Source organism: Euphorbia lathyris, chromosome 1, assembly GCF_963576675.1.
Source record: "Euphorbia lathyris chromosome 1, ddEupLath1.1, whole genome shotgun sequence".
Taxonomy (NCBI): Eukaryota; Viridiplantae; Streptophyta; class Magnoliopsida; order Malpighiales; family Euphorbiaceae; genus Euphorbia; species Euphorbia lathyris.
In genome coordinates, this window is record NC_088910.1 from 139676021 (window position 1) to 139748109 (window position 72089).

A 72089-nucleotide genomic window follows, 5' to 3' on the forward strand; every position below is an offset into this window, starting at 1 on the left:
GTTGCTCCATGAACTGTTTCTGAAGATCAGGAACCATGGTACCCAGCATAATGCATGACACATCTCTATCATCCTTAACATGTCGATCGTACTCCGCCATTTGATCAGCAGTTACGCCCCGACCTGTAGGACGAGCTGCTGGTAAGGCAGCAGTCAGCACATATTCCTTCGACTCGTGTCTAAGAACTATTTGCAAGTTCCTGGACCAGTCAAGGAATCCAGGAGTGGTTTGAGTGAGTTGTTGCTTGTTGCAGCCATTTAATTTTCTTTTCGTGTAATTTTGATGTGGAGTTTAATCTACGTGGAAAAAATTACATTAGAGTTAGAATAAAGGGCTTAAGCCAAAGATCAAATTAATAATCCATTTTAATTCGTTATTGGTGATGTTTATTTGGCTGTCTTGACCAAGATCCACAATCCATCAATAATCGACCGAGCTAGGGCTCCGCCGTCGACCATTGACGATTTGGTAGGATAGACTATCCAATCCTCCACAAGGACTCTTGGTTTGATGGGCTTTGTGACACTTAGCCCATCTATGCTTAGGGCCCGCTCTGAGCTAATGCTACCCACATTGAGTCCAACCACCATACACGCGTTAGCCATACCGAAGTATCCTAACCCTCGACGGCCCACTAATTACTACAGCATACCTGCTAGGGCACGTCATACACTGTAGCTCTACCTGGGAGGAAGATGTGTGAATCTGGAAAGCACTTTTAAGCGACTCAATATTTCATTATCCGGATTAATTAAGTGATACGGCTTTAACATATAATTATCGCAGGTGATGATCTGGTGATCGTTGCTACTTATATTTCATGTTATACTAGGCAATTGTATAATCAAAATAAACATAGAGACTCTCTAGGCCTTATAATACATCCTAGTGAAACTAGATAGACTATCTAATCTTCATGGGCTTGCTTCAAGTCTCCTTGGGCTCCCACCATGGGCTTGGACCATCTGGGCTTCTTCACGACCAATTACAATTTTATGAATAGAACCTATTCTAAAATTACATTAATGAAAGAATGGCACGCAGGCCATATTTCCCAAAATAAATTAAATTACAAACCGACTTTAATTTAGGGCCCATAGAACTCTATAACACATTGCTGCACGGTAAGACATATAAATATAATGCATGATCATGGCATTCCAAAATCATCTAATAAAGTTAAGCCGAGTTACTTAGGGTGAAATCGCTAATTTTACCATATGTGACTAAGGCCCATAAAGGCCCAAACGGTTAACATCCATTTGTATGCAAAATTATAATTTTTGCTCCCACTGAATTTTAGGGTCGTCACATATCCAAAATTTAGCCCTCCCAATTTAAACCGGTGTCACGGTTTATTGGGTCAATTTCACAAATTAACCATATTCAATTTTACACAAATTATCAATTCGATTAAAATTAAATATGCATGCCAATCAAAAACGTTTTAATACCAATTAATTTTCATTCAAAACACGTTTAATAAATTAAACGATATTAGGGCCCTGATTTTATTAAAATTACCCGAGAAAAAATTAAAACTTTAAATCAGTCCCGTTAAATCCAAAATTAAACTTAATTCTGAATTTCGACGGACCCGGAACAGCGACGGGGCTGCTGTCCGCAGACAGCAGCCCCGTGGCTACTGTTTGGCGGACAGCAGTAGTGCTGCTGTCCGCCCAACAGTAGCCGCGGGGCTGCTGTTCGCGGACAGCAGTCCCGTGACTGCTGTTCCGTGTCCGAAACTTTTTTTTTCTTTTACTGTTTAAAAATTGCTGCTGTATTTTTTTTTCAATTATTTCAAAATTAATTTCAGAACCAAATAATACAAAATACAGACAGAAATCATAAATAGAAAACTTCCTAGAAAAATTTCTACACGAGGAATTAATAGGAATTCTTAAAACTGATTTGGAAAAATAATAAAAAACCAAATCTTATTAATTTTCAATCAATCAAAACGGACTAAACCTGGCTCTGATACTACTGTTAGGGATTATAGCCAGTTAATCAACTGTAGCGCAGCGGAATTGCGGTTTAAAATTTATTTCTAATCCCTTTAATTTGATCTTTGTCCGTTAACCATTGATTGAATAAAACATTTTGATCCGTTTAGGGATATAAACATACCCGGACTGTCTCTTCTAGAGACGGCTGAAGAATCCACAAGGTAGTAAGATCTCCGTAGTCAAGTGCACGAACAGCTATTGAGCTAGAACCGGTGCTAGCCGAAGAACGGATGAAGAACTGGAGAGATTATGTAAAAATCCAAAGATTCCTCCACTTTCTCATATGTGTGGCCGAAATTCCTAATTTTAATTAGGTTGGTGGCCGAATGAATGTGTAGGTTAAATTAGGTTTAGAGTGTTTTAATTTATATATATAGTGTATTCCTAAACCTAATTCGTTTAGGGTTAATTGGTTAATTACAAAACTAATCCAATCCTAATCTAATTACATAAATAAATACCAATAATATTTATTCTATGCAATTAATTATGATTAGATTAAATTTAATTACCCCAATTAAATGAATAACACTAATTAATAAATTAACGTATTGATCTAATTAATTATTCACCGAATGCAATTTCATTAATTTACAAATTAAATAATTACATCTCGCAAACTAATTAATCAATTAAATACTCAACACTTAAGACCATTAATTAATTACCTTGATACAACGTATCAATTAATCAATTTATTAACCACCAATTAATTACCTTGACATTTTACTGTCAATCAATTAATTAATTCTATCTCTCCAATGTACCGTTCTATAAGTTCTAACTCAAATGTTCGATGTGCACGATCCTATGGGACTGTCCTTAGCTAGCAGTGGGCTCACGGCCCACAGACAGTAAGTGGGTTCTAGCAAACCATTACTGCCCTAACCAAGACAGAGTTTCAGCAGTCTAAAGATGCAGAGACCCTGTAGTTATCTCTTAACTTCTTTTACCATTTGATATCGATATTATAAACTAGAGGCATGGCGGTTGTCATCCTCTCTAATGTTTATTATATTTCTTGATCTTAAGTAGATTGGTGAAACAGATAAGTAAGATACTTATCAGGGTTTGGCCACACGCTTATCAATCTCACTTATCAAGTGGCCTGTGATATCATCTCACTGTTACATGAGCGGTAATTCCATCACTTCAATATCAATACCAACGTGTTCACCTGTTCACCCAATCATACCCGTATTTGGCATCCTGTTACAGACCTGTTAGGCGTATGTCAAAGTGAACCGGATCCCACATTGATATTATAATGAAATCTGGTCTGAAGACAGTTAGAGACCTACTTAAGAAAACTAATGACACAACCACCATGTAGTTTTCTCGGGCGGATCGATCCAGTCACATGTATACAACATGTACCTATATTCACAACTGACTTATCAAGTGCTATGGCTAGTATCAATTACTACCATACAGTCATCGAATATACAAGTCTATTGTCCTAATCATTCTCATGATAGAATAGACTTGGGATATGGTTTTATGATTATCAATCAATGGATTCTCTATTTATATTATAGCACAAGATATAAATGAACTGGATTAATGCCTTTATTAATGTGACACAAATACATTTTATAAGAACCAATGCCTATGAACTAGGGCACACCAACAGATATGGTAGGATCCATGATGAGCATGGCCTTACTTCCAAAGACGTTCTGGGGCTATGCCTTAGAAACTGCCCTCTTCACCCTCAACTGAGTACCAACTAAATCCGCTAGTTCCACATCATATGAATTATTCGTTGGTAGGAAACCCGTGTTCTCATTTATGAGAGTATGGGGTTGTTCAGCCTATGTCAAACGCATAGCGTCCGACAAACTAGATTCTAAATCTGATAAATGTTTCTTCATTGGATATCCCAGGGAAACCATAGGGTATTACTTCTATCATCCAGATGATCAGAAAGTAATAGTATCCAAGCACGCAACCTTCTTAGAGAAAGAGTTTCTCGAAGAAACACAAAAGGGAAGCGTGATTAAACTCGACGAAGTTCAAGAGGAAGAAACACCGACTGAAACAACAGAAGCGGTTGAGGTACCCGAAGAAGTCCCATTAGATGAGACTCCAGTGGCACCTATTCGTAGATCACGAAGAGTTCGTGAACTCCCAGTTAGATATGGTTTTCTAGTGGGAGATGATAACTGAAGGATTTGAAGCGGAAACATGTTGGTATTTAGGAGACGAATTTCAAAAAATTTCCCTAAACAAACAATCAGCGTGATCCAATCACTCTGATAAACAGTCAAACATCTGATGTCTGACATCAAATCCTTAACCAAGATCATTAAGTTCTTCAATAATCAAATTGATATTTATGCTACGAGATTGGAAAAATACCTCTTGTAGATTCCAATCAGGTATTAAAGCTTCTCTACCGGTGAAGCCTCTAGTCAGTCCACTAAGTCGATTAGATCAAGCCTTGCAGAAATTGATTAATCTTGCTCAAAATCGAAAACTGATTCTGTATATGATTTCTGAACCGAATTCGTATTATTATCTCTTAGTCTACATATATATATATCTTTTGATATATATATGGAGACTTTGTTTCAATCCATTGTGGATTGAAACACAACATGTACTAGGACACTACGTGTCCTAGTGCATGTTATTTATATATATATATATATATATATATATATATAAAATAAATTAATATAATAATAATAAAAAAAAAATTAATATAATAATTATTATATTATTATTATTAATTTATAATATATATAATAATAATTAATTAATAACTTATTTAATTACTATTATATCCTTTAATAATATCTTAGAGGGGCTAATTTAACACACCTCTAAATTCCAACAGTCAACACTTGACTATTGTATTTGAAAAAACCATCAATTTAAATTGAGCAAGAATAATGATTTATAATTTTCTCAATTGAATATCAAACAGTGTTAGAATGTTTTGTCAATCCCATTGACATATTCAATTGTGTCAATTAATTAATTAAAACACTTTTAATTAATCAATTTAACTAAAGCTTGATACGAACAACTTGTATGTGTGTGACTTTCTAGGTTCATCTTTAACTGGCATTAGAGGCATAATAATAACACTTATTAATTATGTTAAGAATCCAATTCCTTGTACTACAAGTGTATCCTATATAAGCTTAGCTTATATATACTTATAGTCCTCTAAAGGTCATGATCTCCAGCTAACACACTGCGCCATGACGTCCCAATTAAAGAATGAAGTTACTTGAAGTAAACTTATAATTAAACTAATTATGAACCATCGATCATAATTTCCATGCACTAAAGTTCTTTCATTAAAAATCCCGATCTTGACTAGAGTCACAAAGTGTCAAACTCTAACCGTCAAGATACTAAGAAATATTGATTAAGTCTTTGATAAAATAAGACTCTTATCAAAGAACCATTCTTTGATACTTATCTCATAAGATGAGTCTTATTGTCCTGGCCAGGAACTCATTCCATCAAAAAACTAATCAATAGCCATCTTAGGATTTATCTCTATTTACTTAGAGTAATGAATCCTCTATTAGCAAACTCTTGTTACACTACACAACTAACTATAGCGGTTCACTGCCGGATTACCAGAATTAAGATCCTAGTACAAAGCAGGAACAAACTCTAATTACCTGCGCAAGAACAACTAAGTTTCCTCAAGTCAAAGGACTATATGCACTATTATGACTTAGATAATAATTATGTTGACTAGGAGTAAACCTTTGTGCAATTATTATCTAACGTCACAGTTCGAACCATTCGCCTCTTCGAATGTCCACATATTTATTCTGATATCAACATATCAAACAGAATGAGATTTTCTGTTTCTGATTAATATCTCATACTAATCAAGAAAATAAACAGAGGTGATAGTCTAAGGATACATGAGTGTCCAATTCATTATCCACCGACTATGAACATTTAAGATTATTATTTTACCAAAGAAATATATATCTCATTATTATTAACTCTTAATAATATTATCTCTTTGTAAATAATCTTTGGACTAATATGTATATTCATTAAGTAATTAAACAATATAAATAATTACACATGAATACATATTTTATTAACTGCCATTTGGATACAAAATTCACACTGTAAAATATACAAAAGGAATGGCCTAGGGCATACAATACAAAAGGAATGGCCTAGGGCATACAACACTTACAATCTCCCACTAGCACTAGAGCCATTCAGTACAATATTTAAGACCTATCTTCTCAAGATGATGGTCTAACTGTGACTGAGTCATTGGCTTAGTAAATGGATCATCTGGATTATCAGCGGATGCTATTTTCTGCACCGAGATATCTCCTCGTCCAACAATCTCTCTGATTAAGTGATACCGCCTAAGCACGTGTTTGAAGTTCTTGTGAGACCTTGGTTCCTTGGATTGTGCAATCGCTCCATTGTTATCACAATACAAAGGGATTGGACTAACAATAGAAGGAACCACACCAAGTTCGGTGATAAAGTTCTTCAACCACACTGCTTCTTTAGCGGCACTTGAGGCAACAATATATTCAGCCTCAGTAGTGGAATCAGCTACAGTATCTTGTTTAGAACTTTTCCAAACAACTGCAGCTCCATTACATGTAAACATATATCCTGAAGTGGATATAAGTTTCTCCTTATCTGATTGAAAGCTAGAATCTGTAAAGCCTTCAATTAACAGATCACTTCCTCCATATGTTAAGATCATATCTTTAGTTCTTCTCAAGTACTTAAAGATAGCCGTAACAGCAATCCAGTGAGCCATACCTGGATTTGATTGATATCTGCTTGTTAGACTGACAGCAAATGCAATGTCTGGCCTTGTACACAACATAGCATACATTAGACTTCCTATAGCAGAAGCATAAGGAATCTTGGCCATTTCTGCTCTCTCCGCTGGAGTCTTAGGTGATTGCTCCGTGGAGAGTTGCAAACCATGTTTAACAGGTATCAATCCTCTTTTGGAGTCTTCCATTCTAAATCTCTTTAGAATTTTCTCCAAATAGAGTTTTTGAGATAGCCCTAATATTCTTTTAGCTCTATTTCTATAAAGCTTAATACCAAGAATATAGGCGGCTTCTCCCAAATCTTTCATAGAGAAGGTAGAGGATAACCAGACCTTAACATTAGTTAACATACCAATGTCATTCCCAATTAACAGAATATCATCAACATACAAGACAAGGAAAGTGATAGCTCTCCCACTAACCTTCTTGTAAACACATGGCTCATCAAGATTTTTGACAAACTCATAACCCTGTATGGCTTCATCAAATCTTTTATTCCAACTCCTTGAAGCTTGCTTAAGTCCATAAATGGATCTCTTAAGCTTACACACTTGAGAACTTTCCTTGGATATAAAACCCTTCGGTTGTTCCATGTAGATTTCTTCTTCAAGAAATCCATTGAGAAATGCAGTTTTAACATCCATTTGCCAAATCTCAAAATCAAAGTGTGTTGCAATAGATAAGATTATTCGAATACTTTTAAACATAGCTACATGAGAGAATGTTTCTTCAAAATCAATTCCCTCCCGTTGGCGATATCCTTTCGCCACAAGCCTTGCTTTATAAGTATCCACAATTCCTTCAAAATTCAGTTTGCGTTTGAATACCCACTTACAACCTATAGGAACAATTCCTTCAGGTGGAGTAACAAGTTCCCAAACTTCATTCTTATATATAGAATCAATCTCACTTTGCATAGCTTCTAACCACTTAGAAGAGTCAGTATCACATACTGCTTCTTTATAAGTAATTGGATCATCAGGATGGTCAGTACTACCAAAAACAAATAACTCTTGTTCGTGATCAGTAATTAAACCATACCTATCAGGAGGATGTGAAACCCTTTCAGACCTCCTAAGAGTTGGAGTGATGATATCTGTTGTTTTGGTAGGCTCATCTGGCTGATCAATTTGCATTGGTTCAGCATGTTGGATTTCTTTATTAGATGATTCCTTATCCAATAAAATCTTTCTACCTTTACCACCTTCTTGCAGAAACTCTTTCTCAAGAAAAATGGCATCCCTACTGATAATAACAATTTGTTCATCATGGAGATAGAAATAATAACCCATAGATCCTTTTGATTTAGGGTATCCAACAAATCGGCCTTTAGTAGATCGTTCCTCTAATTTTTCTGTTTTCTGCTTTTTTATATAAGCAGGGCAACCCCAAATTTTAACATGATTCAAAATTGGTGCCCTTCCAGCCCATATTTCATATGGTGTGGTAGAAACAGATTTAGAAGGAACACGATTGAGAATGTACAGTGCTGTCTCAATTGCATATCCCCAGAATGAGATAGGCAAATCAGTATAACTCATCATTGATCGAACCATGTCCAACAAAGTCCGATTCCTCCTTTCAGACACTCCATTTAATTGTGGTGTGTAAGGAGGAGTGAGTTCAGAGATAATTCCATTTTCCTTGAGGAAATCTTCAAATTCAGTACTCATATATTCACCACCTCGGTCTGACCTTAGTGATTTAATATTTTTCCCAATTTGATTTTCTACTTCAGCTTTGAATTCTTTGAACTTTTCAAAAACTTCAGATTTGTATTTCATTAAATACAAATAACCATATCTTGATTTATCATCAATAAAGGTTACGAAGTAGTGATAACCTCCACGAGCTATTTCACTAAATGGCCCGCAAACATCAGAATGTATTAATTCTAATATTTCACTGGCTCTCTTCATTTGTCCCACAAATGGTTTTCTAGTCATTTTTCCTTGTAAACATGATTCACATGTTGGATAATCAGATTGAGAATTTAGATTTTTTAAAATTCCCATCTTATCCAACTTAGTGAGTCTATTACTAGAAATATGTCCTAGACGGAGATGCCACAAATATTTGGAATTAAATTCTGATTGTTTATCTGTGGAATTATTATTCATCTCTTTTAGGTTGCCAAGCAAAACTTGCTTATTTTCATTTTTGTTATTTGGTATATTTTTATCAACATAAAATAAACCACGATGTAAAACACCAGAACCGATAATCACATTATCAAAATATACTGTACAAGCTTTATTACAAAATCGGAATTCATAATTCCTTTTTGTCAAACTAGATACAGATATTACATTTTTATATGCTCCTGGTATATACAATACATCTTTCAATAACAAAACATGATGGTCTAACATAAGTGAAATATCTCCCACTGCCCTGGCTGCAACCCTTGCACCATTTCCCAGTGTGAGTTCCACTTCACCATCTTCCAACAACCTTCTATTTGCCAGATCCTGAACATAGGAACAAATATGAGAAGTTGCTCCAGTGTCTAAAATCCAGGCATTAGATGAGTTATAAGACAGATCATTATTTAAATCAACATTTAAATAATTATTAAGAGAAATACCTAATGCAAAAGCTGCACCCTTACCCTTCTCTAAACTTTTCAGAAAGATTGGGCAATTTCTCTTAAAGTGACCTTCCATTCCACATTGGAAACATCCCTGCTTAACAACACCCTTAAGTTGTGTTGAGGCTTTTGGCCTCACAAATGATGGACTTGTATTAGTGGTTTTTTGAACTTTCTTTTTCTTCTTTTTAGGTTGGGTCTTACCCTTCCTCTTAAAAGAAGATGCAGCCACTACTACAACATCATCTTTCTTTTTATCTTGGTCCACCACATTCTGTTGGTGAACAACCAGATTCTGCAGCAACTGAGCCAAAGTACACTCCACTTTGTTTAACTGGAAGTTTGAAACAAAACCTCCATATGAACGTGGGAGTGAAGAAAGCACAAGATCAATTTGGAGTTCATGAGCCATTGCAAAATCCAAATTTTTCAAAGCTTGGATTAAATGGATCATTTCTCCAACATGATCAGAAACATTTTGGCTTTCTTTCATCTTCATCCTAAAGAGCTTACTTGATATCTTATATCTCATAGTCCTGCTGGTCTCACCATACAGGTCTTTCAAGTCCGATAAGATTTCATAAGATGTTGCTATATTCTCATAATGCTTCTGTAATTCATTATCCATAGAAGCAATAATATAGCATTTGGCTTGGGTATCATCATCTACCCATTTATCATATGTCTCATGTAAAGCCTTTGCTGCATCCTCTTTAGGGCATGCAGGCTTAGGCTTTAGAATTACATATAATAAACGTTGCTGAGTTAACACAACCTTAAGGTTTCTCAGCCAGTCCACATAATTCGGCCCTGTGAGCCTATTACGGTCTAATATCGATTGGAGAGGTGTTGATAACATGTTTGGAATCAAAGAGTAACTGCAGAAAATAAAGATTGATAGTCAGTTATATATTTAAGGTGAATTAAACGAACCAATATGATATGGACTTTTATCATAATGGTTTCCCACTAATTTGGCGAATCCTATACTTCCAAATAGGAAACGATAATTCTTTGGAATGAATTACTAGTGGGTAAATCGAATTCTTATAAATTCTATTAGGTTCTCCCTCAACTTCACATTGGTATTCTTGGGATAACTAATAAATTCATAAGTTGACAACACTTGTCAATCACCTTGCACTATGCTGTGAAATTCAATTTAACACTTTTCTAGCTCCTAGTGTTTTAATCCTCAGTTTCCCTTTGACGTTCTTGGATTTCAACACTAGATAAATTCAACCCACTAGATCAGCAGATTATATTAAGCCCGAATTAACATTGTTCAGCTTGACATTGGCATTCTTACAATGTTAATTGCCTAATGTAACCTACAAATTAATTCAATGAGAATTAACTTTCACACTAATCACACAAACTATTTGTGTATTAATGCACCAGTGGAGAGCCTCGATACAACTCTTGTATCTTTATCGAATTTAATATTTATTTGGAAGATTTCTGGTCTTGCAGTTAAATTAAATTTAACTTAAGGTCTCACTTTGCACATTAACCAGTTTAAATTTCTAACATGCAATTTTGCATAAAAAGAAATTTATCTTGAATTAACACTTAAGTCAATTTATTAGTTAATGTTTGCACATTATCCAATAACATGCCTTGTGGTGATCAATCTTAGCATTCATCTAGTCTTATTGGTATAATTATGGATTGGATAAAATTGAACATGTACTTAATAAAATTACATATATTTATGTAGTAAAATCAAAATTGATTTTATTACACAATTGGCCATTTTCGTACAATTGACCCTCAATTGTTCCTAAATGTAACACTTACATTTAAGGCCAATATATAATTTTAATCACATTTCAATTTTATAACAGCAGACAATATACAAACTAGACAACTAACAATTGCCGAAAGCATGCCCACGCCATAAATTCTGCAATCTGTCAATTTTGTCGTTTCTTCAATGTTGCTCCAAAATTACAATAAGAGCAATATAATAAAAGCAAATCCCCAACAATCCATAATTATATCAAGCAAGAGAACACAACATCATTTAACTATAAAAGAACTTAGATGGCTCTGATACCACTTGAAGGATTTGAAGCGGAAACATGTTGGTATTTAGGAGACGAATTTCAAAAATTTTCCCTAAACAAACAATCAGCGTGATCCAATCACTCTGATAAACAGTCAAACATCTGATGTCTGACATCAAATCCTTAACCAAGATCATTAAGTTCTTCAATAATCAAATTGATATTTATACTACGAGATTGGAAAAATACCTCTTGTAGATTCCAATCAGGTATTAAAGCTTCTCTACCGATGAAGCCTCTAGTCAGTCCACTAAGTCGATTAGATCAAGCCTTGCAGAAATTGATTAATCTTGCTCAAAATCGAAAACTGATTCTGTATATGATTTCTGAACCGAATTCGTATTATTATCTCTTAGTCTACATATATATATATATCTTTTGATATATATATGGAGACTTTGTTTCAATCCATTGTGGATTGAAACACAACATGTACTAAGACACTACGTGTCCTAGTGCATGTTATTTATATATATATATATATATATATATATATATATATATAAAATAAATTAATATAATAATAATAATAATAAAAAATTAATATAATAATTATTATATTATTATTATTAATTTATAATATATATAATAATAATTAATTAATAACTTAATTAATTACTATTATATCCTTTAATAATATCTTAGAGGGGCTAATTTAACACACCTCTAAATTCCAACAGTCAACACTTGACTATTGTATTTGAAAAAACCATCAATTTAAATTGAGCAAGAATAATGATTTATAATTTTCTCAATTGAATATCAAACAGTGTTAGAATGTTTTGTCAATCCCATTGACATATTCAATTGTGTCAATTAATTAATTAAAACACTTTTAATTAATCAATTTAACTAAAGCTTGATACGAACAACTTGTATGTGTGTGACTTTCTAGGTTCATCTTTAACTGGCATTAGAGGCATAATAATAACACTTATTAATTATGTTAAGAATCCAATTCCTTGTACTACAAGTGTATCCTATATAAGCTTAGCTTATATATACTTATAGTCCTCTAAAGGTCATGATCTCCAGCTAACACACTGCGCCATGACGTCCCAATTAAAGAATGAAGTTACTTGAAGTAAACTTATAATTAAACTAATTATGAACCATCGATCATAATTTCCATGCACTAAAGTCCTTTCATTAAAAATCCTGATCTTGACTAGAGTCACAAAGTGTCAAACTCTAACCGTCAAGATACTAAGAAATATTGATTAAGTCTTTGATAAAATAAGACTCTTATCAAAGAACCATTCTTTGATACTTATCTCATAAGATGAGTCTTATTGTCCTGGCCAGGAACTCATTCCATCAAAAAACTAATCAATAGCCATCTTAGGATTTATCTCTATTTACTTAGAGTAATGAATCCTCTATTAGCAAACTCTTGTTACGCTACACAACTAACTATAGCGGTTCACTGCCGGATTACCAGAATTAAGATCCTAGTACAAAGCAGGAACAAACTCTAATTACCTGCGCAAGAACAACTAAGTTTCCTCAAGTCAAAGGACTATATGCACTATTATGACCTAGATAATAATTATGTTGACTAGGAGTAAACCTTTGTGCAATTATTATCTAACGTCACAGTTCGAACCATTCGCCTCTTCGAATGTCCACATATTTATTCTGATATCAACATATCAAACAGAATGAGATTTTCTGTTTCTGATTAATATCTCATACTAATCAAGAAAATAAACAGAGGTGATAGTCTAAGGATACATGAGTGTCCAATTCATTATCCACCGACTATGAACATTTAAGATTATTATTTTACCAAAGAAATATATATCTCATTATTATTAACTCTTAATAATATTATCTCTTTGTAAATAATCTTTGGACTAATATGTATATTCATTAAGTAATTAAACAATATAAATAATTACACATGAATACATATTTTATTAACTGCCATTTGGATACAAAATTCACACTGTAAAATATACAAAAGGAATGGCCTAGGGCATACAATACAAAAGGAATGGCCTAGGGCATACAACACTTACAATAACGAGGTTCCCGTGTTAGACGACGAACCCGAAAACTACGAAGAGGCTCTTACTAGTCCAGATTCTAAAGCATGGCTTGAGGCCATGGATTCTGAAATGGATTCCATGTATACTAACCAAGTGTGGACTTTGGTTGATCCACCCGAAGGGATAATTCCCATTGGGTGCAGGTGGATCTTCAAAAAGAAGACTGACATGGATGGAAAGGTTAGCACCTACAAGGCTAGGTTGGTAGCGAAAGGATATCGTCAGAAACAAGGTGTTGATTATGACGAAACCTTCTCTCCTGTTGCTATGTCCAAATCAATCAGAATCATGCTTGCTATTGCCGCTCACTAAGATTATGAGATTTGGCAAATGGATGTGAAAACAACTTTCCTAAATGGAAACCTGCTTGAGGATGTATACATGATGCAGCCTGAAGGTTTCATATCAAAGGATGCAAATAAAGTTTGCAAACTTCAGAGATCCATTTATGGACTCAAGCAAGCATCTAGAAGCTGGAACAAGCATTTTGACGAAACCATAAAACAATTTGGTTTCGAACAAAATTGCGAAGAAGCTTGCATTTACAAGAAAGCAAGTGGGAGCTCTATAGCATTTCTCATACTATATGTGGACGATATACTGTTAATGGGAAATGACATTGCTCTATTACAGTCGGTAAAAGTATGGTTATCCGGTAACTTCTCAATGAAAGACCTTGGTGAAGCAGCTTATATACTTGGTATAAAGATCTATAGAGATAGATCGAGAAGACTGCTTGGTCTTTCACAGGCTACATACATTGAAAAGGTGCTAAATCGGTTTAGCATGCTTGAATCGAAATGAGGTAACTTACCCATGCTACATGGAGTAAAGTTAAACAATCATCAATGTCCTAAAACTGATGATGACAAACGACGCATGGTTGTAGTCCCGTACGCCAGCGCGATCGGTTCGATTATGTATGCTATGCTATGCACTAGACCTGACGTAGCGTTCGCGTTATCTGTAACGAGTTGTTACCAAGGGAATCCGGGATACGATCATTGGATTGCCATCAAGAACATTCTTAAGTACTTGAGAAGGACTAAAGATATGTTCCTAGTGTACGGAGAAGGAGATCTGAAAATTGAAGGATTTTCAGACGCTAGTCATCTCACAGATGAGAATGATTTTAAATCCCAATCAGGATACCTGTTTATCTTGAATGGGGGCGCAGTCAGTTGGAAAAGTTCCAAGCAGTGAAGCGTAGCTTTCTCTACGACCGAGTCAGAGTACATCGCTGCTGCGGAAGCAGCAAAGGAAGCAGTTTGGATTAGAAAGTTCATTACAGAACTAGGTGTGGTGCCTGACATTGTCAATCCCATTACTCTGTACTGTGATAACAATGGAGCCATTGCGCAAGCAAAGGAACCACGGTCTCATAATTAGGGGTGAGCAAAATAACCGGTAACCGATTACCAAACTGATAACCAAACCGAAGTTTTAGTTTGGTTCGGTTATTTTAACATTATGGTTCGGTTCGGTTTTAATTATAGCTTAGTTTGGTAATCGGTTATCGGTTCGGTTACTAAAAAATATATCGGTATAACCGATAACCGAACCGAACTTGATATATAAATATAAAAAATATAATTTTATTTTTACATATATAAATAACTTATAAAATATAAAATCTAACCCCAAAAAATATACTTTTATCTTTATATATATAAATTTTGGTTCATTAGTCTTTAATTTCATCAATTGTAAATTTATATAAGTGCATTATTTGAAAACCAATTAAATAAAAATATACAAAAATTAAATATTATGAATTTTCGGTTATTCGGTCGGTAACCGAACCGAAACTTTTCGGTTAAATAAAATTCGGTTACCAATCTTATTCGGTTCGGTTCGGTTATGAAAATAACACAAACTTCGGTTCGGTTAACCGAAAGTTCGGTTCGGTTAGTAACCGAACCAAACCGATGCTCACCCCTACTCATAATGCATCCAAGCACTACCTAAAGCGATACCACATCATAAGAGAGATTGTGGCTAGAGGAGATGTGAGAATAGAAAGAGTACGTATAGAGGACAACGTTGCAGATCCGTTAACAAAGCCTTTAACCCAGAAAGTACATGATCGTCATTTAACTTCTACTGGGATAAGTTTTAGAAACAATTTGCTTTAGTCCAAGTGGGAGTATGTTGGGGTTTAGTGTCCTATAGACAATTGTTGCAGGATACAAACTTAAAGTAAATGAATTGTTCTTTATATGATTTGTTTTAATGAGATATATGTTTTATAACTATATAAAGGCAATCCCTTTTAAGCACTAAATAAAGTCTAATAAAAGGAAATCCGTAAGTTTGTTTAAAGTGATTATAAAGTGTTCATACAAGCATGAAGTGAGACAAAACTTTATAATAAACTAATAAACTTAAAACCACCCCAAGTCAAGTGATATGTTTAGGATTGATATATCACTATTGAGACTTGTATGTAACAATGTCTTCTGTCCGACAGAAAGCTGATCTCACAAGCTTCATATATATAGATATCTGGACAGTTACATAGATCCGATGAAACGTCGTTCATTAGGATTGGGGATCCGATTTGAGATAACAGGATGGGTAGATTCATCCTTGTCACCTGTTCATCTCATTGGTATTAATAGGTATAACTAATCCTCAGACTCAAAGGAATGTTAATTGGTCATCCTGAATTACTGAATGTGAGACTTTGATCCTGCGGTCCCACGATCCTTAACAGAGATGACTCTGGGGTGTGAACTGCAAAGGTTGGGTGTCACATGAGGTAATATCAGGGTAGTTATACATTGGATTGAGCATTTATCACTCCCGATTAATGGGAGATACATCCAAGGATCGCTTGTGGAAGACTCGACTCTAAATCCTTGCAAGGTGATAGCTTAAGAGTAAGAAATACATATTTCACTTAACCTATCTATTTGAGTTGACTCGGCCTATACAAGTAAAACGAACGTCTCGCTATATGTGACTTGACATCACCCATAGTCATAAGATTCAGTTCAAGGATGTAGTTGATAAAGGATCGAATTATACTGTAACTAATACGGAAGGGTTAACGACAGAATCAACCTGTCTTCTTAACGGACTCTGGGGGAATGATTACAGACTTGCCAATAACATACTCAGTACATCATTCCGTTATGCAAGGATTAAATATAATTCTTGAAGAAATTAATTTAATAGTTGCATACGGCCAGAAGTAGTAAGAACCTAATGGATCACACATAAGACTTGGAACCAAAAGAGAGATGGATGTCATTAATAGATAGAAGCCCAAATGAGCCCAGTAAGGCCCATTTAATTAAGGGGCCCGAAATTTATATATAATAAATTAGGAAATATTTTAATTCCATTAATCCTAATTTGATTAGGTTTGTGAATTAAAATTAATTAAGAGATAATTAAGTTAGGAGTTTTAATTAGATTAATATACTCCTATTATTATCCAATCAGGTTATTTATTATTATCCTAGATATATTAGATATATTATAAGATAATAATTGGGAATCCTATTCCGAATTGAATTCCTATTAAGTAACCTATTCCTATCTAACTAGGGTTTAGATACAAGTTATTATATATACCCCCCTACTACATGAATTTCGAAAAAAAGCCTAAACCCTCCCCTCATTGTGATTTTCGAAACATACAATTAGAGAGAGAAAAGAATTTGACTCCCCTAGTTCGTGGACAAGAATTCATACGGCTTCCATCGATCGATTAATTTCATCTATCTTTCTTTCTCTTTGATCTTGTGTTGGTTAATTAGAGGCAATCTATTTTGGTTGCATCTCATACGGTTGATTCTAACTTAACCTCACCATGTTATACTTCGTGCTTGGAAACTCGGAGAAGAATTGTGGGCGCTTCTTTAACAACGGTAGATTGTTCTTTAAAAGGTATTTCTTCTTATCCCTCTTTATATGAAATAACGATTAACGGATCCTATGGTTAAAAGGAAGTAGGCTAAAATTTTATATTTCCGCTGCTATACCTTAGCCTTAATTTCCTTCAAAACCTAGGAATAAAAAATCCATAGGAACTAAGTGGGTTTTTAGAAACAAACTAGATGAGCATGGAAATGTAATCAGGAACAAAGCTTGACTTGTAGCCCAAGGCTATAGTCAGCAAGAGGGCATTGATTATGGTGAAACCTTTGCACCAGTTGCTAGGTTAGAAGCTATACGTATATTGTGTGCATATGCTAGTTTCATGAACTTTAAATTGTATCAAATGGATGTTAAAAGTGTATTTCTTAATGGTTTTATAAACGAAGAAGTATATGTTAATCAACCTCCCGGTTTTCAAGATCCAAAATTTCCAAACCACGTTTATAAACTCAAGAAGGCCTTATATGGCCTAAAGCAAGCTCCAAGAGCTTGGTATGAAAGGTTGACCAACTTCCTGCTGACCAGGAATTATGTCAGAGGAAAAGCTGACACAACCTTGTTCATTAAGAAAAAGGGTAAACATACCCTACTTGCACAAATCTATGTAGATGATATAATATTTGGTGCTACTGACGAATCCTTGTATCAAGAGTTTAGCAAACAGATGCAGACTGAGTTCGAAATGTCTATGATGGGAGAACTCAGCTTCTTCCTTGGACTTCAGATCAAGCAAGGTAAGAACGACATCTTCATTAGTCAGTCCAAGTACACCAAGGAGATGTTAAAGAAATTTGACATGGAAGATTGTAAGTCCATATCAACCCTTATGGGTACTGATACTGTCCTATGCAAAGATGAGAAAAGTAAGTCAATAGACAGTAAACTTTATCGAGGTATGATAGGCTCCTTACATTATCTCACTGCTAGTAGACCTGATATACAGTACTCAGTATGTTATTGTGCAAGATATCAAGCTGGCCCAAGGGAATCTCACTTAATTGCTGTAAAAAGAATTTTTAGATATTTGCAGAGCTCAGTTGATGCAGGTTTGTGGTACCCAGCCTCAAATGACTTCACACTCATAGGATACACTGATGCTGACTATGGACGGGATAAGCTAGAACGTAAGAGTACTTCAGGAGGATTCCATTTCCTTGGAAGCTGTCTAGTATCTTGGTTCAGCAAGAAGCAGTCATCAGTTGCTCTGTCTACAACTGAAGCTGAGTACGTTGCTGCTGGAAGCTGTGTAGCTCAAGTCCTATGGATAAAGCAATAGAGCTTGAGGATTATAGAGTAAGAACTGAAACAATAGAGATCAAATGTGACAACAAAAGTGCCATTGATCTATCCAAGAATCCTATCCAACACAGCTGGATGAAGCATGTCAGCATAAGGCATCACTTCATCAGAGATCACGTACTAAAGGGTGAGATCAAGCTGACCTATGTGCTAACAAATGAACAGGTTGCAGATATCTTCACCAAGCCTTTGGCTCGTGAGCAATTTAACATACTAAGGGAAGCTATCGGTATGTCTAATCCTCTTCAAAAATTCTAAGTATTTGAATAAATGTTGAGTGATTGTCATGCTGACTGATATCTATCTAGTAACTACTGCACATTGAGCTTAATAGTCTATGCTGAGTAGATACAAATGTTGAGTAAATATTCTGTGCTGAGTAGATAGACATATTGAGTAATCACCTTATGCTGAGTAGATGTACATGCTGTGTGATTAACGTATGTTGAGTTACTAAGAGATAGGAAATCCATCTACATAGAATTAAATACTCAGTATCATAAACGACTCATATTCTGGCAAACTGAGTAAAAGCCCACTTGCACCGATAAACAATGACACGTGTAACAAATCATACCTAGGAAAACGCAAGTAATAATGAATACCCATGCGCCGAACCTGTCATAAATGGCAGAATCTTTGTCGATTAAAGTCCCAAGATGAAAACGGCTAGTTCATTAATGACTCAAAACTCTATAAGTAGTGGAAGGATCCCCACTCATTACTCTTTACACTTAAAATCTTCTGAAATCGAATTTTCTCTCTCCCTAAACCTTAAAACCTTCACATGTAACAATGGCTTCCGGCAAAAACGAAATCCCTAACGTCACCACTCAGCTTGGCCAAACATCTGGCAAACCCACTCAAGCTGACCCCGCCTGTTCATCTAAACTAGTAGAAAGGAACATGATCAAGGTCCATAAGAAGGTCAACAACTTAGAGGTTCTGAAATGCAGATGGTTCTTGTTGGTCCCTAGTAATTAGTTCCAAGGGGGGGGGGGTAGGAACTAATGTAACTTTTTCGCTTTTAATTTGTGCTGACTTAATGTTATTTTAAGAGTTTATTAACTCAGCGTGTTGGTCAGCACGGGTGAATGATTAGTCAGACAGTTCTAGTTCTATGCTGACTAAGACTGCTTAACTTGAGAGTTGGGAATTGACGCTTGAGAGGTCAGCTTCCAACTTAGCACTCAGATTTACTCAGTTTCAGTTTTAACAATTTATAAGCTGAGTAAATATAACAAGCAACACATGCACATATATATATATATATATATATATATATTGAGAGAAAAAGTTTAGAAGTTACTTAGCACGACTTATCCTGGTTCGGCCTCTCTGCCTACGTCCAGTCCCAAGTTCCTCTTGGGATTTTTAATCCAATACTGAGCTCTTTCAAGGTAGAGCGCAAACCCTTTACAAGGCAGTGAGTATGCAAGAGTACGTCCTCTATTCTTCTACTCAGCTCCTACTAAGTACTACAACCCAGCACTTAGATTTTCTACCACTGAATACTTACAACCAAGTACTCAGCTCAACACTCTCAATAAAACTATTGATTACACACTTGTTCTTTTTCAACTAAAGAACACCTTAGATGATTACAAAACAATCAATCTAGCATTTACACAGAGAATAGAAAAGTTGGTGTAAGATCTTTTTGTATTTGAGTGCTTTCAAGATTTTCTCTCTTGTATTTTTCTTTTGATACTTCGGCAAATGATCCAAGAACTATCATTGTCCTTTTATAGATGAATTTCTGAAGATTGGATCATTTGAAATGATTTAGCCATTAAGTCCAAAACAGCTCTTTTAGCAGACAGCTTCTGGTCAGCTTCAGTCTGCTCCGCCATTCCCTTTCTCTGTTTTTTTCAGGCGTCAGGTTTTGTCTTCTTGAATCAAACTTGTCTTTTTGTGCCAGTTGTCTTTTACCAATAATCCATAGACCCATGTTTCTTGGAATTAGTTTTCTGTGTATTTTCGAGGCTTCAATTATTGGTGCAGAAGATTGGCAGACTTTGTCCTTTAGTAAACGGATCCTTCATGCTATCCTGACTGTCACTCAGCTTCATTCGTTATCTTCGAATGTTCAACTTCCATGCTGAGTTCCTTCCTAGTCAGCTTCGTTCTGTTTGTATAATTCTGAAGGAGTCTTCTAATTTAGGCAGCTTCGTTCTGGCAACTTTGAAGGAAGCTTCTGATGCTAAGTTCTACTCCACTCAGCTTCTTATTCTTTCATGCTGAGTTCCATTCAACTCAGCTTGGCTTATGCTGACTTTTGTCTTGTTTAACTTTATATATATTTTTGCACTCAATATTGAACAAACACATTAGTACAATTAAATCAAAGCATTTAAATTTAATTGTCTCTTAATCATGGATGATTTTGTCAAATCAAAATCTTGTGGAAAGGTGTTTCAACAGTTCTCTCCAGGATTCGTCACTTCTGAGAAACCGTTCTGTGACTGAATCGAGAAGAACAAATGGACCGGTCTCTTCTCACTCGCTGGAAAAACATACCCTAGACTGGTCAGAGAATTTTATTCCAACATGTTTGTTGATGAAGAGGATGCTGACTATTTGGAGACTACAGTCAAAGGTCAGAAAATCACCATAACCCCTGCCTATCTAGCTACTTTGCTAAATTTACCAGACGAAGGAATAGAATTTAGGACAACAAAAGAGAAGGTACCAAAGGAAAATCTTGACAAGATCAAGGGGTTCTGTAAACCCAAGAATCACAAGGGAGAAATACCCAGCACGTGTATGGGGCAAGACCAGAAGATGGCACACTACATACTGACCAACTTCACATTCCCCAAACTCAACTCAGCCTCATCCGCTTCCAACTTTGAGCAGTGCTTCATATGGTACATGCTGACCTACACTCCTCTCAACCTTCCAGTCTTTCTAGTTGGAGCTCTTCAACGAGGAGGTAAGAAACTTCGATTGGGCTCTCTAATCACTAAGATTCTGGAGGATAAACAGATCGAGACCATAAATGAAACTGATACCTTGCACTACAAGAAAACTAAGTTATAATGAGAAAAAAATAATGATACTAAAAAAATTCTCATAAAAAGATATATATAATGAAAGGAAATAATATCATTAAATATTAATAACCAAATATTTTACTTTTCAGATTTTCTTTTAGAAATATCGTCATTGAATGAGAAATACTTAATGAGAATATAAAATATTTTCATTAAAAACATCTTCAATAATTATAGTGAGAATAGATAATATCACAAAAATTAAAATTAAATTTAAAAAATAAAAAACTAAAATTATATTAGCTGATTTTGGCTCCCAAGTATTAGGCGGCACTCCAAAATAATTCCCCCCAAAATATTTGGGCAAAAATCACAAAACCTAAGTAGAATCGTATATTCTCCTTCTCTTTCCAAAACCCTAGCCTTCTTTCTTTTCCCTTTTCATTTCCTTGCATTTCATCTCTCATCACCTCCAAATATGTCCGATAAGCAGAACCTCCACCGCAGAGGTAATCGCAGAGCCTATTCACGGATGATTTGTCCGCCCCTCTTTCCAATGATATCATCAATTGCGCAATAGATAACACTGCTCCTTCAATTAAGCTCCAACAGAGAAATCGAAATCCACTTCCTCCGGTAGTGGCGGATGATAGGATGGAGGAAAATGTCGGAAAAGCTCACAGGTTAGAAAGCGAAAGATCTGGGGAATTAAATTTAATTGATTGTTTAGAGAAATGTAGTTTTCCATTTTAAATGTTTTGATGATTGATTTTAGTTAACCTTGGAGAATCAATTAGAAGAATTATTGAGAAGGTAGAAAAAATCTTTTGGGTTAGTTTGAACTGATGTTTTTTTTATTTCTTTTCATTTTTTGTTCAATGTCAATGCCTAAGGGAATCATTAGCAATTTATCATATTAATTTGATATTCTGATATTGTGAAGATTAAATAATGAATTGAAATGTCATATGCTTTTAGTTTTTTGGAAAAATATAGATTAGACGGGAGAGAACAGAGAGCAAGGGTGGGTTTGTTCTGATGGAGGTTTAGAAATGTTAAATAATGAAAGGGAAGGGATTTGTGAATTTATGTTGTTTTAATTCCTTTTTACCAGAAAATTCCATAGTCCTGTTTTGTGTTGATCTCAAATCTTATTACACTTTACATTTGAGGGTACAAAATTTGCTGCGATTTTAATTGGTTGGTGCAAAGTAAAGACTTGATATAAATGACATATAGAAATAAGTCGGTTTCAATTGCAACTGAATGAAGCAGATCATTCAATTGACCCTTTTCCGTCCCCTTCTAAAATCATAAAACCAATTTCTCCCCTCCGCACCTTCCTTTTCCTCATACACAAATAAGTAAAAGCAACATAAAAGGCTGGAGGCTCAAGGACATGTAATTTAGTTTGAGGATGAACTGCATGTCATATTAATTTTAAATTTTTACTTCTTTTTTTATTTTGATGGCAGTGTTTTGTTCATTATCAAGATGTCATTCGAACAAAAACCATTTGGCTGGTATGGTTTCATGTGACTTACTAAGCTGTTTGCTTGCCATTTTATATGGAAGTTAATTCATTTTCTTCCACATTTTTGGAGGAAAATTCATTACTCTATCTCATGTGCCAATGATTCGTCAATTTTACTCTTTTCTGGACAGGTGGCAAACAAACTTTATCAGTTGAACTACGCAGCGAACAGTATTGAGCAGTTTACAAGAAAGATGTTGTTGTCAGCTGTTCATCAGCATACTTCAGACACAGACCTTGGCAGTCTGGGTCAGCAGAACAAAGAGAAGCAGAGGTATGATAATTAATTTATCTAACATCCTAATAGATATGTCTTTTCTTGTTATTTATGTTAAATATTGGATCTCTCAATGTCAGTGGTTGGTTGTGGAGATAAATTGAAGTTATGCATTGTGGGTTTAGCCTTAAAGTAACTGTTGTTTAACTTTTACTTAATAGATTTAGAAGCCTTGCTTTGTGATTACCAACTAATATCACATTTAGTATGTGAACGACTACTCTGTGCATTTTTATATGTTTTTCTTCTTAAAACATTGATTCAGTGGTGATGGCTTGACATCAGAACAAGAAGTGACACGTTTATGTAGTTTCTACGCTTCTGCTATTTTTCAAGCAATTGGCCGCCAAGAAAATAATTTTCTCAAAGTATGTGCATTTACGAAGCTCAATGAGAAAGTTAGATCCAACAATATCTTCTAATTATTGATCTGCTTTTTGTCCCTGGAAGTTCTTTCAGGATGGAAGCCAGGAGACTTCCATTAGTGGCTCACAAGTGTCTGATATGGAAGCCAAGATTGCTGATCCTGCAACGGGAGAGGCCTTGCCTCTTGGTCAGTGAGGGGAGCTTTGGTCCACTGTACCTGGCTAAGCCTTTGTGTCCGCAGCAGTGGCTGAAACAGAGGTTGAAGAAAGTACAGGATCGTTGCATTCACTCCCAAAGTTGGTTGGTTTTTTGGTACACAAAGAAAATATAATTTATGGCTTCAAACGGTCCTTGACAATTAATGAGGTAAAACACCCATGATTTCTCCTTATCTTTTACTTTCTTAAAGGATTATAAGTTTGGTCTACAAAGATAAAAGATCAATTAATTATAATTTGAGTGATAAATTACAACTGTGAGTTTCTCATTGATAGGTTGTGTCAAATAGGATGGACAGTTCAATTAATACATTTGATGGAAGCATACCAAGATTGAACAAAAGTTGCATTGAAATGTGGAACTCATCTGTCCACCACCAATCTCAAACAGCACAGGGAAACTGCAACAATTTGTTATCCAACAAACAGGTACTTATGCACTTCAATTTGGATTATTTGTAATTGCATATTTTCTTAGTTTAGTTTCCAACAAAAAAAATTTATATTAAACAAAAAGTAAGAGTGCTAAAAAGATGTCAAAAGTTCGCTTAATTTTGAATCGGATATCACATAATAAATTAATTCCAGAAAAAATCTATCAATTTGCTCTGATTTATTCTACTGAAACTCACCTATTAATCTGCTAATTCCAGTTGTGGAAATCAACTAATAAGAAATTCAACAAAGTTTTATCCTTATAATTTATCTATGCAACATCCAATCACAAATAATCCATCATTTAATATGTACCTGTTTATTGTGAAAAAATTATTGGATAACACTTTACTGCAGTTCCGTGCAGGATCGTTTGTTATAATTTTTGTCATACATGTGTCGAAAAAACAAGCTGAAGAAAACTCAAAGCCTTGTGTAAACAATATGTTGTGTTGTTTAATAGGTTATAGGACAATCACTTGACCATTTTACTTGCTGCTATTGTTGCAGTTTTGCGAATAACAGGTTGAACGAACTAGAGCTGAAGGGACTTGAACCCATTTGCACCTGTTTAAATTGGGTTTACAAAGCTGTTGTTCTGGTTATCATACCCATTTGCACCTGTTTGGTTTTAGATATTTCATGTATAAACTTCGTCCAGTTTTCGCTTCCTTCCTTGCAAAAGAAAGTTGTTGCTTGTGTACCTAATCGGGATATACTATTTACCGTAACTATCATATATTGTCCTTCTGCAGGTCATCTTTCGGTTTAGGTAAATCATATTTCTCCTCTGCTGCCCTGATGTAATTTGTATACAATAAGAAGACTGTAGAGTCTCTTATTGACATCTCTCTCAATTTCTACTTCATTTTGCTTTCATCAATTCCGGTATGTGTTTTTCCTTATTTCTCTCGCACTTATGCTATGACCTCTCTCCTGACATGCTGGCAGCATATGATCTTGACATGCTAGAAGTTTGACTTCTTCAATTGAAAATCTGCATAACTTCACTGTGTTTTTTTTTTTGTTCTCTTCTATGCTCCAGATCTCACAGAAGTTATATGAGCCATATATCAGTCAAGTTCCTCTCTTTAATGGGTGCTCTTGGGGATTCATTTGTGGAGAAGTGATTAAAGAACAGGGCAAAGTAGTTGATGGTCCTTTTTTGACTTTTTCAATGGAAAGGTATTTCCTCATCCAATTCAATCACATGTTCTGTTCAATAAACTTCCATTTTTTAACTATTGACACAAGTTACTGTCCAGTTTGGTGTTCTTTGAGTTCGGTATAGATTATAGATTAACTGGCATTGAAATGTTTGTTACTAAGTTTATGTTTGTTACTAAGTTTGTTACATGTGATAAGGTAATTATGGTTCCTATAAATCTCTCTGGCTAAAGTTCTACAAGCCAAGTCAGTATTCGTCTTGCTTACTTCCTTTGAAGTGTTGTTGTTTGTTTGTGGGCTGTGGATAGTGGCAATTTCGTTTTTTTTGTCACAAAACCATGTTATCTCGTATGTATGTTCCATATGGTTATATATGGTTATATCTCGTATTTCAGTTGGTCAGATAATTCTCTGTTCTGTTACTTATCTTTGGTATAGGTAATTTCTAATTAGTATAATTACTCGACTATTAGCAAACACTGCTGTTCCACTATTCAGTAATTATTCTTTAACAGTTCAGGAGATGGGGTATTTGCCTCAGGGAATGGTGAACTATCTGGCACTTCTAGGTTGTGGCGATGGCACGGAAAAAAGAGCAAGAGAGGTAGTTTGAGTAAAGCAAATGCTTTTCCGGATTGGCCATTAATGACAGTGCCAAAAAGACCTGGTCACTCATAAAACATAGGATCCATACTAAGATTCAGAGGCATATAGGGGAGATTGAGGAGATGGTACTGGACACTGGATTTACGATAAGGTACATATGTGAACAATGGTTCAAAGATATATTAGGAAATGAAATAATCATCTATTTTGTGGTTTCTTTCTATATTGGCCCTATGATCTTTTAATTAGAACACATTTTTTATTTTTTTGGTACTGCTAATTAGGTATATTAATTACAGGACTTGCATTGTGTAGGTTGTTGTTTGTCCTATAGCGGTTGGAATGTTTAGCTATGCCATGTTTGTTCGAGTCAGGCATCCGGCTAGAGCTTTTATATAGGATGTTGATGCTGATTGTTTACCAATATGTAAATCCAAGCTATTATGTTGCTGATGTAATGCATTTGCTCTTTCTTCTTAGTGAATTGAAATGGAACTTTGTTTTATAATCTATTGTTGAATTGTATTCTTATAATTAATAAGCAGAATATTATTATATAATGTAAATATTTTTTTTATCATGATAAAATCTTTAATGAAGGGTTTTTGAATCATTATAAAATATTTAATGAGAAGATTTTTAATCATTATATAAAATATTAATGAGAATATTTCTAATTGTTATAAATAATTTAATGAGATGAGTTTTTATTATTATAAAAAATTCTAATGATGACGATTAATCTCATTATATATGGTGATAATGAGAATGTATTTTATTTTCATAATTACTTTCAGTAAGGGACCCCTGTAATGAAGGGAGTCATGAGAGTAATAATTCTCATTAAAAACTCTTTCATGATAATATTTGGACTTTTAATGATAATTTTTCTTCTCATTAAAAGCCTCTTTTTTTGTAGTGTTGGGAAGTGAGATCACAGCAGCTCTGCTGGTTGGATTGTTATACAATCAGCCTTTGAAAGGATATGAAGAAGTTGAAGATGCTGAGGAAAATGATGAAGTTGAGCAAGAAGTTGAGCCTGAGAAAGAAGTGGAGGCTCCTGCTGAGTCCCCTAAGGAAAAGAAGCAGAAGAAGAGAAAGGCCATTGAAACATGCTCCAAAGACATCAATGTTGTCCCAAAGAAAGTGAGACTAGTGTCTCAAGAAAAAGTTAAAGCTGACCAGGCTAAGGAGAAAGCTGAGTCGGCAGAGAAGAGAAAGAGGCCAGAAGAGCCTGAGGATGAAGAAGAGGGAACTCCCGAATCCTCTTTGATGAAAAGAAAGAAGGTCCATACCTTAAAGACAGTTGAAGCTGATCCCCTAGATTGGGTTGTATCTTCCAAAGGTCATGAAACTGACCTAGAAAGGGAAGCTGATGTTGAAATTGATGCTGAGAAAGAAACTCTTGTAGAGGAAGAAGTCTATACTGAGCAGGAAGAACCTACTGACGTTGAGCAACCTCAGAATGATGCTTAGCAGAGTATTGAGGAAGGAGAAAATATTGCTGTTAAGGATCATGTTGAGCAACATGTGAATCAAACTGAGGAAGAAGAGACAATTGATACTGACGAGGAGGATATTTATAGGGGTCAAAAACCCCTATCTTTGGGTACGGTTTTAGGACGGGTTTTAGCGTTATTTAGTTAATAAGCGAGCAATTCTCGCATTTAAATGCTTTTGTGTGAGTTAGTTAGAAATTGGAAACGTTTTATTTACTTTTCGTTGTTTAGGCTCGTTTTATGATTAATTTAGGCAAATACGGCCAAAATGGCATGCATATTATAATTCCGTTATCTTTTGAAGCTAATTGATCCGTCAAAAGTCGCACCAAACGAAGCGTTTGCTCAAATAAGCGATTGGCGGGTCAATTTAGCCCTTGGACTAATGTTGTTTGGAGTTTATGTGCGTGTGCAGGTTAAAACATGATCAATTTCAGGCAAAAATCGTGTCTCGGGGACCCCCGGCAGTCGCTCGGCGAATTGAGCATCGGCGCGCAGCCCGGGCGCTGCTCGGCGAGCTGCCCAGGCACTGCCACCGCCCAGGCACTGCCCAGGCACTGTGCCAGCTCGCGACGAGCAGTGCCTGCTCGCCGAGCAGACCTGCGGGAATTGGTCAAAAAGACCAATTCCGCCCCCACGACACCACGATGGACCCCACGACTTCCTACCTGCATAAGGACACGAAATAGGTCAAGAAAAGGGCCCGAGCCACGCCTATAAATAGGATTTTTCCAATGTAATTAGATATCTTTTATCTTTTGTAATTTTCTTAGCTTTTCATCTTGAGAAATCCTCTCCACCTCCTCCATATCCTTCAAACCTCCATTGAAGACACCTCCGAAGCTCCGCTCACCGAGGATTGCTCAAGCTCCATCCTTAAGTCCTAGGAACACGCCTGCATTGGTAGACAGGTTCCCTGAAAGGGATTTTTCTTCTTTTACATTCTGTCTAGCCTCTGATACATGTTATGAATCCTAGGCTCATTGTAACTTCGTGACAATACTTTCATCTTTGATATATATTATAGTTTTTGTTCATTCAATTGTTTTAATGCTTTAATCTTTGTCTTACGCTTTGTCTGATTGGTTTAACTCATTCGATAATCCCAAAATCAAGTTGGCACATATTGCGAGCTGAATCTGACCTAGTCAGTGCCTATAGGATTGACGACCCTATAGAAGATTAAGCCCAAATTACTGAGCCTTAGAGCTAGTTTCGGCCTTACAAGGGAATCACGAACTAGGGACTTTAGGAGGATAGGTCGGGTTAATCGCCTCGGACACAAGTGACTTACGTTTTAATTCAATTGCTTAAACAATCTATTTCCATTATCATCGTATCTCTCCATGTTCCTTCGGATAATTGCATTGGTAAAAGATCACTTAGGAGTAGTTTAACTTAATTAGGGGTAGAATAACTTAATTAGGCGTAGAATAACTTAGTTAGAATCAGATAACTTAGCTAGGAGTAGATTAATTTAAGAAAAACCAACTCAAAACCCCCTAAGCCTAGATAACACCTGAAACCAAGTAACTCGATACTTGCAGAAATAAATCCTGTTGACGATACCTGGACTTTCCAGAATTTTATTACTTGATAACGACGGGGTACACTTATCCATTAGTGAGTCTCGCGGTGCGACTGCCGTGAGGCGCATCAAGTTTTTGGCGCCGTTGCCGAGGATTTATTTCTTCTGCAATATCGAACCAAAGGTCGATTTGTTAGTTTAGGCATTCCTTTGTGAATATCTCTGTGAATATCATCTATACTTGTTTATCTATACTTGTTTATAACCGTTAATACTTGTTTATATTTATACTTGTTCATATTTATACCTGTTTATACATATACTTGTTTATACATACACTTGTTTATATACGATTCTTTTTGTAAATATCCTTGTTTATATCGTTTATACTTGTTTATACATATACCTGTTTATACATACACTTGTTTATATACGATTCTTTTTGTGAATATCCTTGTTTATATCGTTTATACTTGTTTATACATAATTCTTTATACTTATTCTCTATACTTGTTGATATATAATTTCTTTATACTTTTCTATACTTGTTCATATCTGTATACTGTTACTTATCAACTTTTGTGCTAGAACTTCACTTTTTCTCAGCATTCTCTGATCAATGAATTGGCAAGAAAAAGTCGAGTGGCAAGCTCAAAAGTTTACTATCCCATCAAGACAATACATTCATGCCCTGGAGAATGAGGCTCCCAATCCCTCAATGGCCGACTTAAATGAGAAAATGGATATCTTGATGGCGAAACTGAGCCTCAACACCAATGAAAGTGTAAGTTTTGTGGGTAATCACCAAAGGTATAATTCTAACCCCAATTCTTACAGCTTTTATGGTAGTGATTGGAGGAGACCTCAACACTCAAATCTGTCCTACGGGAACCCTAACATGTTGAGGCCTCCAAATAGGTTTGTTGATGAGCACAGGGAAAATGAATTGGGAATGTTCCCTTACGAACAAGCAAGCCAAGTTCCTCCACAACCCTCTAGCTCACGAGATGAGGTGCTATCCCTTTTGAAAGGAATATGAACCCGACTTACAATCAACGAGGAGGTTTGCACGGACTTGAGCAACCAATTGGCTCAAATAAACCATGAGATGCAAGAGCAATCCCGAGATGCTCTCCCAGGCATAAAGGAAAACATAGAAATCCCACAAAGGGAATCAGCTCAAGCCATCTCCTTGAGGAATGACAAAAAGGTAGAACCAAGTCCACTATCACATGCATCACTCGAGGTAAGTGAAGAACCGGAAGCGGTAAGCAACCCCGGTTCAAAATCTGAAATTCTAAATCATGTGGTAGAGATAAAAGATCAAATCAAAACGTGTGTATCTCAATTACCTTTTCCTCAAAAATTAGAAAAGTTTAGGTTTGTTTCATGCTCAGAAGTTTTCATTCTCTTCGACCTACCAAGAGAATCCAAAAGGAAGCAAACCAAACTTTTTCATAATATGTTTAAATTCGGCCTCCTGCTTTCATTAAACTTATTAGAGGCTCTTAATCCGTTTTGTAGGTACGGATTATTTATTCAGGAATTTGAATTCCTAACGCGAATGTCAGCATACACCTAGGCGGGAATTCTATGTCGAGCTCACCGACTATAACGTAGCGCTTTTTGGGAGGCAACCCAAGTTTTAATAAAACTTTTGAGGTTTATTTTTAGATTATACATTGATATTTTAGTTTAGTGGTTTAGTTTTCGTTTATTTTATTTTTTTTTATTTTTTTTTATTTTTTTTAAGTGTTCAGGTTTAAAATAAAATAAAAAAAAAATTTTGGCCCCAGGAGGCCCAGCTCGCCGAGCTGGGCACTCCAGCTCGGGCGAGCTGGGCACTGCCGCCCAGCTCGGCGAGCAGGGCCTAGCTCGCCGCGAGCTGGGCGCTGGCGCCCAGCCCGCTGCTGGGCACTGCGCCTAGCCCGCTGCTCGGCCGAGATAAGAAACAGTTCGGGATTTTTTTTTCCCGAACGGAGCTGAAATAAATAAATAAAAAAAAACAAAAAAAAAACAAAAAAAAATTGGCACCGCAAATCATCAAGTTTTTGGCGATTGCGATAAAATCAGTAAGTTGTCTTCTCCACCCTAACTTTTTGCACTTGTACTTTATGGTTTGTGATGCAATGTTGGAACTTATTGCATATTTTTAGTGTGAGGAGGAGGGGTAGACAAACTTACAAAAATTATATAATTTTTAAATTTTTGTTGCGTCGTGTCTAGTTTAGTTTTGCGTTTTTCGGGTTTTATTTAGGTTTTGCATGTTTATGACCTAAAACCGTGAACCTCCTTCGAATCTAAACTTCGTTATTTGTCCTTGAGGACTGAGAACCGAATCTAAGATTGCATGACAACTAGTTTAGGTGTAGGACACAACCCTTGTATCTGTAAAAGCATGAGCTAAAGTTTGCATTTAGACCCTACTTTTGAAGAAATGCTAAAATCATTACTTAGGTAGATAACTTAAGAATTGAAGGCATGTGATATTAAACTTGAGTTTGGGGAGAACTAGTAAACACAAAATTGAAACCCAAAGAATTGTGAGTTGAATTTGAGCCTAAGAGCGAACATCAAAAAGCTCTTTTTCTTGACATTTTTGTGTGAATGCTTTGACTTGTGGAAAGATTACAGATTTTGCACCTAATACTGTGTTGAACCTACATGCAATGATTTGAGATGATAAACGATGAATCAGCCTCATTAGAATTAACCCTTTTCTTTACCTTATTTTCTCTTTTTCAACCACTCTAGGAAGCCCCTTTGAGCCTGTATTTTTGTAGTTTGTAGAATTTTTCTTTCGTTCTAACCCTTATTTTTGCAAACTATCACTTAGTTTGTTACCTAACCCAAGTTTTTGCAAAGCTCAAATTGAGCCTTTGTTTTCTTCTAGCGCTTTTTCTTTGTTTATGGCATTATAGTTGCAAGCCAAAAGGCTAAGAGGTGAATGAGCATCACTACTAAAAAAAAAGAGAAAAAGAAAAGAAAAGAAAAGAGACGAACAAAAAGGGGAGAACTTCATTCCCCAGTTCTTAAAATCAAAAACATCTCAAGAAAACGTTCTAAAAAGAGAATAGTGAATAAATAAAAAGCTCAGTCACTTCATACTCGCTAAAGCCATTTTAACTTTGTTTTTCTAGCGCTAGAACTATTAACCCTTGTTGTACCTTTAACCCTCTAACCACATTACAACCCCAATTCGAGGCTGTTTTTGATGTCATCGGAGTCATATAGCATAGTAGAGGAACTCGGATGAACGTGCAAAATCAACATAATCCTAAGCAAGAACATAAGGCGAGAGTAAACACTTTAGCCACCAAAATTGTGTGAAATGAGTGAACTACCTATGGTGAGGTGTCTTACTTAGCGATCCCCTCAAGCTCGTTTAATTGAACATGTGTCCTTTTTCTTAAAACATATGACCTATGATAATTGAAATGCGGCTTTTGGATATCGTGTCTCTACTTTGTATTTCCGAATGCATGTAATTACAGATGCTCGAAATTGTGTCAAACACCTAGTCAAACCGGGAAGTTTTCTAGCTTGCTTGTGATTGCGGGTTTAGTTTTTAGTTTACTTGGGGACAAGTAAAGTTTTAAATGCGAGGAGGTTTGATAGGGGTCAAAAACCCCTATCCTTGGGTACGGTTTTAGGACGGGTTTTAGCGTTATTTAGTTAATAAGCGAGCAATTCTCGCATTTAAATGCTTTTGTGTGAGTTAGTTAGAAATTGGAAACGTTTTATTTACTTTTCGTTGTTTAGGCTCATTTTATGATCAATTTAGGCAAATACGGCCAAAATGGCATGCATATTATAATTCCGTTATCTTTTGAAGCTAATTGATCCGTCAAAAGTCGCACCAAATGAAGCGTTTGCTCAAATAAGCGATTGGCGGGTCAATTTAGCCCTGGGACTAATGTTGTTTGGAGTTTATGTGCGTGTGCAGGTTAAAACATGATCAATTTCAGGCAAAAATCGTGTCTCGGGGACCCCCGGCAGTCGCTCGGCGAATTGAGCATCGGCGTGCAGCCCGGGCGTTGCTCGGTGAGCAGCCCAGGCGCTGCTCGGCGAGCTGCCCAGGCACTGCCCCGGCACCGCCCAAGCACTGTGCCTGCTCGCCGAGCAGGCAGTGCCTGCTCGCCGAGCAGCTCGCCCTGCTCGGCGAGCAGACCTGCGGGAATTGGTCAAAAAGACCAATTCCGCCCCCACGATGCCACGATGGACCCCACGACTTCCTACATGCATAAGGACACGAAATAGGTCAAGAAAATGGCCCGAGCCACGCCTATAAATAGGATTTTTCCAATGTAATTAGATATCTTTTATCTTTTGTAATTTTCTTAGCTTTTCATCTTGAGAAATCCTCTCCACCTCCTCCATATCCTTCAAACCTCCATTGAAGACACCTCCGATGCTCCGCTCACCGAGGATTGCTCAAGCTCCATCCTTAAGTCCTAGGAAGACGCCTGCATTGGTAGACAGGTTCCCTGAAAGGGATTTTTCTTCTTTTACATTCTGTCTAGCCTCTGATACATGTTATGAATCCTAGGCTCATTGTAACTTCGTGACAATACTTTCATCTTTGATATATATTATAGTTTTTGTTCATTCAATTGTTTTAATGCTTTAATCTTTGTCTTACGCTTTGTCTGATTGGTTTAACTCATTCGATAATCCCAAAATCAAGTTGGCACATATTGCGAGCTGAATCTGACCTAGTCAGTGCCTATAGGATTGACGACCCTATAGAAGATTAAGCCCAAATTACTGAGCCTTAGAGCTAGTTTCGGCCTTACAAGGGAATCACGAACTAGGGACTTTAGGAGGATAGGTCGGGTTAATCGCCTCGGACACAAGTGACTTAGGTTTTAATTCAATTGCTTAAATAATCTATTTCCATTATCATCGTATCCCTTCATGTTCGTTCGGATAATTGCATTGGTAAAAGATCACTTAGGAGTAGTTTAACTTAGTTAGGGGTAGAATAACTTAATTAGGCGTAGAATAACTTAGTTAGAATCAGATAACTTAGCTAGGAGTAGTATAATTCAACCTAGGAGTAGATTAATTTAAGAAAAAACAACTCAAACCCCCCTAAGCCTAGATAACACCTGAAACCAAGTAACTCGATACTTGCAGAAATAAATTCTGTGGACGATACCTGGACTTTCCAGAATTTTATTACTTGATAACGACGGGGTACACTTATCCCTTAGTGAGTCTCGCGGTGCGACTGCCGTGAGGCGCCTCATATATTCATGCTGACCCATCTCCTCCTAAAGAAACAAGGTTCAAGCGACTCAAGAAGAAAGCACAAAAGCAAATTGATCTTCTGGATGATTCCCCTCCTCATGATATTGATGTTGAACTCTCCAAAATTCAGTTCAAATATTTCTCTCATGATGCTGAGCCTGAGTCTTCTCCAACGGATCTTGTGCAAAAACAAGCCTCTGTTACTCATAATGAGGAACAAGCCAAGACTCTAGAGAATCCAAATCCAACTGCTCAAGATGGAACAAATCCTGCCTCAATATCACCCACTCAAGTTGAGCAGGTCAACATGACTAACCAAACTCCACCTCCTACATAGCATGTTGATAACTCAGCTCCTGAAACCAACCTGCATCAAAGTCCTGTCACCAATCAAGATAATCAATCTGGCAAATAGCCAACTCCACCACCATCAATCTCAATTCCAGCCTATGAGTCAAATGTTGCTCAATTCCAATACTTGAATGCTACTGAGTCAGGACGACGAATCATTGCCTCTGCTCAGTCCTTGCTTCAAGATTTGAACCCTCCTCAAGCTGATGCTACTAGATCTTCTCATGCTGAGTCCTCCCAACTGTCTGGTATCACTCAGCTTCTCAATGAACTTAGAGGACTCAAGGATCTGGTAAGTATTATAACCACTGTTCAAACTCAGCAACCAAGCCAAGACCAAATAGCAAAGCTGACTGAATTGGTACTCACAATGGTGAACCATTTGAACTCACTTGAAGGCAAAATCCAACAACCGACAGAAGTTAATTCAGGGTATGCAACTTCTACTGAGCTTCAAGGCCATTTTGCTAAGTTAACTGCAGAACTGTCCAAATCAAGCGCAACTAGCAATCCTGAGTATGCTACCTCTGCTGAGTTACAAGACTGCTTTGCCAAGCAAACTGTCGAACTGACCAGTACGCGTGAATTAGTCTCCTCCTCCTCCCAGTGCACAATTGACCAACTGAGTGAAGCAGTAAGTTTACTCAACATCAACAAAGCACAAATGGATGTTGATCCCGTCTCCAACAGTCAACTCTTGAGCTTTTCCCAAGCAATTATGAAGGCAATGCGCATCAACAATGCTCATCGCATGTTTTATAACTCTGCCTTGCTAAAAATGTACCATCAATCTTTTGGTCAGCTCACCAGCGCGCTCACCTAGCTTAGCAAATCCCATGAATGCCTACTCAGCATGATTAGCAGCTCTCTCCGGGTTCCTCGCCATGTCCAAGATGACAGTGTTCCTATAATTGATGGCTTGCGAGAAAGTACTAAGAGGCTCCAACGTTACTCAAATCACCTCTCCACTCATGCTCGCAACGATACCTTCCTTTATAAACCCGATGATGGCAAAACGGGGGAGACAAGCCAAGAAGGAACTCAGCTTGTAGGTGATGCCTCAGGAAGTAAACATAAAGGCAAAGGAGTAGCTCGAGATGTTTAGAACTAGATATAGTCTAGTCAATGTTTAGAACTTAGCATAGAATCCTTCCTTCCTCATATGCTCATATGTTTTTTTTGTTTTTTTTTTTGCTTAATCTATGTCAAGTACTATTTCCTCAATCTGGTCGATAAAATTGAACAAACAAATTAAGAAGTAAAACATACTCAGTATACATTAACACTAAAATACTTAGGTAATAAACAAAGATTTCTTTTTCGATTCATCCCTGGAGTTGAATACCTCTCTGAGTAACAACATACTTCTAATATTTTTGAAAGCTGACTTAAATCCAATTAGCTCAGATCTTGAAAAATCTAACCTTAAACTAAGTCAGTATACACAAATGTCTTAAGGTTAATTCAATTAAATCTTGGAAGGTGATAACATTGAGATATTATCTCGAGGACTAAGAGGGATATTCACCTAAGGAAACGCTGCGTATCGACAAGATCCGCCTGGCGGATCACCGGATCTCCAAAGACCCATCAAAGGAGACCCGCTAGCGAACCTATGAGGCGAATCTCCTTGAACAACTCATTCGCCATTATAACGGATGGGCCGACCTGGCCATAAAGACCATTAATGAGCTATCAAATTAGCTAACCGCCAGCTTGAGGGTAACCTGTAACCGCCATTAATGGAACATTAATGGAGACTTTCTAGTTACTGAAGGTTACAACTTTCTAGCTATATATAACCTACATCTCAGGCAATCCAGGTACACATTCCCTTACCCCTTGTCAATTCAGTTGCTTTCTTGTTCTTCCTTACTGACTTTGGCATCGGAGCTTCCCCCCGTTGAACCCAACGACGCCCCCACAGGGACGGAAGTTGATCAAAATTTCTCTACTTGTCATCAATTGGTGCGGTGATCGTGGAACCCTTAAACAAATAAAGGGTTTTCATTCACGGTTATAAGAGATATGACAAATGGAGATCATAACCCCTCCACAGGGGTTGACACACCACCAATAACTAGTGCTGGCCGCACTGATTCTAATGCTCCCCCAACGCAAGCTGAAAGTAGTATGCCCCCGGACGCATTCATCAACATGTGTGCAGAAGCTATAGGGGAAAAGTTTGGCCCTGAAACAGGTGACCGCCTGCGGTCATTCATGACCATTCCCCCATTTTGGAGTTTGACGTCTTCATCTACAATATCTTCTTGGCCCCAGATGACTCTAGGACCAAACGCCCACAATTCTTCATTTCTCCAAGCCCATAATACGGAATCCATGGTGACCACCACGACGGCGTTAGGAGAACGACCAATCAATCGAGAGTTATTTCCTGCTGGTGCAGGAGGGAGTCAAAGAATCAATCAAACTCTGGCGGGCGGATCCACTAGCCAGGGGATTGATCTGGGCGGATCAGATATCCCAAGGCAACCACAGACGAATCTCTGCTTGGGTGGATCGGAAGGGCGAAAACATAAGAAGCCTAGAAAGGAGAAAAGTAGGCGGTCTGAATCACCTTCGCCCCGAAGACCGAGATCCTCCCGTAGAGGCAGGTCACCCCCATGTACTGGACGTAGACAGAGTAAAAGGCCAATAGACACACCACATCCAAGTGGGCTGCCACCACCACCACCACACCAAGGGAATGATGGGCATATTCCTTCAGGAGGCGCTGGAGGAGATAACGGTCAGGCTCCCCCAAGCGAAGGAGGTGGAGGTGGAGGCGGGCATGGAGGAGGAGGCGGACGTGGCGGACGATCACCCTCGGATCCGTCTTTAGGATCCAGTTCGTCATCTTCTCCAAGCAGATCTCCACGGAGGGGTCGCCCAAGGGCGGATCCGGAGAATTTTGACGACAGAGTTCGAGCTGCGGTGCTCCGCATGAATGAGGAGAATGCCAGGCATAACCCATTCGCCAATCGGGATTCGCCCTTCACGGCTTGGATTGAAGCAGAGGAGACGGATGGGCATTTTAAAATACCTAATCTCGCTATATACACGGGTTCTGACAACCCGGAGGCCCATGTCAGAAAATACCGAATACTGCTTCACCTCAACCGTGCAACTGAACCAGTGCTATGCAAAATGTTTGTCACCACGTTAGGAGGTCCCGCTTATGGCTGGTTCCAATCCCTGCCTCCTGGCTCGATAGATAGTTGGGACTCACTAAGCAGAGAGTTTTGTGCTAAATTCGCTGGTTGTATCCCTCCAGTGGTCAAATCCAGAAAGCTCTTTGAATTAAAGCAGAAGGCGAATGAATCCCTTCGAGATTATATAAACTCCTTCAACAAATTATGTATACAAATTGTGGATGTAGATATCTCCATGGCAGTGGAATCTCTGGTAAAAAATACCACTTGTAAGAGTTTACAGGAGGATCTAATTCGCAAGAAGCCTACCAGCATGGCAGAACTAATAGAGCACTGTAAAGACTTTATGGAGGTAGATGACATTCGCCGTGAATCAGCATCTCCGCCTAGGAGGGACAAAAGCGAATCTCGTCATCGAGATAGGGAAAAGGACAAGCATCAAGATTCCTCCTCTCGAAGTAGGCGAAGAGGTTCTAAGAACAAATCGGCATTTGTCACCTCCTTCACACCTCTAAATGCTTCCAAGAGTGAAGTGCTTATGTGGATTGAGAACAGTCAACACAAACGGAGCATTTCATACCCCGAGCCAAAAGGGGGGGAGTATACCAATACTGGTAAAAATCCTAAAAATTATTGTAAGTATCACAGGAAAAACGGCCATGACACAGATGCATGCTGGGAGTTAGCTCGAGAAATAGAGCGTCTCATTGAAAGGGGCAAGTTGGATCGGTTCATCCAAAATGATGGCAAAAAAGGCGACCGTGATAGATCCAAGGATGACCCAAAAAAGAAAGGAAAGGGGACCATCAATGTCATAGCAGGCGGACCTGGATATCAACCAGTACTGAAAAAGGCAAAAACCACTGCTCTTGACAGGACATCGCTGAATCGCCCATTTGCAGACGCAGGACCAGAGATCTCTCCTCATGCAGATGCCTTGGTCATTACTATGATGATGGAAGGCTGGGAGATGAAAAGGGTGATGATCGATACTGGGAGCTCGTGCAATGTCATCACAAGAGGAGCTTTCGCCAAACTCATGGTCGATCCAGTCCAAGTAGAACCAACTGTAGTGGATATCCTGGGAGTAACAGGACATACCATTCAGACAAAAGGCCAAGTAACGTTGGATTGTGAGTTAGTAGATGAAGATCAAGTCTGGAGAGGTGATCTAGAATTTTCTATCTTGGATGGTCAGTTAGCCTATAATATTATCCTCGGACGGCCCTTTATCTCCGAAGCAGCTGCCCTTATCTCCATACGCCACTTAACTCTTTACATCCCCACGGCCAAGGGAGGTGTAATGATCAGAGTGAGCCAAAAGGTGGCTCAAGAGACATATTCGGCATCACTAATGATTCGCCCCCAATCTAAAGACGAAGATGAAGAGGAACTCGTCACAATGGCTTTGGGCGAGACAGAAATGTACCTTATGGCGGATGAAAAGCAGGTGCGAATGGCTAAAGGGCTCAAAGGTGAAGTCAAAGAAGCAATCACCAAGGTTCTCCATGAAGCAGAGGACGTCTTTGCGTGGAAAGATGAAATCCTCCCAGGGATCAGCCTAGACGTGATCACTCACAAACTTAACATTGACAAAGATGCGGTCCCCGTAGCTCAGAAACGGAGAAACCATGGCCTTGAAAGACAGAAGGTGATAGAGGAAGAGATCGCCAAGCTCCAACGGGCGGACGCCATTGAAGAGGTCCTTTATACACAATGGTTGGCGAACGTCGTTCTGGTGAAAAAGGCGGGCGGATCCTACCGCATGTGTATTGACTTTACGGATCTCAACAAAGCTTGTCCCAAAGACAACTATCCTTTGCTGTGTATTGACATACTCGTAGATGGAACCACCGGACATGTTATGTACTCCTTTACAGACGTAAAGTCGAGTTATCATCAAATCCCCATGGAGCCTTCCGATAGAATCAAGACCTCGTTCGTGACTCACCAAGCCACTTATTGCTTCAAAGTCATGCCCTTTGGGCTTAAGAACGCAGGTGCCACCTATCAGCGGATGATGAACAAAATATTCGCAGAAAGCAAAGGTGATAACTACTTTGTCTATGTAGATGACATGATCATCAAAAGCACCACCGTGGAGAAGCATGCGGATGATGTAAGGGAGGTACTGGCCGTACTCCGACGCCACAATATTAAGTTAAATCTGGAAGAATGTACTTTTGGTGCGACATACGGAAAGTTTCTGGGATTCATGATTAGTGAAAAAGGAGAGAGCCCAAATCCTGACAAGATTAAGGCTGTTCTGGAAATGCAGGCACCACGGAACATCAGGGAAGTGCAACGCCTCAACAGGCGGATCATGGCCTTGGGCAGGTTTATCTCCTGTTCCGCTCGTAGGTGTCAACCCTTTTATGAGGTCATCAAGAAGCAAAAGGCATTCGAGTGGAATGAGGATTGTGAAAAGGCTTTCGAGGGGATCAAACGGTTTCTCACAGAACCGCCCATAATGAGCCGACCCCTAAAAGGTGAGAATCTCTACATGTATGTCTCAGTTACGGAAAAAGCTGTGTGCACAGTCATGATAAGAGAAGAGGATGGCCAGCAGTATCCTATCTATTATGTGAGCAAAGTATTCAAGGATGCTAAAACCAGGTATTCTAAGCTTGATAAAATGGCTCTGGCCGTTGTCACCACGGCAATCCGCCTTAGACCATACTTCCAGGCTCACACTGTCATAGTTCGCACGAATATACCCATGAGAAAGGTATTGCAAAAGCCGGACACTTCAGGGAGATTGATGAAATGGGCAATTCGCCTCGGAGAGTTTGATGTGCGATATGAGAGTCGGACCGCCTTGAAGAGTCAAGTCTTGGCAGACTTTGTGAATGAATTCACAAAAGAAGGGGTGAATCTCCCTAAATCTCAAGTAGAGGAGTGGACGATGTACACGGATGGGGCTTCCTCTGCAGATGGAGCTGGCATAGGGATCGTGATCAAGGGCCCCCAGTACATAAAATTACGGTATGCAGCCAAGTTGGATTTCCATGCCACCAACAATGCCGCCGAATATGAGGCTTTAATATTGGGGTTATGCCTGCTTAAAGAAATTACTCCCGAGCGGATCGTGATCTATAGTGACTCCAAGTTGATGGTCAATCAAGTGATCAAAAATTACGAGGTAAAGGATGACGTACTAGCCAAATACGTAGCCGAGGTTAAAAAGTTGCTGGATCACCTCGAAGCTAAGGAAACCAAATGGGAATTGGTTCATGTGCCCCGAGAATCAAACACTGAAGCCGATCAACTAGCAAAAATGGCTTCCAGTGAAGAGAGCTGGACAGATCCGCAATGCCCCTTCGAGGTTAAAGTTGCTCCGGCATTCGCCTCTGAAGAAGTATCCCTACTCACCACAGTAGAGGATGATTGGCGGACAGACCTTCGCCAGTATTTGTCAGATGGAGCTCTACCCATCGATAAAGAGGAGGCTCGGCGGATCGTCAGGAAAGCGGCCTATTTCTCCATTATCAATGATTGCCTCTATAGAAAGTCATTTAGCCATCCTTGGTTAAAATGTATTCTGCCAGAAGAAGGACAACAAGTCCTCAAGGAGCTGCACGAGGGATCATGTGGGGCCCATGAGGCATCTGCCACTATCTTAAAGAAATCCAGGTTAACAGGATTTTATTGGCCTACTGCCGAGCTTGATGCACAAACATTGGTGGAATCTTGACATAGTTGTCAGATTCATGCAAATGAATCACACACAACCAAACATCTCCAGAGGCCTATCATTGAAGGGCGACCCTTTTCCATCTGGGGAATTGACATCGTTGGACCGTTTCCTCCAACTCGTAGACAGAGGAAATATGTGGTAGTGGCAGTAGGTCACTTCACCAAGTGGGTAGAAGCCGAAGCTGTCTCCTCCATCACGGTCGAACGAATGGTGGAATTTGTCAAAGACAATATCGTGGGAAGATATGGCGTACCCCACACCATCATCACTGATAACGGAACACAGTTCAACTGTGACGAATTCAAAACTTTCTGTGAGAAATTAGGCATTTTGAACAGATTCGCCTCCGTTTATTATCCTCAATCCAATGGTATGACTGAAGTTACGAATCGGACGATCGTAAAAGGAATAAAGAAAAGATTGGGAGAACATGATAAGAAGTGGGCGGATCAGTTGACAAGCGTTTTATGGGCATATCGCACCACTCCTAGAACGGCCATAGGAGAAACACCATTTGCCCTTTCTCATGGCGTGGAAGCTGTAATCCCAGTTGAAATACTAGTCCCAAGTGATAGAGTCGCATTCTATTGCGAGAAGGCCAACAACCACAGACTGACAAAGAGTCTTGATCTAGTGGAGGAGCGAAGAGATAAGGCTTATGTACGTATGGCGGCATACAAGCAGTGGATCGCCGCTTACCATGACAAAAATGCCAAACCTGTAGACCTAAATGTGGGAGACCTCGTGCTCCGCAAGGCAGACAAAATCCAGTCTCGAGAAGGGAAGGGCAAGCTAGGGCTCACCTGGACGGGACCATACCAGATAGTGGACAAGATTGGGTTCGCCACATTTTAGATTCAAGACATGGAGGGGAACACATTACCACGCACGTGGAACCTCCAAAATCTCCGCAAATACTTTGTCAGAAAATAAAATGTACATACGGTCTTGAGTACTCTTTTTCCTTTAGTAAGCTTTTTTCCCATGTGGTTTTTCTTATTAAAGGTTTTAACGAGGCTCACATGTGATGCTCGTAAAGTATATAGCATTTAATAGGACAAGTGTATCCTATCGCAACAAGTAATATTGTGCTAAGCACGAGATCGAACCACAAAAACTATTCGTTATAACTAGCAAATCTACCTAGAATGATCTAATTGTTTAGATGGTTGGATAAACATTTGGGTTTTTAATAACTAACTAATTAAATTAAAGGAAATAAACATAACAAAATAAAGTGAACAATTGACAGGGTAGAAGGTGAATTGACGGATGGCACAATATAGGTTGAGGATTCCTTTGATTAAATCCTAGGTATGAGTTTAGGGAGTTCAGATTTGTGTTTTACCAATGATTGAAGGTAATTGTCCTAAGTGAAAGACAAATTTGTACGGGATTTGTCTAACCTATTCACATGCATTCGGGTGACGGCTTGATTAGGCATATACCTGATGCTCGTAAAGTATATAGCAGTTAATAGGACAAGTGTATCCTATCGCAACAAGTAATAAAGTGCTAAGCACGAGATCGAACCACAAGGACTATTCGTTACAACTAGCAAATCTACCTAGAATGATCTAATTGTTTAGAGGGTTGGATAAAAGTTGGGTTTTTGAATAACTAATTAAAGCAATAAAGATAACAAAATAAAAGGGAACAATTGACAGGGTAGAAGGTGAATTCATGGATGACACAACCTAGGTTGAGGAATCCTTTCATTAAATCCTATGTATGGGTTTAGGGAGTTCAGATTTGTGTTTTACCAGTGATTGAAGGTAATTGCCCTAAGTGAAAGACTAATATGATCAGTATTGTCCTTCCTATTCACATGCATTCGGTGACGGCTTGATTAAGCATATACCCTAGGTCATGCAAAGCATTAGGTTTATTGACAATTAAGGCTAAAGCCGTAGCCCAGCCACAAAGCCTCATTCCTAGTGGTCTCTAGCGAAGTCAGATTTACACAAGTTCGGTATATATGATTCTGTGGTCAGGTTCTCATCTATCTATAATCCTATTTGATGTCAGCGTCACAGGCATTAAGCACATTATATACATAAACAGGCTAGTTGATCATTATCAATGTTCATTCTAGCATAAATCCTGTTCCTAACAATATCTAGGCATTAAGCATGCATAAACTGATCAATCAAAGGTCCTAGATCCCTAATCATACATATTCATATAATCAATTTCATCCCCATCCCAAATTGGATGGAGATCAGTTCATAGACAAACCAATCATAGCAATAGGAAAATATGAATAATGGAAAAACATCTTCAATTGAATATAAAAGCAAAAGATAAGAGAGAGATAGAAATCTAAAACCCGCTTTGTCTGATCCGATTACAAAAATAGAAGATCTGGAGCTTCTCCCATCAATTGTTCTTGAATAAGAAATAAAAACTGAAATTAATCTAACCTAGAAAGCTGGAAATCTAATCTAAAAAGCAATAAATCTACATTATGGAGGAGAGAAAGCCCTAGCGGCTCTCTAATTTATTAAATGGCTAATCCCCCCCCACCCAAGGATTAGGTTTAGCTCCCTATTTATAGAGTTAGGGAGGAAACCCTAATGCCTCAAGGGTAAAAATGGCATTTACAAAGTGTTTAAATGGGCTTTTGGGGCCTGATCCGCGAATTTCAGCAAGGGGGAAGGCGCTGGTGCGCCTTTCCTCGCCTCGTCTCGTCAAGACAAGGCATGTCTCGACGAGACGAGGGCCTGTCTCGACGAGATAGGTGATGTCTCGCCGAGACAGGTCCTATTCAAGGAACCGTGGCTCCGGCTTTTATCTGTTTAGATCCATGAGCTTCCAAAAAGTGCTCTAATGGTCCCTAATGAATCCCAAAAGTGCTCTGATGGTCCCTGAAGAATCCGAAAATGCTCCAATAGGCCCAAAAACACCTGAAAACACAGAAAATGCCAAAAATAAGAGAAATTACTAATTCTAACTAAAAGATAACAAAACAATAATAAAACTGAAAGGAAATAAAGCAAAAGGAACCTGAAAGGGGCCTAAAAACCCTATACAAATGGGAGCTATCAACCTCCCCACACTTGAATCTTCCTTGTCCTCAAGCAAGACAGAATCTAAAGTAGAGAAAATCAATAAATAGCTCCCTTACAAAAACAAGAATCTTCTACACTTTATTATTCACAACAGTTCTGACTACTCATTTTGCAATTAAAAACATAATGAACCTCAGACGAGTCTCCAAAACTGATTAATTGGTTTTATCAATCAACACTTCATGAAAACGAAAGAAGAGAACTAAAATTGATAGCTCACAAGTGGTCATTCTAACGCTCAAGTGTTTGGGTGTAAATTTTTTTTGGAAACACTCTACATTTTATTGCACAAAGTGGTCACGTTGGGATTGCATCATCCATCCGGTCAAAATTAATGCATTAAAATTAAACAAAATCATAGGTCTTTAAAGGGTTGTAACATTGGCTAAGGGTTGGGGTAGGAAAAGGGAATTTATAGGCAAAAAGTTAATGACTCAAATAGTTAAAAATTTTGCAAAAAGGACAAATTTTCAGCATTAGGGAGCTATAAACCACCTCCCCACACTTAAAATCTTGCTTGTCCTCAAGCAAGTCGAAATCCAAAAGGGACACGTTTTCCGCTATGTAAAAGAAGGTTTAAGCTCAAGGTTGTGTTTGTGAATTAGTGAAGTATTCGGGAAGCAACTAAAAATATAAATACGTCTTTTATCATTTCTTCTATTTTATTGTTTTTTTTTTTGTTTTTTTTTTGATTTGGTTTTTAACCTTTTTTTTTAATAGAGAGGATAAAGAGTGAAAATCAAATGGGTAATGGTTGCTTCTTCTATTAAAATTACAACCTTTTAATGATTGCTAGCGAGAATTTGAAGGAGATGTGTGTCTAAGGATTTATCAAAACTAAATTGAGTCAATTAACTTGGGTGAGAAATGGTATTTAAGAAGACTAAGGTTTGTAACAGGGTTGATCAAAGAAAGGGGTAAAAGGCTCAAAGGGGCTTATCTAGTGGAATTGTTAAGGGATTTTGGCTAAACAAAGAATAGGCTAAATTCACAAATGGCTATACCTAGGTTGCCTAATCATTTCAAGTTTAATAAAAACGCAAAATTCAACCAGTATTGGATGCAATTCCTATGAGCACAATGACAATAAATGTAATCCCACACCTAAGAGATCAATTGTTCCTAATCATGAGTCTAAAATATTGATCTTTATGGCTCTACTCACAATTTAAGGGTTATTGGTATCAATCCTAGCCTCAACTAACGTTCCGTTCCATGTCAATTTTAGGCAAATAATACTCTTTGGAGACTCAAATGTTGTTCACAATTTTTCTCATGCATTAATTTCATTTAGAACGTGCAAATTTTTAAGCGCATTGTCAACTGTATTGCGGGATAGCTAAATGTATCAAATTCAACTACCTAGGATTCTTTTATTCCTAGAATTAAAAAGCAAACAAAAACAAAAAGCATGAAATCCTAAAATTAAAATAAAAACATGCAACCTAATATAAAAACAAAAAGAAATTAAAAACATGCAAATGGCAGAATCAAAAATCATCATATCCTAGTATCTCCTCCTCACACTTACAACATGCATTTACTTCCATAATTACATAAAAGTAAAACATAAAGTGCAGAAAAGAAATAGGATAGAAAAACTCCCTCAGGGGTGGCTTGTCAATCCAACCTCGACTTTCCGATGCTAAATTTTCAATTCCAAGCTGCAGTCCTGAAAATTAATCCGGCGTCGGTGAGTATTCCGATTAGAGGGTTCTGCCAATAGAAAAAAAAAACAAACATAAGAATAGAGAAAGCAAAAAAGAAAAAGAAAAAAAACGTTTAATTTAAATTTTTTTTTTTTTAATTTTTTTTTGTCCGTCTCGGAGAGATGAACAGTGTCTCGCCAAGACGACACGGGAATTTTTTTTTTTTTTTTGGAAAAAAATTTTCGGGAATTTTTTTTATGTGTGTCTCGACGAGACGACACGAAAAACCCAAAAAAACATATATTTTTTTTTAAAAAATTTTTTATATACAAATCTAAACAATTGTTTCAACCTATTCAATTTACACAGATTATAAACGAAATAGTCCATGTCAACACTTGATGGTGTTGTTGTCGGGTATTTTGAAATATAATCTAATTATAAATAAAATAGTTCCAAGCAAATTTAATCTAATTATAAACAAAATAATCCCCGGCAACGGCGCCAAAAACTTGATGCTCGTAAAGTATATAGCAGTTAATAGGACAAGTGTATCCTATCGCAACAAGTAATAAAGTGCTAAGCACGAGATCAAACCACAAGGACTATTCGTTACAACTAGCAAATCTACCTAGAATGATCTAATTGTTTAGATGGTTGGATAAAAGTTGGGTTTTTGAATAACTAATTAAAGCAATAAAGATAACAAAATAAAAGGGAACAATTGACAGGGTAGAAGGTGAATTCATGGATGACACAACCTAGGTTAAGGAATCCTTTGATTAAATCCTATGTATGGGTTTAGGGAGTTCAGATTTGTGTTTTACCAGTGATTGAAGGTAATTGCTCTAAGTGAAAGACTAATATGATCAGTATTGTCCTTCCTATTCACATGCATTCGGTGACGGCTTGATTAGGCATATACCCTAGGTCATGCAAAGCATTAGGTTTATTGACAATTAAGGCTAAAGCCGTAGCCCAGCCACAAAGCCTCATTCCTAGTGGTCTCTAGCGAAGTCAGATTTACACAAGTTCGGTATAGACGATTCCGTGGTCAGGTTCTCATCTATCTATAATCCTATTTAATGTCAGACTAACAGGCATTAGGCACATTATATACATAAACAGGCTAGTTGATCATTATCAATGTTCATTCTAGCATAAATCCTGTTCCTAACAATATCTAGGCATTAAGCATGCATAAACTGATCAATCAAAGGTCCTAGATCCCTAATCATACATATTCATATAATCAATTTCATCCCCATCCCAAATTGGATGGAGATCAGTTCATTGACAAACCAATCATAGTAATAGGAAAATATGAATAATGGAAAAACATCTTCAATTGAATATAAAAGGAAAAGATAAGAGAGAGATAGAAATCTAAAACCCGCTTTGTCTGATCCGATTACAAAAATAGAAGATCTGGAGCTTCTCCCATCAATTGTTCTTGAATAAGAAATAAAAACTGAAATTAATCTAACCTAGAAAGCTGGAAATCTAATCTAAAAAGCAATAAATCTACATTATGGAGGAGAGAAAGCCCTAGCGGCTCTCTAATTTATTAAATGGCTAATCCCCCCCCCCAAGGATTAGGTTTAGCTCCCTATTTATAGAGTTATGGAGGAAACCCTAATGCCTCAAGGGTAAAAATGGCATTTACAAAGTGTTTAAATGGGCTTTTGGGGCCTGATCCGCGAATTTCAGCAAGGGGGAAGGCGCTAGTGCGCCTTTCCCCACCTCGTCTCGTCGATACAAGGCATGTCTCGACGAGACGAGGGCCTGTCTCGACGAGACAGGTGATGTCTCGCCGAGACAGGTCCTATTCAAGGAACTGTGGCTCCGGCTTTTTTCTGTTTAGGTCCATGGGCTTCCGAAAAGTGCTCTAATGGTCCCTGATGAATCCTAAAAGTGCTCTGATGGTCCCTGAAGAATCCGGAAATGTTCCAATAGGCTTGGGTCTGGTTCGGAAATGCTCAAATAGGCCCAAAAACACTTGAAAACACAGAAAATGCCAAAAATAAGAGAAATTACTAATTCTAACTAAAAGATAACAAAAGAATAATAAAACTGAAAGGAAATAAAGCAAAAGGAACCTGAAAGGGGCCTAAAAACCCTATACAAATGGGAGCTATCAATACCCTAGGTCATGCAAAGTATTAGGTTTATTGACAACTAAGGCTAAAGCCGTAGCCCAGCCACAAAGCCTCATTCCTAGTGGTCTCCAGCGAAGTCAGATTTACACAAGTTCGGTATAGACGATTCCGTGGTCAGGTTCTCATCTATCTATAATCCTATTTGATGTCAGCGTCACAGGCATTAAGCACATTATATACATAAACAGGCTAGTTTATCATTATCAATGTTCATTCTAGCATAAATCATGTTCCTAACAATTTCTAGGCATTAAGCATGCATAAACTGATCAATCAAAGGTCCTAGATCCCTAATCATACATATTCTTACAATCAATTTCATCCCCATCCCAAATTGGATGGGGATTAATTCATAGACAAATTAATCATAGCAATAGGCATATAAGAATAATGGGAAAAGCTTCAATTAAATATAAAAGGAAAAGATAAGAGGGAGAGATAGAAATCCAAAACTCGCTTGTCGATTCTGATTACAAAAATAGAAGATGCGGAGCTTCTTCCATCAATTGTTCTTGAACAGAAATAACAAAATAGAAAATAAATCTAATCTAGAAACATGAAAATAAAACCTAAATCTACATTGTGGAGGAGAGAAAGCCCTAGCCTCCAATTTATTAAGTGGCTAATCCCCCCCTTAAGGATTAGGTTTAGCTCCCTATTTATAGAGTTAGGGAGGAAACCCTAATGCCTTAAGGGTAAAAATGGGCTTTTACAAAGTGTTTTTGGTGGGCTTCAGGCCCAAATCCACGCATTCCAGCAAGGGGGAAGGCGCTGGTGCGCCTTTCCCCGCCTCGTCTCGTCGAGACAAGGCATGTCTCGACGAGACGAGGGCCTGTCTCGACGAGACAGGTGATGTCTCACCGAGACAGGTCCTATTCAAGGAACTGTGGCTCCGGCTTTTATCTGTTTAGGTCCCTGGGCTTCCGAAAAGTGCTCTAATGGTCCCTGATGAATCCCAAAAGTGCTCTGATGGTCCCTGAAGAATCCGGAAATGCTCCAATAGGCTTGGGTCTGGTTCGGAAATGCTCAAATAGGCCCAAAAACACCTGAAAACACAGAAAATACCAAAAATAAGAGAAATTACTAATTCTAACTAAAAGATAACAAAACAATAATAAAACTGAAAGGAAATAAAGCAAAAGAAAGCTAAAAGGGGCCTAGAAGCCCTATACAAATGGGAGCTATCAACCTCCCCACACTTGAATCTTGCTTGTCCTCAAGCAAGACAGAATCTAAAGCAGAGAAAAATCAACAAATAGCTCCCTTACAAAAACAAGAATCTACTACACTTTATTATTCACAACAGTTCAGACTACTCATTTTGCAATTAAAAACGTAATGAACCTCAGATGAGTCTCCAAAACCGATTAATTGGTTTTATCAATCAACACTTCATGAAAACGAAAGAAGAGAACTAAAATTGATAGCTCACAAGTGGTCACTCTAACGCTCAAGTGTTTGGGTAAAATTTTTTTTTAGAAACGCTCTACATTTTATTGCACAAAGTGGTCACGTTGGGATTGCATCATCCATCCGGTCAAAATTAATGCATTAAAATTAAACAAAATCATAGGTCTTTAAGGGTTGTAACATTGGCTAAAGGTTGGGGTAGGAAAAAGGGAATTTATAGGCAAAAAGTTAAATGACTCAAATAGTTAAAATTTTTGCAAAAATGACACATTTTTCGCATTTAGGGAGCTATAAACCACCTCCCCACACTTAAAATCTTGCTTGTCCTCAAGCAACTCAGAATCCAAAAGGGACACGTTATCCGCTATGTATAAGAAGGTTTAAGCTCAAGGTTGTGTTTGTGAATTCGGGAAGCAACTAAAATATAAACACATCTTTTATTTTCCTCTATATTTTTTTTTTAATTTGGTTTTTAACCATTTATTTTTTTTCTTTGAATAGAGGGGAAAAGAGTGAAATTCAATTGGGTAAAGGTTGCTTCTTCTATTAAAATTACAACCTTTTAATGATTGCTAGCGGGAAATTGAAAGATAGGTGTGTCTAAGGATTCATCAAAACTAAATTGAGTCAATTAACTTGGGTGAGAAAGGATATTTAAGAAGGCTAAGGTTTGTAACATGGTTGATCAAAGAAAGGGGTAAAAGGCTCAAAGGGGCTTATCTAGTAGAATTGTTAAGGGATTTTGGCTAAACAAATAAATAGGCTAAATTTCACAAAGGGCTATACCTAGGTTGCCTAATCATTTCAAGTTTAATAAAAACACAAAATTCAACCAGTATTGGATGCAATTCCTATGAGCACAAAGACAATAAATATAATCACACACCTAATAGATCAATTGTTCCTAATCATGAGTCTAAAATATTGATCTTTATGTCTCTAACTCACAATTGAAGGGTTATTTGTATCAATCCTAGCCTCAACTAACGTTCCGTTCCATGTCAATTTTAGGCAAATAATACTCTTTGGAGACTCAAACGTTGTTCAAGGTTTTTCGCATGCATAAATTTCATTTAGAATGTGCAAATTTTTAAGCGCATTGTCAACTGTATTGCGGGATAGCTAAATGTATCAACTTCAACTGCCTAGGATTCTTTTATTCCTAGAATTAAAAAGCAAACAAAAACAAAAAGCATGAAATCCTAAAATTAAAACAAAAACATGCAACCTAATATAGAAAAACAAAAAGAAATTAAAAACATGCAAATGCCAGAATCAAAAATCATCATATCCTAGTATCTCCTCCTCACACTTACAACATGCATTTACTTCCATCATTACATAAAAGTAAAACATAAAGTGCAGAAAAGAAATAGGATAAAAAAACTCCCTCAGGGGTGGCTTGTCAATCCAACCCCGAATTTCCGATGTTAAATTTTCAATTCCAAGCTGCAGTCCTAAAAATCAATCCGACGTCGATGAGTATTCCGATTAGACGGTTCTGCCAATAGAAAAAAAAAACAAACATAAGAATAGAGAAAGCAAGAGAAAAGAAAAAAAATGTTTAATTTAATTTTTTTTTTTTGTAAATTTTTTTTTCTTTTTTTTAATTTTTTTTTGTGCCCATCTCGGCGAGATGAACAGTGTCTCGCCGAGACGAGACGGAATTTTTTTTTTTTCAGAAAATTTTTTTGTGTCTCGTCGAGACAGCCAGGTGTCTCGACGAGACGACACGAAAAACCCGAAAAAAAATATATTTTTTTTTTCGGAAAAAATTTTTCGGGAAATTTTTTTTTTAATTTTTATATACAAATCTAAACAATTGTTTCAACCTATTCAGTTTACACAGATTATAAACGAAATAGTCCCTGGCAACACTTGATGGTGTTGTTATCGGGTATTTCGAAATATAATCTAATTATAAATAAAATAGTTCCAAGCAAATTTAATCTAATTATAATCAAAATAGTTCCCGGCAACGGCGCCAAAAACTTGATGCTCGTAAAGTATATAGCATTTAATAGGACAAGTGTATCCTATCGCAACAAGTAATATTGTGCTAAACACGAGATCGAACCATAAAGACTATTCGTTATAACTAGCAAATCTACCTAGAATGATCTAATTGTTTAGATGGTTGGATAAAGATTTGGATTTTTAATAACTAACTAATTAAATTAAAGGAAATAAACATAACAAAATAAAGTGAACAATTGACAGGGTAGAAGGTGAATTGACGGATGGCCCAATATAGGTTGAGGATTCCTTTGATTAAATCCTAGGTATGGGTTTAAGGAGTTCAGATTTGTGTTTTACCAATGATTGAAGGTAATTGTCCTAAGTGAAAGACAAATTTGTACAGGATTTGTCTAACCTATTCACATGCATTCGGGTGACGGCTTGATTAGGCATATACCCTAGGTCATGCAAAGCATTTGGTTTATTGACAACTAAGGCTAAAGCCGTAGCCCAGCCACAAAGCCTCATTCCTAGTGGTCTCTAGCGAAGTCAGATTTACACAAGTTCAGTATAGACGATTCCGTGGTCAGGTTCTCATCTATCTATAATCCTATTTAATGTCAGGGTCACAGGCATTAAGCACATTATATACATAAATAGGCTAGTTGATCATTATCAATGTTCATTCTAGCATAAATCCTGTTCCTAACAATTTCTAGGCATTAAGCATGCATAAACTGATCAATCAAAGGTCCTAGATCCTTAATCATACATATTCTTACAATCAATTTCATCCCCATCCCAAATTGGATGGGGATTAATTCATAGACAAATTAATCATAGCAATAGGCATATAAGAATAATGGGAAAAGCTTCAATTAAATATAAAAGGAAAAGATAAGAGGGAGAGATAGAAATCCAAAACCCGCTTGTCGATTCTGATTACAAAAATAGAAGATGTGGAGCTTCATCCATCAATTGTTCTTGAACAGAAATAACAAAATAGAAAATAAATCTAATCTAGAAACAGGAAAATAAAACCTAAATCTACATTGTGGAGGAGGGAAAGCCCTAGCGGCTCTCCAATTTATTAAGTGGCTAATCCCCCCCTTAAGGATTAGGTTTAGCTCCCTATTTATAGAGTTAGGGAGGAAACCCTAATGCCGGTAAAAATGGGCTTTTACAAAGTGTTTTTGGTGGGCTTCAGGCCCAAATCCGCGTATTCCAGCAAGGGGGAAGGCGCTGGTGCGCCTTTCCCCGCCTCGTCTCGTCGAGACAAGGCATGTCTCGACGAGACGAGGGCCTGTCTCGACGAGACAGGTGATGTCTCGCCGAGACAGGTCCTATTCAAGGAACTGTGGCTCCGGCTTTTATCTGTTTAGGTCCCTAGGCTTCCAAAAAGTGCTCTAATGGTCCCTGATGAATCCCAAAAGTGCTCTGATGGTCCCTGAAGAATCTGGAAATGCTCCAATAGGCTTGGGTCTGGTTCGGAAATGCTCAAATAGGCCCAAAACACCTGAAAACACAGAAAATGCCAAAAATAAGAGAAATTACTAATTCGAACTAAAAGATAACAAAACAATAATAAAACTGAAAGGAAATAAAGCAAAAGAAAGCTAAAAGGGGCCTAAAAACCCTATACAAATGGGAGCTATCAACATGTAGGACCTGCTTGCTGTAATAAGGCATTTCTTCTATCAATAAACATCATTTGTTCTATTGTCTATGTTTTTTTAAAAAATTTTGCAGCAATATAAATATTCTGGTCTTAAAAAGAAGGGGGGCATCCAACGCTCTCCACATGGAGAAAGTACTACTATCTTATAGCTACTTTTTCTCCTCAAAAATAAGAGGACAAGTCTCATGGGCGGATCCATCTCAAGAGGATCCCCATTCGAGATAGAGTTAAAACGATCCTTGGACGCAAGGTCTTTACACTCTCCTACTCCCTTTCCAAAGAAGGGTCTACAAAGTCCTCTAGGCGAATCACTTCACCTCAAAGATAGGTCGCAAGATGATCCCTGAAGGCAGCTTTACTTCTCTAAAGGGAATAAAACAGCTTCAAACCTTCACAAAGGTTCGCACAATGGAGTATGGCTGGCCACCTACTCCAAAATAAATCCTCGATGCTTATATATTTACTTGCGCGAATGTAAAGGTAAAAACAAATAGCTACCATAAGGATTAAATAAATTGTACTTAACAAAGTTTTACAAAACAAAAGAGATATCAAGTAATCATAGGAGCATCCTCCTTAACATTCTTCTCGCCAGAAGCACCCGCTTGAGAAGCACCTGTTTGAGAGGCTTCCTTCTCGACAGCCTCGGATACGCTCGCCAAGGGGACTTCCTTTTCCACAGAAAGTATTTCCCCAGGAAGAATGGTGCCATCGGTTATCGGCTCCTCACCAGACTTCGGGGGCACTTCTTCAAGATCTACTAGCTGGACGGTGGTGGCAGGTTTGCTTTCCTCAACGGGTCCCTTCATCCATTTCCGAACATAGTCTCGGAGGTATTCCTTGATATCAGGAATTTTGTTAAACTTAAGAACATCTTCTGGCTCTGGAACGGCGAACTGCGGATCTGTGAAATCGATCTCAGGATGCGCCAGCGAGACATACGCCATAATCAGTTCGCCGTAAAAGAAAGCCTGCTCGCCAGCCATGTACTCAGCTTCTCCCACGGCATTCTCGAGCTCCTTGGCATCAGCTTCGATCTTCTCCTTCAGCTTCTTTATTTCGGCATCCTTAAGGGCCATGGCAGTAGTGGCGGATGCTATATTCGCCCTAGCATCGGCTATTTCCTTCTCCAGCCTATCTATGGTAGCCTTATCCGCCACACCTTGAAGGAGCTCCGCCTCCATAGCACGTATACGAGTATACATCTGTCAAAAGCAAACCCTTTCGTCAAAAATGAAAGAACAAAGGTATAGCTTTTTCTGAACAAAATCCTTTCTAATAAAGGGATCTACCGTAAGAAGCTCAGTCTTCCCCCTCTACGCATGAATTGATCCGGGAATCTGATTCTGATTCCTCTGCACTTCGCCCAATTGGCCCAGAGCCTCATCCAAGTCGTTGATAACCGACTCATTTTCCAAGGATCCCTCAGCCCCATACTTAGCGGACCAGTATTTGCCTAGGTCAGGCTTCGCCGTCTGCAACAAAGAAACAGGGATCAAAACTTAAAGTTCCAAACATAACGAATGGGCAAAAGATAAAAGTGACCTACTTGTTCCATCTCCCCCGCAGACATAGCGGATCTCATGGCATCCGCCATAATCTTGGGACCACCAGAAGCTGCAGGCTTCCTCTTTTTCAGAGGCGGATCGACCATTGCATCCGCCAGACATTTTCCTGTGTCCTTTTAAGGATTCGCCACTTGAGCTTTCTTGCGGGCCTCATCCTCCAACAACTTCCTACGCTTCTCTGCAAGAGCGTGATTGGCCTTAGATAAACCCCTGTCAAAGAAAACAATAAAGTAATCAAGGTTCAAGAAGGAAACAAAGTTACCTTGATCAAACTGTGTAATCTTCGAGTAAATGAACTTGTCCCCCTCTTTGTGAATTAGGGGAATATCGCTCATCATGAAGGCTAAAGCATCCGCATATGTCCAGGCATCCGCCTTGACACTCTTCATGAGGTCCGCCACCACCTCATCACTCGCCGTCAATATTCGCATATCACCCGCCATATGCAAAGGTTTGGGATTCCAGAATGTTGGAAAACCCAGGGATTCGCCCTCGTTTATCTTCACGTAGAAGAATTTCTCATCCCAACAGTGGACGTTGGACATTTTACCACTGAATGGCGAATACACTCCAAATTTTGCAAAAGTAAGAAACGACTCTGACTTTCGCTTTGACGGTTTGTGAAAAGCTCTAAAGATCTGTCCAGTGTATATTACCCCTAAGTTCGAAGCTAGATAGCAATCTAAAGCAATATCCAACCGGCCATTGGGGTGTAGTTGGTAGGCGGTGATATCAAAATAGGAAAGGATGTCCGCCATCATCTTGGGAAGAGGAAGTCGGAACCCTCTCTCCACGTGACTACAATACACAGTTAAAAAGCCACTAGGCAGACAGGAGGGACGTTGATGAGCCACCGCTAATTGAGTCTCATAGTTATTGATCCAGGGGAAGCAAATCGCTAGATCCGCCAGATCCGCGGCACTCATGCGAGACGAAATGGATTCCGCTCGGGGATTCTTTTTCCTAGGTCGGGAAGAGGAAGAGGCCATTGTTCCCCAGAAACGCCTAGAATCTACGGCCGGTGCGGCACCAGTGGACGAAAGAATTTGACTTCTAGTGGAACGAGTTTGATAGCGATTACACACCGAGTTACGCAACTCGGCTAAATCGGAACAAACTGTATCCTCGGAGGAAAAGGAGTTTTCCGACGACGACGTAGTCCAACTAAAACTAACTTCAATTTCAGGAGCCGGGGTTAAATTAAAAAGCTCGGAGGATGATCTAGAAGATGACGAAGAACTTCTAAACATTCAGAAAAGTAGAATGGGGAAGATGGACTTACATGTAAGCGAAAAGCTTCAATGGAACTCTGAAAATACCCAGGAAAAGCTTCGAGCAGCGAGAAAGAAAGCGAAGACGAAATGAGAAAGTAAAAGGAAAAGAAAGAGGAGGGAGAAGAAGATGTCTTCTCTTACATTGGACAGTGCGCCTGTTACACGTGTCACTCTGCGATTGGCATCGAACAGAGTGCTCATTAATGTGGGTAGTGATGACGGTGCGCAGAAGCTCAAAAGCCCTAAAGGACTTTAAGGGAACTTAGGGGGGGCTTCTGATAACATTGAGATATTATCTCGAGGACTAAGAGGGATATTCACCTAAGGAAGCACTGCATATCGACAAGATCCTCCTGGAGGATCACCGGATCTCCAAAGACCCATCAAAGGAGACCCGCTGGTGAACCTATGAGGCGAATCTTCTTGAACAACTCATTCGCCATTATAACGGCTGGGCCGACCTGGCCATAAAGACCATTAATGAGCTATCAAATTAGCTAACCGCCAGCTTGAGGGTAACCTGTAACCGCCATTAATGGAACATTAATGGAGACTTTCTAGTTACTGAAGGTTACAACTTTCTAGCTATATATAACCTATGTCTCAGGCAATCCAGGTACACATTCCCTTACCCCTTGTCAATTCAGTTTGCTCTCTTGTTCTTCCTTACTGACTTTGGCATCGGAGCTTCCCCCCGTCGAACCTAACGACGCCCCCACAGGGACGGAAGTTGATCAGAATTTCTCTACTTGTCATCAGAAGGTTTAGAATTAAGTTAAAGACAGTATGTGCAACCCTCACGGGGGAGTAATTTCAAAAATAAATCAATCATGGGGTAACTTATAACTGAGTTCCATAATTATGTATTTTGCCAACATCAAAATGGGGGAGTTTGTTGAAACACTTTTCCACAAGATTTTGATTTGACAAAATCATCCATGATTAAGAGGCAATTAAATTTAAATGCTTTGATATAATTGTACTAATGTGTTTGTTCAATATTGAGTGCAAATATATATATAAAGTTAGACAGGTCAAAAGTCAGTATAAGCCAAAGCTGAGTGGAACGGAACTCAACATGAAAGAATAGAAGCTGAGTAGAGTAGAACTCAGCATCAGGAGCTTCCTTTTAAGTTGCCAGAACGAAGCTGACTAAATTAGAAGACTCCTTCAGAATTATACAAACAGAACGAAGCTGACTAAGAAGGAACTCAGCGTGGAAGTTGAACATCCGACGACAACGAATGAAGCTGAGTGACAGTTAGGACAGCATGAAGGATCCGTTCACTAAAGGACAAAGTCTGCCAATCTTCTGCACCAATAATTGAAGCCTCGAAAATACATAGAAGACTAATTCCAAGAAACATGGGTCAATGGATTATTGGTAAAAGACAACTGGCACAAAAAGACAAGTCTGATGCAAGAAGACAAAACCTGACGCCTGAAGAAAACAGAGGAAGGGAATGGCGGAACAGTCTGAAGCTGACCAGAAGATGTTCCCCAAAAGAGCCGTTTTGGTGTTAACGGCTAAAACAATTCAAATGATCCATCTGCAGATTTCCATCTATAAAAGGACAATCAAGAACCTTGGATCATTGCCGAAGTATCAAAAGAAAAATACAAGAGAGAAAATCTTCAAAGCACTCAAATAATAAAAGATCTTACACCAACGTTTCTATTCTCTGTGTAAATGCTAGATTGATTGTTTTTTAATCATCTAAGGTGTTCTTTACTTGAAAAAGAACAAGTGTGTAATAAATAGGAATATTGAGAGTGTTGAGCTGAGTACTTGGTTGTAAGGATTCAGTGGTAGAAAAATCTAAGTGCTGGGTTGTAGTACTTAGTAGGAGCTGAGTAGACGAATAGAGGACGTACTCTTGCATACTCACTGCCTTGTAAAGGGTTTGTGCTCTACCTTGAAAGAGCCCAGTATTGGATTGAAAATCCCAGGAGGAACTGGGGACTGGACGTAGGCAGAGAGGCCGAACCAGGATAAGTCGTGCTGAGTAACTTCTAAACTCTTTCTCTCAATATATATATATATATATATATATATATATATGCATGTGTTGCTTGTGAAATTTACTCAGCTTATAAATTGTTAAAACTGAAACTGAGTAAATCTGAGTGCTGAGTTGGAAGCTGACCTTTCAAGTGTCAATTCCCAACTCTCAAGTCAAGCAGTCTTAGTCAGCATAAAACTAGAACTGTCTGACTAATCAATCGGCCGTGCTGACCAACACGCTGAGTTGTCAAACTCTTAAAATAACATTAAGTCAGCATAATTAAAAGCGAAAAAGTTACATTAGTTCCTATCCCCCCCTTGGAACTAATTACTAGGGACCAATAAAAGTCTCTTGTCATGAAAGCTGACTCCACTGATGGGAGCTCAACAGACGATGAAGAAATGGTCATGTTCACTAGAAAAATGAAAAGGCTGTTCAAAAAGAATGATAAGTATTCAAGGAAGCCTTACAAGAAGTTTGATAAGTACAAAGATGAGTCCAACGACAGCAAGTACAAGAAGGACAGCTCAAAGCCCATAACATGCTTTGAATGTCATCAAACTGGCCATATCAAATCAAGCTGTCCCACGCTGAGGAAAGAAAAGAAGAACAGCAAGAAGGCAATGGTGGCAACCTGGAGCGACAGTGATGAGTCATCATCATCAGAAGCTGATGCCACTGAGTCAGCAAAGATTTGTTTCATGCCTGACGAACTTGCTAAGCCTTGTGTTTCTGAGCATGGCGACCTCTCCATTGTATCTGACAATGAGGCACACTCAACTGAGGTAATATTGTTGGTCCCTTGTAAGGTTGCAAAGATAGTTCCAATGGGGGGTTAGGAACTATTTGACCCTTTTTAAATAATTAGGGCAAACTTCTTTTTCTTAAGAAGAAAGTATATGATAGCGGCGCTGAGCAATCAGCAAGACACTGGCTTAGTCAACTGGTGACTAGGTCAGTTTTGTTGCTTAAGTCAGGAAATAGCACTTAGAGTCTATTCCTGAACTAAGCCGTTTGCAGCGCACAACTCAGCTTGACCTCTTTTACTTGTTCAGTTTTAGTTTGTTTTAAGCAAGCAATGTATTAAGGAGTTAAGGGTTAGAAATACTTCACTCAGTGGAGTTATCCAGGTTCGGCTTCTTCTAAGCCTACGTCTCGTCCCCGGAACACGTTCCGAGATTTCCAATTCACTACTGAGCTCTTTGAAGGTAGAGACTCAAAAACCCTTTACAAATCAGAAGCTGAGTATAACAAGAGTACCTTCCTCTATACCTCTACCCACTTCTATCTAATTCACTAAGTACTAAAACCGAGTACTCAGCTTCTCCTTTCTAATTCTAGAAATGATTAAGATTTGTCCTAAACAACAATTGCTAGAACCCCTTAGATGATTGAGGATCAATCACTCTAGACTTTTACACAGATGTGAAAATTGTCGTGTAAGATTTGCTTTGCTTTTGGATGCAGAACTTTTATATACTTTTGGTCAGCGTAACGGCTTTTTGCTCAAAGTTCTGTCTTGAATAAGGATTCTGAATGCTCTATTTATAGAGAGCTGTGAGAGCTTCTGGTTATTTCGAATTTCGAAATAACCGTTAGAGGGAAACGGCTTCATATCATTTTCACTCAGTCTGTTCAGCAGTTCTCTTAGCCAATCAGATTCTAGCATCTTCTGTTCTTCGGTCAGTGTGGCAGTATGTTCCTCCAAATCTGGTAATGTCAAACAGACAGCTTCCTGCGTCTTATGTTCTTTACCAAAAGAGGAAATACTTGGTCTGGAAGTTGCTTTGTGGTCAGCGGCTGTCTTGTACGTTTTGTCGAGACAGCTCAGCAGCTTCTTACCGAAGTTATCTACGTGGATCTTCTGGATCCTTCATTGTTGAGCTGCGTTTCAATACTCAACGACAGCGTTTTGTAATACGCGGGCTGAGTGATCTTGGCCTTGTTTGACTTGGGCTTTAACTTTCATATAGGGCTTGGGCCTTATGATCTTTATGTCTTGTAACAATTATAAACTCAACATTGAACACACACATTAGTTAACAATAAATCAAAGCATTTAAACTTAGTGTGTTATAGAATATTTAATTGTACTTAAATAATTTTGTCAAATCAAAATCCTGTGGAAAGGTGTTTCAACAAACTCCCCCATTTTGATGTTGGCAAAACTATTCAGCAAGGAACTCAGCATTGAGCTCCCCCATGATAGTTGACCTGTTTGACTAAGTAAACTCCCCCATCAGGGTTGAGCTACTGACTTAGTTTTATTCTAAACATTTTAAGGTTTAATTGAATAAGTCTAAGATCAGTTTTCAAGTATAGGTCAGCTTGTGGGATATATTCTATTTTACTCAGTTTTAGCGGAAGTGTAGTATAGTAAAAGAGCGCTGAGTAATTAATTTGTTCAATGGTTGATTTTAGACAAGTTCAAACATTAATTTTTACGCAGCATACATTCAACAGGTATTTTACTCGTTTACTGAGTTCAATTTGTACTTAGAAGATGCATTCATAATACTTAGCACAAGTTGAGTCGACAATGCATGCAGGTATTGTATTGAATAACATAGGATAGTCAGCATACATAATACATGTTACAAGAAGGAAGAAATAAGCTAAGTGTAAACTAAGTTTTTTTTTTATCTATTTCTTCTTCTTTTGCTGACTGCCTTCAGCTTGAGTTCTGCGCTGATCTTTCTTCTCCCCCGTTTTGCCAGCACCGGGTGGAGGCAACTTGAAGGAATCCAAAAGAATAGCTCTGGAGAGTTCAGCAGAGAAGGTCTTCAAACGATCAGCACTTTCGTCTATGCCATCAAAGATAGGAGCACCGTTGCTGAGGATCTCAGGACTAATACGGATATCAGCAGCACTGAGCATACTGAGTACATAAGCTTGTCCTTTTCCCATCCATGTAATTGTGTCTGTCAGCGCAGCAAAGGAGTTGTGGAAGGTTTTGAGAAGTGAAGTATCATAGTGCTCACGCTGAAGATTCGTGTGTCTAACATGGTCGAATATCTTCTGGGAATTGGTCAGTATTTGATCCTGTTTGAGCTGGTCAGTGTCCATTTCTTCCTTATGGAGATTAAGTAGACGAACTGCCTCACTGAGTTGCTCCATTGAGCATTGAGATGTGTTTGCAAGCTGTGCATTAATCTTGTTTTGTTCAGTATGGAGCTGAGCAAACAACATCTTTAACTCAGAGGAAGTGGCGAGATTTGGGTTCGCAGCTGACAAGTTCTGGATCTGGGAAGATAAAGAAGTGAGACACTGTACTGTTGTCAGCTGGATCTCAGCCAACTTAGCAATCGAATCCTGCCTAGCTTTCTGTGTTTCTGAAGATAGGAGAATACTCAGCAGGTCCTTGAGTTCCTTAACTTCATTGAGAAGTTGAGTTACTTGAGAAGGCTGAGTAGTTTCTATATGGGAAATGGCAGCAGCAGGAGGAGTTGAGTGCTGAATATCTCGAATCAGAGCCTGCACTGAGTCAATGATTCTTTGACTGGACTCAGTGACATTTATTATGGCCTGAGAGATAGCAGTTTGACCAGATAGAGAAGAGGTTGCTGGGTCAGGGACTGGAGTTATTGTTGGGTTCTGCCCAAGTGTTGATTGTATAGTTGTTTGGTTAGCAGGTTCAGCCTCAGTGGAACAGTCAGGTTGAATGGGTTCAGAACTGACTGGTGCTGTGTATTCTTCGAGATTTTGCTCGGTTTGGATTGGTGGGTTTGCAGAGTTAAGTTGTTTGGCTTGTTCCTGTGTAGAAACAGAGGCTTGTTTTTCTGCTGCCTGTGAAGGCTGAGGAGATGGTGCAGAAGGGATTGGCTTCCGGAAGAAAGTCATCTTGACCTTGGAAGGATCATGCACTGGTGCGCTGACTGGTTGGTCTAAGATGCTGGCCTTTACCAGTCTTCTTCTGGTCTTTTGTACAGGAGAAGGGTCAGCTTGATTTACATCAGCTTGAGATGGAGAGTCGTCTACATTCTGATCAGCAGTGTACTGGTCAGTTGGCTCGTGATGTTGTTCAACTCCATCAGCTGACTCAGTGTGAGCTTGGTCAGCTTGATCATGGTCACTAGCTGTCCTTTCAGAGTCAGCTTCCTTCTCTTGCTCCTGTGCATGTCCTTCATCCTCAGTGTCTTCATTCTCAAGCTTTTCCTCGAGCTGAGTGATGAAATGTTCGTCTAGGTCCACCTCATCTTCCTGTTGCTCAGTTTCTTCAGCATGATGCTGAGCATAATGTGAGTCCGAAGTGACTATGAAGTCAAGTGGAAGGACGTTGATGGGTGAAAGAGTAGAAGTCTTCTGCTTCTTCTGAGGAGGATCAGTTGTATCCTCAGTTGCAGGCTCAACTTGCCTGCTGTGCTTTTCAGCTGACTAAGTTTTGTCTTGGTTTGACTCAGTAGTTGATTTGGTCTTTTTGGACTTAGGCTCAGCTTCCTTAGATAGAGTACTAGTGGGCTTCCTTTTTCTTGTGGCTGGAGCTTTAGTCCGTTTTCCTTTTGCTGGAACAATCACCTCAGCAGGTAGCACTTCCTCAGCTTGCTCCTCTGGCTGCTCAATAAATTTTCCCTTCTTCAAAGGTTGGTTGAATTTGAGAGCACGCAGTGATGCTGCTGTGATCTCAGATCCTTTCACACAGGTTTCTCCTTGTAAGTCAACCTTGTGGTCAACTAGAATCTTTGTGATCAGCGAGCCTAGCCTTAGATTGTTCGTGCTGCGCAGGAATCCAGCTATTAGAAACACTAGCATGTTTATCGGTTTGTAGGTCAGCATGTGCCAGATAAAGCACATCTCGAAGTGGGAGGCTGAGCTGGTGTAGTTGACCTTCTGGTAGATCAGTTGGACCAGCAGGAAGTGGGCCATCTTCTGATGCTGTCCCATGGATGAGCTGGATACTTCTCCAATGTACCCAGCAGGCTTACAGAAGGTTTCATCATAGTAGATGTCCTCCTGATCACCATTTCTTCTTAACTCAGCACCCTCGGTCTTGAGGCTGAGTAAGGATCCCAAATACGTTGGGTTGATGAAAATGGTCTTTCCCCTGACTTCAGTGACTAAGTAGTCATGGTCCTTTGCGTCAGCTTTGAGGTTATGGTAGAATTCCATAACCAGGTCAGGGTAGGTGGGGAATCGTAGGGAGAACAACTCAGTCCAGCCGTTGTTCTTTATCCAGTCACAGAACGGTTGTTCTGAGTCAATGAAGGTCTGAGATACCCAGCGAGAAGGTTCCACTTTCCATTCTCGGACATTCTCGAATACGCGAATGTACTGTCTAGGTTTAGCTGGTTTTCCCTGAGCTTGAGTGGCTTTTTCTTTTCCATGTCCAGTAGCTTTGGATGGAGAAGGCTGAGTGGAGGTTTTGTTTGTCTGTTCATCGGTGGTGGCCTTGGAACGACCGGCACCGGAGATGTTGAAAGAGGCTTTAGTCATTTTAGGAGTTCTGAAGTTCTTAAGTTCTTAAGGAAATTCTGAAGCTTTTTGAAAGTTTAGTACGCGTAAAGAGAAGGTAGTGGGGAAATACCCACTATTTATAGATTTTTAATTAAGGTTTCCGTTTGAATTTAGGTCGGTTTTACCCTTGGGTTGTCCGATCAGCAGAAACCCTGACATTTATGACACTTTATGATATATTCGGCGCATGCGTTGTACAGGTGTCATTACGCGTGCGTTTGCATTGAATGCTAATGATTACCTTTACTCAGCATTTGTTGGTACAAATGTTTCATATTCTGAGTAGTCAGTTTTGTGGAACGGATAGTGGGAGTAATTTGTTACTCGGTCTGAGATAATTTACTCAGTGTGCATTAGTTACTGTGCATGTGATTTTGACAGATATTCTTTAAAACACTCAGCATGTTAACATTCATTCAGCATGCATTATATCACATTTTTACTTAGGAATTTAAAACAGTGGATTAAACATACCGATGGCTTCTCTTAGTATGCTGAATTGCTCTCGTGCTAGAGGCTTTGTAAAGATATCAGCGAGCTGCTCATCTGTTGGCACATAGGTCAGCTTGATTTCTTCCTTGAGTACATGATCTCTGATGAAGTGATGTCTTATGCTGACATGCTTCATCCTGCTGTGCTGGATTGGGTTCTTTGAGAGGTCAATTGCGCTTTTGTGTCGCATTTAACTTCAATTGTCTTTGTTTGTACACCGTAGTCTTCAAGCTGTTGCTTAATCCATAGGACTTGAGCAACACAGCTTCCAGCAGCAATGTACTCAGCTTCAGTGGTGGACAGGGCTACTGACGCCTGCTTCTTACTGAACCAAGATACAAGACAGCTTCCTAGGAAATGGCATCCTCCAGAGGTGCTTTTTCTTTCCAGCTTGTCTTGTCCATAGTCAGCGTCAGTGTATCCGATGAGTGTAAAGTCATGAGTATTTGGATACCACAAGCCTGCATTTACTGAGCTTTGCAAATATCTAAGGATCCTTTTTACAGCAATGTAATGGGATTCCTTAGGGTTAGCCTGATATCTAGCACAATAACATACTGAGAACTGAATGTCCGGCCTACTTGCTGTTAAGTAAAGTAGAGAGCCAATCATACCTCGGTACAACTTACTGTCTACTGACTTACCATTTTCATCAGTGCAGAGGACAGTGTCAGTGCCCATATAAGTGGATATTGGCTTACAATGTTCTAGTTCATATTTCTTCAATATCTCCTTGGCATATTTAGCTTGACTGATGAATATGCCATTTTTTTCTTGTTTAATTTGAAGTCCAAGGAAGAAGTTGAGTTCTCCCATCATTGACATCTCGAACTCAGTCTGCATTTGCTTACCAAATTCCTTGCACATAGATTCATTAGTAGCACCAAATATAATGTCATCTACATATATTTGAGCCAGCAGGGTATCTTTACCCTTTCTCTTAATGAATAAGGTTGTATCAGCTTGACCCCTGACATAGTTTCTAGTCAGTAAGAAGTTGGTCAGCCTCTCATACCAAGCACGTGGTGCTTGCTTGAGGCCATACAAAGCCTTTTTGAGTTTATAAACGTGGTTTGGGAACTTAGGATCCTCAAACCCTGGAGGCTGATTGACATAGACCTCCTCGTTTATTACTCCATTAAGAAATGCACTCTTAACATCCATTTGAAACAATTTAAAATTCATATAAGATGCATATGCACATAAAATCCTAATTGCTTTCTTGCTAATTTGGCCAGGAGGTCCATGCTTACATGACCAAGTCTCCTGTGCCATAGCCAGGAATTTTCTTCCTTTATGACTAAGCATACAGTTTTTGAAAACTTCTTTTCTAGGTTCGGCATGAAGACATTGTCTATCCGAGGGGCAGTTAAAATTAACTCATTTGTTTTTCCCTCATATATTTTACATCCAGTATCATCAAATATAACTTTTCTCCCATTATCACATAGCTGAGCTACGCTGAGTAAGTTATATTTGAGTCCGCTGACTAGGGAGACATATTCAATAGTGGGATTACCTCCAACGGTGCCTGATCCTACTATCTTACCCTTTCTGTTGTCTCCAAAACTTATGCTTCCTCCTCGTTTACGTTCAAACGTGATGAACTGAGTTTCATCACCCGTCATATGCCTTGAGCATGCGCTGTCAATATACCACATTTTTGACTTCTCGGCACATCTCAGGCTTACCTGCATTGTGATCAGTTTCCTTTAGGTATCCAATTCTTTTTGGGTCCTGACTTGTTAGGTTCAACAGGTAAAGCATCATATTTTATTTTGTGGCGACATATATTGATAGTATGGCCACTTTTTCCACAGAAGTCACAACTGACCTTCTGTTTAGGATTCTTTACTGACTTGTCAGCACCCCAGTGCTGAGCGTGCCATCACACCTTAGTGGTGTGTCCTAACTTCCCACAAAAGTCACACTGGACTCTTCGCTGGGGATTTTGTCTCTGCTGAGTACCTTGGTACTGAGTACCTTGATACTGAGTTCTCAGAGGAAAATTGTTTTTGTTTGGAACCTTTAATTGGTTCTGAATGGTTGTGACATCCTTCCTCAGTTTCTTTGAAACTGACTGGACTTCAGAGACAGACTCATGAATGGTTTTCATATTTTCATGCAAAACTGAGTTGTCCTGAAGAAGGTATCTGAGGTCACTCAGTTTGACCTCTTCTACTTCATCACAGCGCCGGCTGAGTGCTTTAATCTTCTTGTTACACTTTTTGACAAGTGTATAGAGATCATTCAGGGCATTACCCATTTCATTTCTGAGTTGAGAGAGTGAGATTACCTCATTAGATTGCTCTTCATTATCTGACTCATCAGATTGGTCAGCATGCTCAGAAATGCATGGCTTAGCAAGTTCGTTAGCCATGAAGCATATCTTCGCTGACTCTGTGGCCTCAGCTTCAGTTGATGAAGAATCATCACTGTCACTCCATGTTGCCACCATTGCCTTCTTGGCATTCTTTTTGTCTTTCCTCAGCGTTGGGCAGCTTGACTTGATGTGGCCGGTTTGATGGCACTCAAAGGATGTAATGGGCTTTGAGCTGTCCTTCTTGAATTTGCTGTCACTTGAGTCAGCCTTATATTTATCAAATTTTCTATAAGGCTTCTTGGAGTATTTGTCATTTCTTTTGAACAGTCTCTTCATTTTTCTTGTAAACATTGCCATCTCCTCATCGTCAATTGAGCCATCATCAGTTGAATCAACTTTCATGCAAATGACTTCTGCTTCTTGTCTTCGGATTTTTCCTTCACCTCGAAATTCTTCATAGATATCTCATGAGTCAGCAGTGAGCCGATGAGTTCATCATATTTGTAGGTGGTTAAATCCTGAGCTTCTTCAACGACTGTCTTCTTAGCTTGCCAGTCTTTAGGAAGACTTCTGAGTATCTTCTTGACTTGTTCTTCCTCAGTGAAGATTTTTCCAAGTCTTTTGAGCTCATTTATGATGTTGGTGAATCTTGCATTCATTTCAGAAATCCCCTCATCATTGTTCATTTCGAACAGCTCATACAATCTCATCTGCTGGTTGACCTTGGACTCCTTCACCTTGTTGGTTCCTTCGTAGGTGACCTCCAGCTTCTTCCAGATCTCCTGTGCTGACTCACAACCTGATATTTTGTTGTATTCTGCAGCATCCAGCGCACAGTGAAGCATATTTATAGCCGAAGCATGATTTTGTAGCTTCTTGAGATCATCCTCTGTCCATTCAACCTCAGCTTTAACAACTGACTGGCCAGCAACAACTTTCACAGGTACAAACGGGCCTTGGACTATAGATAGCCAGGCACTCATGTTTGTAGCTTGAATGAAGTTCTTCATCCTATTCTTCCAAAAGGTATAGTTTGACCCGAAGAATAGGGGAGGCCTAGTAATGGACAGCCCCTCAGGTAATATCTGAGTTGTCTGGTTTCCAGGGAGAAACCGAGTGCTATTTTCACCCATGGTATGGATCAACTCAAGGTTGTTAAACCTTTAGTAATGAGCTTTTAGGCTCTGATACCACTTGTTGGTCCCTTGTAAGGTTGCAAAGATAGTTCCAAGGGGGGGGGGGGGGGGGGTTAGGAACTATTTGACCCTTTTTAAATAATTAGGGCAAACTTCTTTTTCTTAAGAAGAAAGTATATGACAGCGGCGCTGAGCAATCAGCAAGACACTGGCTTAGTCAACTGGTGACTAGGTCAGTTTCGTTGCTTAAGTCAGGAAATAGCACTTAGAGTCTATTCCTGAACTAAGTCGTTTGCAGCGCACAACTCAGCTTGACCTCTTTTACTTGGTCAGTTTTAGTTTGTTTTAAGCAAGCAATGTATTAAGGAGTTAAGGGTTAGAAATACTTCACTCAGTGGAGTTATCTAGGTTCGGCTTCTTCTAAGCCTACGTCCTATCCTCGGAACACGTTCCGAGATTTCAAATTCACTACTGAGCTCTTTGAAGGTAAAGACTCAAAAACCCTTTACAAATCAGAAGCTGAGTATAACAAGAGTACCTTCCTCTATACCTCTACTCACTTCTACTCTAATTCACTAAGTACTAAAACCGAGTACTCAGCTTCTCCTTTCTAATTCTAGAAATGATTAAGATTTGTCCTAAACAACAATTGCTAGAACACCTTAGATGATTGAGGATCAATCACTCTAGACTTTTACACAGATGTGAAAATTGTCGTGTAAGATTTGCTTTGCTTTTGGATGCAGAACTTTTATATACTTTTGGTCAGCGTAACGGCTTTTTGCTCAAAGTTCTGTCTTGAATAAGGATTCTGAATGCTCTATTTATAGAGAGCTGTGAGAGCTTCTGGTTATTTCGAATTTCGAAATAACCGTTGGAGGGAAATGGCTTCATGTCATTTTCACTCAGTCTGTTCAGCAGTTCTCTTAGCCAATCAGATTCTAGCATCTTCTGTTCTTCGGTCAGTGTGGCAGTATGTTCCTCCAAATCTGGTAATGTCAAACGGACAGCTTCCTGCGTCTTCTGTTCTTTACCAAAAGAGGAAATACTTGGTCTAGAAGTTGCTTTATGGTCAGCGGCTGTCTTGTACGTTTTGTCGAGACAGCTCATCAGCTTCTTACCGAAGTTATCTACGTGGATCTTCTGGATCCTTCATTGCTGAGCTGCGTTTCAATACTCAACGACAACGTTTTGTAATACGCGGGCTGAGTGATCTTGGCCTTGTTTGACTTGGGCTTGGACTTTCATATAGGGCTTGGGCCTTATGATCTTTATGTCTTGTAACAATTATAAACTCAACATTGAACACACACATTAGTTAACAATAAATCAAAGCATTTAAACTTAGTGTGTTATAGAATATATAATTGTACTTAAATAATTTTGTCAAATCAAAATCCTGTGGAAAGGTGTTTCAACAAATATCACTACCCCTGCTCAAAAATGAAATGATTAATGCCCTGAGTGATCTCTACACACTTGTCAAAAAGTGTAACAAGAAGGTTAGAGCACTCAGCAGGCGATGTGAAGAGATTGAAGAGGTCAAACTGAGTGACCTTCGATATCTTCTCCAAGACAACTCAACTTTGCATAGCAACGTAGAAACTATGCATAAGTTTGTCTCTGAGGTCCAATCAAATTCTAAGAAACTGAGAAAGGACATCACATCTATTCAGAACCAACTGAAAGTTCCGAATAAAAGAAATATTCCTCTGAACACTCAGTACCGAAGTACTAGTCAGCAGAGATGGAATCCTCAGCGGAATGTCCAGTGTGACTTCTGTGGGAAGAAAGGACACCCATAAAGGTGTGCTGGCATGCTCAGCACTGGGGTGCTGACCAGTCAGTGAGATATCCTAAACGGAAGGTCAGCTGTGACTTCTGTTGGAAAAATGGACACACTGTCCAAGTATGTCGTCATAAAATCAAATATGATGCTTTACCTGTTGAGCCTAACAAACAAGGACCCAAAAAGAATTGGGTACCTAAAAATAACTAGCTATATTGCAGGTAAGCCTGAGGTGTGCTGAGAAGTAAAAAATGTGGTACATTGACAGCGCATGCTCGAGGCATATGACTGGTGATGAAACTCAATTCATCACACTTGTGCGTAAACGAGGTGGAAGCGTAAGTTTCGGAGACAACAAAAAGGGTAAGATAGTAGGGTCAGGAACCGTTGGTGGTAATCCTACTATTGAGTCAGTCTCCCTAGTCAGCGGACTCAAATATAACTTACTCAGCGTAGCTCAGCTATGTGATAATGGGAGAAAAGTTATATTTGATGACACTGGATGTAAAATACTCGAGGGAAAAAGAAATGAGTTAATTTTAACTGCCCCTCGTATTGATAATGTCTTTATGCTGAACTTAGAAAAGAAGTTTTCAAAAATTGTATGCTTAGTGTCAAAGGAAGAAAATTCCTGGCTATGGCACAGGAGACTTGGTCATGTAAGCATGGACCTCCTGACCAAATTAGCAAGAAAACAATTAGTTGAGGGACTGCCAGAACTTAAGTTCGAAAAAGATCAATTATGCAACGCTTGTCAGGCTGGAAAACAAACCAAACAATCTTTTCATAGTAAAAACATTGTCTCAACTAAGCGTCCATTAGAGTTGCTACACTTGGATCTCTTCGGACCAGTCCAGTCACTGAGCTTGGGTGGTAGGAGATTTTCCTTGGTCATTGTAGATGACTTTTTTTTGGATCATCTTGCTGAGTATCAAGGATGAAACCTTTGAGATGTTTCCAACCTTAGTAAGAAAACTTGAAAATGATAAAGACCTAAAGTTGGCTCACATCCGAAGTGATAATGGTGGAGAATTCAAAAACCAACAGTTTGTTGAATTCTGTGAAGCCAGCGGCATTGACCATAATTTTTCTGCTCCTAGGACGCCTCAACAAAATGGGGTTGTTGAAAGGAAAAACAGAACCTTGGTTGAAATAGTCAGGACAATGCTGAGTGAGCATAGGCTTCCAAAGTACTTTTGGGGAGAAGCTGTCAACACAGCTTGCTACATACTCAATAGGGCTCTAGTCAGACCCATATTGAAGAAAACTCCCTACGAACTTTGGAAAGGACGAAAGCCCAACATTGGATACTTTCGTGCCTTCGGTTGTAAATGTTTTATTCTAAATACTAAAGACAGCCTTGCTAAGTTTGATTCAAAAGCTGATGAAGCTATCTTTTTAGGCTACTCAACAAACAGTAGAGCATATAGAGTTTTCAATAAACGAACTCAGGTCTTAGAAGAGTCAGTACACGTTGAGTTCGATGAAACTAACCCTGCAGGAAGAGACAAGCCGCTGAATGAGGATGATCCATACTCAACACCCACTGACCAAGAAACAGCCGCTGAGTCACTGCCTCAAGGGCTGACCAAAGGTAAAAGCGAAACTCAAATCGTTTTCACTGACCAATCTACACCTGCAGAGATTGTTGAAACACAACCAGCTCAAGACATCACTCTACCAAAAGAGATCAGGATACCAAGAGGACACTCAGAAAGTGCCATTCTTGATGCTGCTGAGAACACCCTGTCTCAGCAACGTAGCATTCGTCTCAGTTCAGGAACCAAAGAACTTCGCTGAAGCTGAGCACGGTGAGTTCTAGATGAGTGTAATGCAAGAAGAACTTGATCAATTCAGAAGAAATGAAGTATGGGACTTAGTGCCAAATCGAAGAAGCCAGAAGACCATAGGAACAAGATGGGTCTTCCGCAACAAGCTGGATGAATAAGGAAACGTAGTCAGAAACAAAGCAAGACTTATAGCTCAGGGCTACAGTCAGCAAGAAGGTATTGACTACGGTGAGACATTCGCCCCAGTGGCAAGGCTAGAAGCTATAAGAATTCTATGTGCATATCCAAGTTATATGAATTTTAAATTATTTCAAATGGATGTTAAGAGTGCATTCCTTAATGGAGTTATAAACAAGGAAGTTTATGTTAATCGGCCTCCAGGGTTTGAGGATCCCAAGTTCCCAAACCACGTTTATAAACTCAAAAAGGCTCTGTATGGTCTCAAACAAGCACCGCGTGCTTGGTATGAGAGGCTGACCAGTTTCTTGCTGACTAGAAATTATGTCAGAGGTAAAGCTGATACAACCTTATTCATTAAGAGGAAAGGTAAAG

General features: G+C 38.6%; 2 long non-coding RNA genes across 3 annotated transcripts; both read left to right on the forward strand.

The window, feature by feature from the left end:
- Positions 1 to 22038: 22038 nt before the first annotated feature.
- On the forward strand, positions 22039 to 23501 carry LOC136216110 (uncharacterized). Its single transcript, XR_010683107.1, has 3 exons — positions 22039 to 22382; positions 23175 to 23222; positions 23365 to 23501. It is a non-coding gene; the product is annotated as an uncharacterized lncRNA (long non-coding RNA).
- A 478-nt stretch (positions 23502 to 23979) lies between these two features.
- Positions 23980 to 27707, forward strand: LOC136216121 (uncharacterized). Of its 2 annotated transcripts, none has more exons than XR_010683124.1 (6): positions 23980 to 24242; positions 24371 to 24523; positions 25040 to 25173; positions 25285 to 25714; positions 26212 to 26453; positions 27222 to 27707. It is a non-coding gene; the product is annotated as an uncharacterized lncRNA (long non-coding RNA). The 2 variants fall into 2 exon arrangements; XR_010683118.1 differs by lacking the exon at positions 27222 to 27707 and adding an exon at positions 26618 to 26787.
- Positions 27708 to 72089: the final 44382 nt, after the last annotated feature.